Source organism: Theropithecus gelada, chromosome 8 (assembly GCF_003255815.1).
Source record: "Theropithecus gelada isolate Dixy chromosome 8, Tgel_1.0, whole genome shotgun sequence".
NCBI classification, from domain to species: domain Eukaryota; kingdom Metazoa; phylum Chordata; class Mammalia; order Primates; family Cercopithecidae; genus Theropithecus; species Theropithecus gelada.
The window spans coordinates 58562191-58634279 of record NC_037676.1 but is presented as its reverse complement, the minus strand read 5'-3'; the positions used below and the strand labels follow the sequence as shown (position 1 = coordinate 58634279).

At 38.4% G+C, this 72089-nt stretch overlaps 1 protein-coding gene across 1 annotated transcript; it reads left to right on the top strand.

Annotated features, from left to right (window-relative positions):
- Positions 1-15250: 15250 nt before the first annotated feature.
- On the top strand, positions 15251-41178 carry LOC112629743 (short-chain dehydrogenase/reductase family 16C member 6-like). Its single transcript, XM_025393295.1, has 6 exons — positions 15251-15571; positions 20141-20272; positions 27642-27762; positions 28532-28676; positions 39409-39534; positions 41052-41178. The coding sequence occupies exons 1-6, from the start codon at positions 15251-15253 to the stop codon at positions 41176-41178; spliced, it is 972 nt and encodes a 323-aa protein (XP_025249080.1).
- Positions 41179-72089: the final 30911 nt, after the last annotated feature.

Sequence of the window (72089 nt, the reverse complement as noted above, 5' to 3'; positions counted from 1 at the left end):
GGATCTTGTTTATCTCCTAACCTTCCACCTGAACCCCTGTTGCTACACAGTATGCCAAGCTCACGCAGAGGTTCAAGACATGCTTTGATCTCTCCCGCCTTCTACAGGCTTGGAATCCCTCCACACCTCAGTCTGAGGATGTGAGCCCTCTCACCTGCATTCCTATGCTCTGATGCTGGCCAGACACCTTTCTCTGCACCTGGCACAGATCCTCAGTCCTCTGTAGATTATGGCCCAGTGGGTATCAAACGTGGTGTGCATCAGTATCACCTGGAGGCCTTGTTCAAATTCAAATTGCTGGGCTGTACCCCAGACTTTCTGATTCCATAGGTCTGGGGTGAGGCCCAATAGTTTGTATTTCCAGCAAGTTCCGAGGGGATGCTGCTGCTGCTGAGACCTCACTGCTGAGACCACAATTTGAGAGCCACTATCTTTTCCCTCCCTTCACCTGAGTAGAAACTACGCAGCCCACTGAACTTACTGCCAGAGAAGTCAGTTGACTTTTAACTTGGAGCACCTCAACACCACTGACCATCAAGGACCCACACTAGTCTTTGTAGAGAGCTTCTTGGTGTCCACATCTGATGGGATATGTTGAGCAGAACCCAAATACATTAGAAGCTAAGTTTTCAGGTCACTAGACTTCTCTTCATGGTGACTGTTATTTCACATATTCAGAAAATATTTATTAAGTACATTATATGTGCCAGAAATGCAATTGTAAACAAGGCAGATACTTCATTTCCTGGCACCTGGAAAACTTGCAATAGACCACTGAGTAGTCTCTGCCCTGTCTTGTGCCGAATGCAGCTGAATCAACAAGGATTTGAATAGCTCATGTAACTGGGAAAGTCAACATCAAGCAGAGCTTTGTTTGGGTATGAGATGGCAATAGGTTTCACCCCAGTTTCCAAGTGTGATTAATCCCTAGGAGGGGTTGACAAGGATTCCAGGCCATGTCAGAGTTCAGTAGGGTTAAAAGATAAACTTAGGCACATCAAAATCATGTGTGTGTGTGTGTGTGTGTATATATATGTATATACATCTGTGTGTATATGTGTATATATACGTAGAGAAAGAGAAAGCACAGAAAATGGGATGGGGTAGTTATGGCTGGAATAGAAGAAGATCCACCATGCGTACCTGGCTGTATAATTTTGTCCTTTGAATAATTAATATGAATTACCTATTCCAAACAATAACTAAAAACTAAATCTTAAAAGAACGTTTTTAATTTTAAACAACCTGAAACAAATGTACCTGTGTGTATATCAAGTTAATAACACAGGAACCTGTATCTCAATTTCCTTTAGAACATAGTACTTTAACTGTATGCTTATAGTGGAATACATTCTAGAAATAAAAAGAAACTCAGGGGAATTTTGAACTTCCTCAGCAGTTTTGTTGTTTGTAGTAATATTTATGTGTTTTGTAATTATTCTCCTTATATTGAAAGAAAATGAAGAGCTATGGGAAGGAAGATTTTCAATGTGAGAGGAAAAAGATGTATATAGAATAAAAAACAAGTTAAAATGATTCAATGTTGAAGTTGATTTGAAAATGTCAATGTCAAGATATTTTAAAATATATACGATCTGGCTCTGCCACTTAAAAAGAAAGAAAGAAAGAAAGAAAGAAAGAAAGAAAGAAAGAAAGAAAGAAAGAAAGAAAGAAAGAAAGAAAGAAAGAAAGAAAGAAAGAAAGAAAGAAAGCTAGCTTAGAATTTATTACTGCCCCAGTAGTAATGAGCAACCCAAGATCCTAGATTTTGGTGTCTGATATTCCACTGGAAGGAATAATTCTTTTTTCTTTTTTCTTTTTTTGAGACAGAGTTTCACTCTCCTTGTCCAGGCTGGAGTGCAATGGCGTGATCTCGGCTCACCTCCACCAGGAGGTGGAGACCTCCTGGGTTCAAGCGATTCTGCTGCCTCAGCCTCCTGTGTAGCTGGTATTACAGGTGCCTGCCACTACTCCCGGTTAATTTCTTTGTTTCTTTTTTTTTTTTTTTTTTTTTTTTGTATTTTTAGTAAAGACGGGATTTTGTCGTGTTGACCAGGCTGGTCTTGAACTCCTGGCCTCAGGTGATCTGCCCGCCTTGGCCTCCCAAAGTGCTGGGATTACAGGCGTGAGCCACCACGCCCAACCCAGGAATGAAAATTCTTACAGAAATGGCTAATTCGAGTTCTGATGTAGAAGTTTAAGGTGGGCCTAAGGTACCTTATTGTGCCAGAAAGCAAAGTCATTTCCAAAGCTCACAAGGCTTTTCTCCTCCTCCTCCCCTTCCTTCTCCTCCTCCTCCCCCTCCTTCTCCTCCTCCTCCTACTTCTCTCTCCTCCTTCTCCTTTTTCTTTTTCTTCTTGTTCTTCCTCTCCCTCCCCTCAAAGGCGCCAGGAGTGAGGTGAGATGAGAAGTTGATGGTAATGTCAGGATTAAGGAGGAGGAAAGATTGTCAGTTCTGTGTATTCCTTTAAAAAATGCACGAATGACCTATATCTGGACATGAGGACACATTGGATGGACATGAGGACATATTGGATGCTGAGGGTCTTCCTACAGAGTAAAAGGACTGCACTTTGTAAAATTGCCAAGGTCTTGGAATTTTGGAAAACCAGAATTTTCCCAGGTTTCCGTGGAAACCCAGAAAAGACTGAGGAATAGTTTCAGATTAAGGGAGATTAAAAAGAATGTCAACTACAAGCAACGATAATCCAATTTGTTACTACTGGGGCAGTAATGAATTCTAGGCTTTTAGGTGGCAGAGCCAGGTAGTATATATTTTTTAAATATCTTGACATTGATATTTTCAAATAATATCAATATAAATATTATTGATATTTTCTTTTTCTTTCTTTCTTTCTTTTTTTTTTTTTTGAGACAGAGTTTCACTCTTGTTGGCCAGGCTGGAGTGCAATGGTGTGGTCTCAGCTCACCACAATCTCTACCTCCCGGGTTCAAGAGATTCTCCTGCCTTAGCCTCCCAAGTAGCTGGGATTACAGGCATCCACCACCATGCCAGGCTAATTTTTGTATTTTTAGTGGAGACAGGGTTTCACCACGTTGGCCAGGCTGGTCACAAACTCCTGACCTCAGGTGATCTGCCCATCTCAGCCTCGCAAAGTGCTGGGATTACAGAAATAAGCCAATGTGCTCAGTCGATATTTTCAAACAATAGTAATCTCTTTTTCCCTTTTGGTCCAGAACCTAATCCAATAATCCTGGATTAGGTTCTGGACCAAAAGGGAAAAAGAGACAACACTGGAGTGTTTGGAGAAATTTGAATGAAGACTGTGAGTTACATATTCAACTTCTGATTTAAATGGTCGTATTGTAGTTTTGCAGGAGTGTCCTTGTTTTGTGGAAACACACAGTGGAAGATTAAGGGGTAATAATGCAATGAGACATCATGCAGAAAAAAAAAGTAATGGATGAAAAATATATATGTGTGTTATTATGTATGTACATATATAGAGGAAGAATTTAGGGTAAAGAGATAGGGGAGTTCTCTGTAAAATTTTCACAAATTTTCTATAAGTTTTAAATTATTTCAAAATTTAAAAAACACATTGGGCACAGTGGTATGCACTTGTAGTCCCAACTACTTGGGAGGCTGAGGTGGGAGGATTGTTTGAATCCAGGAGTTCATGTCCAGCCTGGACACTACAGTGAGACGCCATCTCTTAAAAAAAAATGGAAACATACAATGAGATATTATTACATAATGAAATTCACAATAGCAGAGACTTGGAATCAACCCAAATGTCCATCAGTGACAGACTGGATTAAGAAAATGTGGCACACATATAACATGGAATACTATGCAGCCATAAAAAAGGATGAGTTTGTGTCCTTTGTAGGGACATGGATGCAGCTGGAAACCATCATTCTCAGCAAACTATCACAAGAACAGAAAACCAAACACCACATGTTCTCACTCGTAGGTGGGAATTGAACAATGAGATCACTTGGACACAGGAAGGGGAACATCAAACACCAGGGCCTGTTGTGGGGTGGGGGGAAGGGGGAAGAATAGCCTTAGGAGATATACCTAATGTAAATGACGAGTTAATGGGTGCAGCACACCAACATGGCACATGTATACATATGTAACAAACCTGCATGTTGTGCACATGTACCCTAGAACATAAAGTATAAAAAAAAAAAAATCACAGTAAAAAGAAATAAAAAAATTAAAAAAAAAGAAATTCCTCATTTTGCCCATTTGCCTTAGTTCATTTTGTGCTGCTGTAACAGAATACCACAGAGTGGGTAATTTACAATAAACAGAAATGTACTGGCTCACAGTTCTGGAGGCTGGGAAGTCCAGGGTTGAGCCGTCATCATCTGGCAAAGGCCCTCTTACTGCTTCCTGACATGGCAGAAGGGCAAAGAGAGAGTGAAAGAGAGAGGCAAGCAGGGGGCAGATTCATCTTTTTATAAGGATTCCACTCCCGTGATAATGGCATCGATGCACTCATGAGGGCAGAGCCCCTCGCGGCCTAATTGTCTCTTAAAGATCTCACCTCTCAATACTATTACAATGGCAATTACATTTTAACATGATTTTGGGAGGCAACAAACACTGAAAGCATAGCAAAAGTAGTGCAAGACCATAAAAATGACCCAAAAAATTTCAGTGCAAGTTGTAAGCATATAAAACAATCACAACAGTAAATGGGAAATATTACAATTATGCCATAACCATTAAAAATTTTTGCCAAAGCATTAAAAGCTCTATTATCATTGGTTATACATGTATGAGGAAACTTAAAACTAGTAAAACTAGCATTTACTTTGTACAGTGCAATTTAAAACTCTTGAAACACTGAGAATTAAAGTGTTTTATTTCTTTGTAAAGCATGTATTAAAGTTCAACCCATGCTTGTCTTCTTCTCATCATGTAATTTACCATATGGGAAAAGCATCTTTCCTGTGCTTTCTTGAATTTTCCCACACCTTTTTAAGTTCAGATCAGCTTTTAATATTTTATGCATTGTGCTTTCAACATAATAAAATTACCTCTGAGAATTCTGTATGTGAGGTTTTCTGATGGCATCATTTCCTCTGGGACATATTTATCCTTTTTGTCACAACCCCTTTCCTCACTTATGTTGGTAAGTAACCCTTTGCTGAGTTCCCCTAAACACATAGCTGGAGTCTCTCCAATAATAGCAGTGTTCCCATTCCCAGCAAGCTATTTCTTCTATTGCTCTATTTACATTCACTTCAAATCCTGTGGCTATTTGCACAGCACAGTAAGAGTTTTCATCATCTTGAACTCATATCATGCACTGTTGCTTCCTGTCTTGATGCTTGAATGTTTCCAATTGTGTGTCACATTTTTTCTAAAATTCAGCTAAAGAAATTCCATGATCTTTGTGTCTTAGTCTATTAGTGCTGCTATAACAAATTATCTGAGACTGGGTAATTTACAAGCAACAGAGATTTATTTCAAGGTGGAGGTAGCCATGCCTCCACAGCTCATATACTCTGTCCACCTAAAGATTTGGCACTGCAGAGATGCTGCCAAGGCTTACTGCTTGAGCCATCTGTAGTGGCAACCCCAGCCACATTTGAGCCTGCTTGAGGCACAGCTGGGGCAGCCGGGGAGTGCTGCACCAGAACATATCAAGCAGAGACTAGAGACAGGCCTGGACAGAGAGCAGTAAGGTCCCACTGGTGCCCTGGGCCCCTCCCTTGAAACCACTGTGGCCTCAAAATCTTGGTATTCTGGGCCTGTGATGGGAGCAGCAGCCTCAAATATCTCTGAAATGCCTTTGGGGTCATTCTCCCACTGTCTTGATGAATAGTATTGTAGTTTGCCAGCCACCATTAGTATTCTCCCCCAAAAAGCCTTTTTTTTTTTTTCCACTACATAGCTAGGCTGAGATATTTCCAACTCTTTAATGTCTGTGTATTTTAGGATTATAAATTCCATATTTAATTTGTCTTCTCTTCTTGCATTTTATCATAAGCCATCAAGAGAAACCATGTAGCACCCTAAACACTTAACTTGGAGATTTCCTCTGCCAAATAGCCCAGTTCGTTGCTAGCAAGTTCTGCTTTCCACAAACCACAGACACAATTCAGCCAAATCCCTTGCCATTTTGTAACAAAAATGACCTTTTGTCTAGTTTCCAATAATATATTCTTAATTTTCATCTAACACCTTATCAGAATGGCCTTTCCTGTCCATATTTCTACCAACATTCTGATCACAACCACTTAGACAATCTCTAAGAAGACTTCTTCCTCTTCTTCTGAGCTCTCACCAAAATCACACTTAACACTCTACTCACAGCAATCTAGACTTGTTCTAGCATGCATTTTTCCTTTTTTTTTTTTTTTGAGACAGAGTCTCACCCTGTCACCCAGGCTGGAGTGCAGTGACGCTATCTCAGCTCACTGCAACCTTTGCCTCCTGGGTTCAAGCAATTATCTACCTCAGCCTCCCAAGTAGCTGGGATAACAGGCACCCACCACCATGCCGGGCTAATTTTTGTATTTTGTAGAGATGGGGCTTCACCATCTTGACCAGGCTTGTCTTCAACTCCTGACCTTGTGATCCACCTGCCTCAGCCTCCCAAAGTGCTGGGATTACAAGTGTGAGCCACCGTGCCTGGCCTAGCACGCACTTTCAAACAGTTCCAGCCTCTATCCATTACCAAGTTCCAAAACCACTTTCACATTTTCAAGTATTTGTTATTAACAATATCCCAGTTTGTGGTACCAATTTCTCTTAGTCCACTTGTGCTTCTATAACAAATCCTAGACAGAGTAATTGATAAATAATAGAAATGTTTTTCTCGCAGGTATGGATGCTGGGAAGCCCAAGAACAAGGCACCAGCAGATTCAGTGTCTAGTGAGGGCTGCCACCCTCAGCTTTCAAGATAGTGCCTTGTTCTGTATCTTCTGGAGGAAATCAATGCTGTGTCCTCGCATGGCCGAAAAGACAGAAAGGGCAAAAAAAACAAAACAAACAAAAAAAAAAACACAAAAGCAAGCTAGCTAGTTTTCTAGAGCCCTTTTATAAGGGCTCTAATCCATTCATGAGGGTAGAGCCCTCATGATCTGATTATCTCTTAAAGCCTCCACCTCAATACTATCACATTGGCAATTAAGTTCCAGTATAAAAATATTGGGGAATATTCAGACCATAGCAGATGGCTACTGGCTGTTTTATTAAGCAGCACAGCTCTAGCTGCTTATAGCAAACCCCAAACCCTCACCAAGGTTGCTAGACCCCTAACTCAGCCACTGAAATGCATCTGTGTCTAGGTCAAAAGCTCTATATTCTCTGGAACTAAAAGATTTGCTGAGGATGCTGGCTCCTCTTTGGACAGGAGACAATCTCATCTGGGTTTGGATTCTTCCTTTCATTGAACGTTTCTCCCTCTGATGTTTAATCTTTCGCATTCCTATTCCAGGGCTAGGCCAGAGATCAGCATAATGAGGCTTTCATAGTGTTGCTCCTGAGTTTTTCTTCATGTAAAATGTTACCTCACAGTTAACAATTGAAAGATTATAGTAAAATCTGAGAGGCATAGTCAAGCCAGCCATCAGTCTCTGCATGCCCGCTCAGGTGACCAGAAATGACCCACCTACTCTCAAGGGATTACACAGAAACGTCCTGTGAAACATTACCCAATGTAGTGCTCCTAGTGGGATGTCCTGTGTCTGAGATGTATTGACTAAGCACAAATATGATTTAAAAAATTACTCAACCAGAGCAAAGGGTCAAAAACAGGGATTTAAGTTGCAAAACAAACCTTTGGAAGACACAGACTTGAAAGATAAATATTTTATGAGCTTCTTAATGTACAGCCTAGAAGACTCAGCCAAGGAAAGGAAGGAAGGCAGAATCTGCAAGTGCAATGGGCCACTACACGGACAGGGCATCATTAGCCAACCACCACATTTTTAGGGAAACGGCTGTCAGGAACTCAGAAAGGATAGCAAAGAAATTGCTGATGGGCAGAGCAGGCAGAGTGATAAGCGTGATCTGGCCCCTGGAAAGCAGAACAGGGTGGAAATCCCAGCAGGAGACGCTGTGAGGTAGAAGTCCACAAAGAGTGAAAAGGAGTGTGACATCAACATCAAAAGCCACAGAGAAACTCAACCAAGAAGACCTATGCCTTCCTGCAATGCCTTAATGCCACCCAATGGAATGAGGCAGAGAGTAGGATTTTGACTTATCTATCCAAAAAAGACTAGGCTTTAACCTAGAAGACATAGGGAATAACTTGGAAATGGTAAGATTAATCATCTGCCGTAAGTAAAAATGGAGCCTTGAGAGCTAAGACAATTCAGCTCTAGAGAAATAAAGTGCTGTTTCTTCACCTGGGTCTTGTGTTCCTCATGGCTGTGTGGGATGTGGGTGTGCTATGATGAATTGATGATTACACTGTCAGTAGCAAATACAAAGGGTTTTGGCAGGAACAGGGTTTTGAGGACAAACCTCCCATTGCCAAAGGTACGAAGATAGACAAAGGCGCATAGATAACCCATCCACCTGTGCTCTCACTCTTCTGATCAGCAGTGTCCAGATGCCTAGCTAAGCTCAGGTCTCCTCTGCAGCTGGACAGTTGGCTCCCCACATGTCAGCCAACTATTGCAGGGCAGACACTTGGCACCTGACATCAATGATTACAAGAGAAAACAAAATTATTATTTGGAATACATGCTTATAGTGTAAATTCAGTGATTACTGAATAAACAAGAAAACACCTGAGTAAGAATGCCTAGTACTGTACTAATCAAAACGGCCCCTGGACATTGTAGAAGAGAGTCCTGTCTAATTCTATACTCCTGCACTTGTTGGTTCTGATCTTTCACACCTTCTCCTCAACATCAATCCCAGTCAACCCCAGAGAACTCCCAGAGAGCTATGACAAAAAGGGGTGTGTGTGTGTGCGTGTGTGTGCATGTGTGTGTATATGTGTGTATGTATATGTGACTGCATACAGGGATGGTGGATATAAATGCAAACATATATGCTTTAGTTCATATGTATAGAAACATATATTTCTATGTGCATATATAATATAAATGTATACATATATGCATTCGTGTACATGTCTATGTATGCGTATATATGTACATATATGTATATATAGATGTGTGTATCAAAGCATTATTTCCTCAGAAGACAAAGTGGGAGGATGAATTCAACTAGAGGGAAGACAAATCTACTAAGGATTTCAAAATAGAAAAATAGGAAATTTTGCCCCAAACTGATTGTGCCAGAATACTACCCCTGCTTACCTAGTAACAGAATGCTAATGTTATTGGAGGAGCAATAGCCCAGCTAAGAGATGACATTTCTCAATTTCCTCTGAAGATGGCAGTGGTCTTGAAGCTAAAAGCAGAAGTAGCAGAAGCAGGCTTTGGAGAAAATGATCTTTTTGCTTTTTGCCTTCCCCTTCTTCCTGGTTGGAACTTAAATGTGATTGTTGAACACTAGCAGCCACATGGTGAACCTGAGAAAGAAAGCCACAGGCTTAAAAAGACATGCTAGAATGACAGAAGAAAAAAATAGTCCAACAATGAACCAATCTTACAACTTTATTTCATGGATTCAGCAAATATTTATGACGAACCGATTGTGAGTTATGCCCCTCACTGGGTACTAGGAATACAAAGTTAATTTGTCCAGTCCTTCCCCTTGAGAAATTCATTGTCTAGTGGAAGAGAGCGACATGGAAAGCAGTAATTATGGGATGTTAATCTTAAAAGTATTTCAAAACACTTCTCTTCTGCCATAATATATTTGATTCATATCATTTTTGTTTTCCAGGAACTTGTAAGTACACTGAGAGTTCATTGACCACATCCATAATAGCATTTGAGACTCATTCTTAAATTAAATTAAATTAAATTCAACAAATAATTACTGAGTGCTTGTCATATGCAAGACATTGGCTAGGTTTTATGAGGCATACAAAATGATGGAGTAACAGTCAGCTACATGTAGCTTTCTGTGAGTCCCTGAGAGTCACAAAGCATGACAAATCCACATGGTGAGAGTCATTCTTTTCTTTAGAATCCTCCATTGCAAGAAAGAATTTTTAAAAAAATACAGCAAAATGATACCTGTTTTAGAGAAAGGCCAGTTAGTAAATGTAGAAAGAATGCTAAACCAGAAAATCAGCATTTTCATGCCCAAGTGTAATCACTGATTTAGGCAAGGGTCATTAACAGATGTTAAAATCTTGAGGTGCATTGCACATTTATTAGAATGGCTAAAATTCAAAGCACTGACAATACCAAATGCTGATGGAGATGCAGAGCAACAGGAACTCCTATTCATCGCTGGAGGAAAGCAAAATGGTTATAGCCACTTTGGAAGACAGTTTGGAAGCTTCTTACTAAACTAAACATACTCTTACCACATGATCCAGTAGTTGTGCTCCTTGGTATTTATCCAAAGGAAATGAAAAGTTATGCTGACACAAAAACCTGCACATAGATGTTTATAGAAGCTTTATTTGTAATTGTTAATATTCAGAAGCAACAAAGATGTCTTTAAGTAGGTGAATGGATAAATAAACGGTGGTACATCCAGATCATGTAATATTATTTTGTGCTATAAAGAAATAAGCTATCAAGCCATGAAAAGACACAGAGGAATCTTAAATGCATATTACTAAGTGAAAGAAACTAATCTGAAAAGGCTATGTACTACGTGATTCTAACTATATGACATTCTAGGAAATGCAAAACTATGGAGACAGTAAAAAGGTCTGTGGTTCCCCAGGGTTAGGAGGAAGGGGATAAACAGGCAGAGCACAGAGTATTTTTAGGGCAATAAAACTACTCTATATGATACTGTAATCATGGATATTTGTCATTACATGCTTGTCAAAATCCCAAAATCCATAGAACATAAAACACCAAGAGTGAGCCCTAATGTAAACTATGGACTTTGAGTGATAATAATGTGTCAATGTAGGTTCATCAGTTGTAACAAATGGACCACTCTGGTGGGGGATGTTGATGTTGGGAGGACTGGGGCAGGTGGGGATTATATGGGAACTCTGTGCTTTCAATTTCCTGTGAACCTAAAACTGCTCTGAAAAATAAAGACTATAGTTTAAAGAACCATTAGGCGAAAGATTATGGGGAGCAAGAGTCAACATGGTGACCAAGTACCATTCCGCAGACTTCTAGCAATTATAAAGTGGGAAACATGCCCGAACAATGGATAAAGCTTGTGGTTGCTGCCTTCCCCTAGTGACTGAATTTACCATCATAATAACAGAACAGCCTGACAGTACATTGTCATGTGTTGCAATAAAGTGTTCCACATCATGGATGACATTTTCTTGATAAAAATATTTAATCTGAGTATAATCAACTCTCCAATTCTAACTTAAAGTTTGAAGAAGATATAGGGAACAGAAGTCCAGTTAAATGACACCATGAGAAAAGGAAGACAAACAGAGAATATGGGGCACTCTACATGACATTTGGCTTGGACTCCTCAAAAAGTCAGTGAATAGATAAATCAATAAATTTTTTAGAAAGATGAAGCAGAGCTGTTCCAGACAAAAGATATCACAACCAAATGCAATGCATGACTCTTAATTGGATCTTTGAGACAAATGGGGAAATTTGAATATGGATTAGATGATAGTATGAAATTATTGTTAATTATATCAGGGCTCATCATTTTATTGGAGTTATATAGAATAAGTCCTTCTTAGGAGATGAGGGCTGAGTATTTGCAGTATAATATGATAGCTGCAACTTATTTTCAATAAGTTGCCAGAGATAGAGAGGAGGAGATAGAAAGCAAATATGGTGTCCGGGCATGGTGGCTCATGCCTGTAATCCCAGAACTTTGGGAGGCCGAGGCAGGCAGATCTCCTGAGGTCAGGAGTTCAAGACCAGCCTGACCAACATGGTGAAACCTCATCTCTACTAAAAATGCAAAAATTAGCTAGGTGTGGTGGTATGCACCTGTAGTCCCAGCTACTTGGGAAGCTGAGGCAGGAGAATCACTTGAACCCAGGAGGTGGAGGTTGCAGTGAGCAGAGATTGGACCCCTGCACTCCAGCCTTGGTGACAGAGTGAAGCTCTGTCTGAAAAAAACAAACAAACAAACAAACAAAAAAAAAAACAAGAAAGCAGTCAGGCACAGTGGCTAACACCTGTAATCCCAGCACTCTGGGAGGCCAAGGTGGACAGATCATGAAGTCAGGAGATTGAGACCATCCTGGCCAACATGGTAAAACTCTGTCTCTACTAAAAATACAAAAAATTAGCTGGGTGTGGTGGCGTGTGCCTACAGTCCCAACTACTCAGGAGGCTGAGGCAGGAGAATCGCTTGAACCCGGGTGGTGGAGGTTGCAGTGAGCCAAGATCATGCCACTGCACTCCAGCCTGGTGACAGAGCGAGACTCCATCTCAAAAAAAAAAGAAGGTAAAATGTTTGGCTTGACTGCTTGGTTCCAGTCTGGGTTCTTAGAACATTTATGTGCCATTTCCCAAAGTTTTCTGTATTGGTAAGTTTTCATAATACAAATTGGGAGAAAATATGTATCCTGACAATCAAATTGTTTAGATGACACTGCAACTGTGTTTCACATTTTCCTAACAGAACTAAGGAAGTGTTTATGTCCTCAATGTAGAAATAAAGATTTCAGGATACCCACGGGAAGCCTGACATAATGGCAGTGTTATGCCTATAAATTATGTCACAGGACATACCTCTACTACAGGCCACTGTGGCAGTTGAAAGTGCAGGCCATATACCATATATTGCACTAATAAAAACACAGGTGAAGCCCAGGGAAATTCTCATGGTTGACACGCCTTTATCTTGCACATAGAGAGATCTCAGAAGTTGTGAAATAGTAATTTCAGTTGAAAAATAGTAAACCCAAAGTTATTTAAGAGCGAGCTTCTAGCTACTGACACGAGTGCTGTTTGCTTCAGCCCCTGTGAGGACGCCCGTGCTACCCGAGTGCAGTATTTCTGCAGGTAAGATTAGTTTATTTAGCCACTCGGGAGACCATTCTAAGTGTCTACAGCTGAGAATGAGTTTCTCTGAGCATGATTTAGTGCAATTTCTAAATAGGGGTATGAAGTCATTCTGTGATCAGCTCCAATGTCTCTTTATTCCTCTTTGCTAATTGTTGTTTGCTTGCATGGCTTTTGGCAAATTGAGGAGAAGAGGTGGTTAAGGACACGAGAGAAAGCCAAGAGAGAGTGGAGGGAACGTGCTTGTGTGTGCCACACAGATGTGCCTGAATTCCTGTCCTGGCCCCTCACTGGGGTCCTACACCTATCAACAAACTTGTCTCCCATGCCCTCCTCAGCAATTTCATAGTTGAGGCACAACGCTAAACAGTAGAGAAAAGCTTCCCATGCCTGCATGTTTGGCATCTTTATGGCCAGCTGGCTGCAAACTCAGTGCCATACTCAAAGAGGCTCCTGTGCAAGTGACAGAAGCTAATATTTGCATGGCATTTTACAATTTATAAAATGCTTTGTTACATTTGATATTTGAAAATGTATAGCATTTCTGGGAGTTAAATATCATGCCCACTTCACAGACAAATACACAGAGGCTCACAAAGGCAAACCTTGCCCAAAGCCCTCAACTAGTCGATGGCAGGGCCAGCAGTTGAATCCACGTCTCCAGAGTGAATCCTACTCATTCCACCCTGCACAATGTGGGTGAACATGGTACTAATACTTCCTCCATTCTCATGGCCTATTCTTCAACCTGAAGCACTCAGTACATGCCTGAAAAATGAAAGAAGATCCTTGTGGTTCAAGATCCAGTTAACTGAAGTCATTTGGGGAGTTACATGTGTAGTAGTCAAAAGAATAAGAGTTCTGGAATCATAGAATCTGGGCTCAAATCCCACTGCTACCTACAAATGGTGCAACCCTCAGCGAGTTATGTCACCATCTAAGCCTCACATTTACCCCACAAGGCTATTCTGAGAATGAAATAAGCACATGGTTCCATTTTAGCACTTAAGTGTTTGCTAATGGGAACGCTTCACAAATTTTTTTTTCTAACTGCCTGGTTGCCACAACTGCCCCAGGACCTACATAGGAACAATTGTCTTTTCTGGTTGGCACTCTCTCTATCAAGGCTCATTTGTACTTTTTTCTTTTATTCCAAAATTGAAAGCTTTCAGTGGTCTAAGGGTGTGGTCTATTAGTTCAGGATTGAAAACAATGTCAAAACTCTTGTCCTCAAAGTGGTCCCAAAGCATAACAATATGTTGCTGAAATTTAGTGATTTTCATAGCAAGCTACTTGAATTTCTTTCAAGATAAATCACCTACCTGGATAACAAACTTTCTCGTACAGAAAAGTTACGAGGGAAGTCTCAATTCTCTCTTCTTCTCCACTCAAAAATCCTGTGGCCCAGAGTGCCTTCTCCATAATACCTGTGTTTTTTAATAGGTGATAAAACACAGCTTCGTTTCATCATTGTAATATACTATATGTTTCTAGGGTTGTGCTTGAAATAGAAAAGTCTATATAAGCTTAGAGAAGACAGTGAATTTTTCATAGCTTAATCTTTTTGATGACTGCAAGCTGGAAATCTCTGAATGAACACTTTAAGTCCCCCAAATTTTTCAAGGATAATACCTTTCAGAATATAGTTAATATTCTCAATAAGTTAACAAGGGGCAACTGTAATACCCTTTCTCCTTGTTCTGTCTTGGAGGCAGCCTTCTAGCTAAAACTCAAATGCAATCCTCCCTGCCCATTTTTCGCAATGTCTTCACTATCCCACTGAAAATCAGACTCCCTGTCACACAACCCTGGGTCCAAGTCCTTTGTGGGATTGTAGTGGCACCACTTAACTGTTCTGCAACCCTGAGAGCACTTAATGTACTTCCAACATCTTAGTTTACTAGTCAAATAATACCGGGCAAGGCAAGGCTCAAAGATTTTATGTCTTTAGCTGTAAAACTGCCCTAGTAATCTGTGACCTACCGAACTACCTATGGGTTAAATGAGATTAGTGTAAGAAAGTGCCCTGTAGGGAAAGGTACTTGTTAACAAAAAAATATTTCCATAATCATTATTTATATAAATTTTAAATTTGACAATTGTGTCAATTGTTGTTAATTTGTATGTTTTGAAGAATGAAAGGTAAATCTCAAAGGTAAATTTCCTTGTGCAAAATGCTCTCTGTGTACTGTAATTGTTGCCGGAGTATCATGGATTTATCAGTTGCCTTTTTCCTTATTCGGACATTCCTTTCTGCAGTCAATCAACATGGATGTGATTGTAGATACCTCCGCAGTTTTGGGAAAATTTCTATATTACTTTTTGGAATCTTTGGTTTACAAGATAATTCCCAAGACGAAAAAGAATGTTGCTGGAGAGATTGTACTTATAACGGGAGCTGGAAGTGGACTTGGGAGGCAATTGGCCATACGTTTTGCCAGACTTGGAGCCATTTTAGTTCTATGGGACATTAATCAAGAAGGCAATACGGAAACGTGTAGACTGGCCAAAGAAAACGGTGGTGAGAAAGTGTTTCCCTATACGTGTGACTGTAGCAACAGACAAGAGGTCTACAGAGTTGCTGATCAGGTAAGCTGACTGGTGTTCTCTGCTTCTATTCCCAAGGAAAATACTGCATCTCATATGCACTTTTACAGATAGAAGTTTGCCATAAATTTCCCTCGAGCTCTCTGTGTGTTTCCTGCTTGACTCTGCATGTCAGAAATCAGACTGTGTAACCTCCAAAAGGGAGAACAGTGTAAACAAGGCAAGTGGGAAACTGAGAAGACTGAGCCCAGAGCTGCCCAGCTGCGTTTTCGGGGGTCTCATTCACCCGCCGGAGGTGGTGGAAAAGAGACCTCCTCCTGGCTTTGCAGCTCATTGGTTGTACAATGTTTAACAAGTTACTGGCCCTTTCTAGGTCCCTGTTTCTTCAACTGTAAAACGAAAGGATTGAACCAAATGATCTTTAAGATGATATCCAGCTTTAACTTAACTTTCTATGTTTTGTGATTTGTGATTCCTCTTTTTTTGTTGTTTGTTTTTGAGACATAGTCTTGCTCTGTTGCCCAGGTTGGAGTGCAGTGGTGCCCATCTCAGCTCGCTGAAGCCTCCATCTCCCCAGTTCACACAATTCTCCTGCCTCAGTAGCTGGGATTACAGGCCCACACCACCATGCCCAGCTAATTTTTATATACTGTTTTTAGTAGAGACTGGTTTTCACCATGTTGGCCAGGCTGGTCTTGAACTCCTGAGCTCAAGTGATCCGCCCACCTTGACTTCCCAAAGTGCTGGGATTACAGGCGTGCACCAGCACACCAGGCCGATGGTTTGTGATTCTAATGCATCATATCCATTATCATCATGTACTGAGGCTATATATGAAGTATACAGTAAAAACAAAACAAAAAAATATAAATATGCATTTAGCATATTTTAGACCAAATTTCCTCTTAGACTTAGCCTGTTGATATTTGTTCTAACTCCACATTAAATATTGACAAATACTCTAAATTGCAGCTACCATCTGCTATGTAGCTAGCAGGTACCCTAACAACAATGGGTCAGCTTTTGAGTAGCATTTCGGCCATGTTACCTCAAGTACGGTGTGGTGAGGCCAGATGCAGATGGAAAGAAAGAAACAGAATCGAGCATTTCCATTTTGTTTTGCTCACTATGCCTGGGGGCGAACACAGCACAGCCTGCAGGACCATGAAGGGGAGCACTGGGGTCACTCATGAAGCAGGGAGTTTGGGCCAGTGGTGGGGGCCTTTATGTGTTTTCCTCAGAAAGGAATGGGCAAGGCAGGGTAAGCATGTTCAGCCCTGGTTAATTGTAATAACTTCAGGGGGCTCTAGGGCATAGAGGCTGCCCCTGGTTGTCTGGTACCTGGCCCTGGTGTGACTGGGGTGGGCATAGAGCAGCCCAGAGTGTGAGGACTCAATAAGGGAAGTGTTTGGATATGTGGACTTAACTGGTTGCTCAGGAAGGGGAACTGATCAGCCTCTAGCCATTGCCTCAAATTGGTCAAGACACACTAGAAAAAAAACAAAAGCCCACTATATCACAAATAGTTACTATTCTAAGCACATTACACACATCACCACTCATTTAATCAACACAATACCACCTTCTTAGGTATACATCATTATCGTCATCCCCACTAACAAATGAGAAAACTGAGGAACAAAATGAATATGTAATTTGCCCAAGATCATAAAACGAATGATTAGCCAAAACCCAGTCAGGTTGAAGCCAAAGTGTGTTCTCTTATCCACTATGCTATGGCCCAAAGCGGTGCAAACACTTTGATAACAGAATATCCAAGGGATTTTCCATCCCTTCGGCAATCAATCTAAGCTCTACATATGAAATTCACTTATTGATCCATTCAAAAAACATTGATTGAATCCTACTCTGTGACACTTAACCTTCTGAAGCACCCTCTTCACCCTTATCCATCATTTTCTATTGCCTTCTTCTTTATTTGGTGGTCCCACAGGATTTTTTCTTTATAATTCATCATGAGCTAATGCAAGTATTGTATTGTAGATCCTTAGGCATATTTTAGTACAAAGCAAGTGGAATCAAAGTTAGTCCTCATTTGTAAAGGGAAAGACACGTGGCTGGAAAAGTTCGTAGACGAATATATCCGGGATGAGCTTGGGAAGCAGTCTAACAGAGCTCCAGTCCCAGTACCACTAACTAGCCAGATCAGGACCCTGGAGAAAGTTTTTTCTTCCAAAGTATCATCCCATATAATCTTCACAAGGAAGCAGGTACTATCATTTTCTCCATTTTACTAGTGATGGAGCAGAGGCAGAGAGAGCTTAAGGAATCATTTTCTCCATTTTACTAGTGATGGAGCAGAGGCAGAGAGAGCTTAAGGAACTTACCCAGGCCTTAGAGCAGACAAGTGAGGGACCCCATCACCTAGGACAGACCCCATGCTGCATCCCCAAAGGGACATCAACAATATGTGCATAATGGAAAGACCCCCTCATAATCCTCTTTCTTTGATCAAAAGTATTGTAATCTCCTGCCCTTTTGCCCCATTGCCAACCCCTAACAAATCTTTCCTTCTTGGTCAACATTTTCTTGCTACTTAGTAGAAACCAGACTAAAAACTTTAACCTAAAATTATCTTTTCACATTAAAATGTTCTTTTCTGCACTCCTATAAATAGAATTTTTCTCAGCCAACTACTTTATATGCTTTTTCTGTATAATTTCAATTATGTAGCAACTTCCAAGAAACCTAAATACTAGGGTTGTACTTCAAGACTTTCAACAAACCACAGGCTTTACCGGATTCCTTGAAATTTGTGGAAAGGTGAATAGCAATAACAGCATTCTGAAAGTGCATAGTCATTAACTTCCCAAAATTAGATTGAGGTAACATTCTCATCTCCAACATAGAACACCAATATATTAATAAATTGCTTTTGTTAAAATAAGCAGGTTCACAATTTATTTTCAAATGTCCAGATCCAATCAATCATTAATATTTATTTGTACGTGTGCATATGTGTGCATGTGCACACACATGAAACTTGCCTGTTACAGCAATAATCATTTTGACTAGAAAGAGCAGTAAATTTGGGGGAAAACAGCTTTTTGTGTGAATTTAAATTGGGTATGAATCACTGTTGCTCTTCTCAAAAGCTATGGGTCTTTTGGCAAGATCTTAATTTCTCAGAGCCTGTTTCCCCATCTGTATACTAGGATAATGATGGCTCCCTAGACTGCCTCTTGGAGTTACAGTGAAAATTAAATCCCATGATCTAGATAAAATTTATCTTGGCCCTGTTGTCCCTAAGGCTCAGGGCTTCTTAAACTGCAGACAGAAGCCACTGGGCTTTTCTTAAGTGTTCAGGAACATATTAAGCTGAAGATTCCACCTCTTTCTTGGGTCTCTGTTTCCACCTCATTGGTCTTGATGAGCACTTGCTCACACTGATTGCTTCACCAAACCAATGGGATGCCTTTCTTTAAAAGTTAGTCTCCTGTGGATGTTTGCCTCTGCCCTGCCTCTCTCCCTAACAGAGGAATCTAATTCCTCAGCCCAGCATCAGCTCAGCAGTATTAACTATTCCTTTCCTAGCTCATTCCAATCTACTACATCAGCAGCAATATTTACCTTATTCTCCAAATCGTGTTATCTGGCAGGCTCAGCTAGCAGTGCATGAACCAGGAATTAGAAAACAAAGTCAGGGCAGGCGGTGCTCCTTGTTTAGAAACAAAGAAACAGATGGTTGTATAAGCTGAGAGATCCAGTTCAGGGGAGGAAAGTCTTAATTGCTGTTTAAACATACTTCATGGTTTGCCATTGGGTCAGCTTTCTCAATGTCACCTACAAAGTCATAATAATGTGAGTCAAAAAGGTGAAGAGAGGAAACCAGTCTCTCAGGTGTTTCCTGAAGCATACTCTTCTCTGAGCAGCGCTTGTGGTATACTGGGGTTTATGCAGGCAGATGAGGTGGGCAACTTAGGAGGGAAGAGTGAAGGAAAATGAATGAGGACTTAAGAGACGTAAGAGCGGCACAGCTGAGGGACTCAAGGCAACATCAGTCACAGAGAGTAATTCGATTCGACAGGGTCTGTTGGATAGAAGAGCACAGAAACATGGAAGTCCATCCGCAGCCGATGAAAGGCATCCATGTTTAGGATGTGTTCATGCCGAAAACTGATCTGGCTTGAGGGAATGAGATATGTCTTGCCTTCCTCCTCAGAGAGGAGTAGGGGAGATGATGCCCACAGAAGCAGGCATCAGACACCCGCTGACGTACTACGGAAAAACCTGTAGGCCATCTGAAGGGAACCGTCCTGAGACATGCAGGGAGGCAGTGTCACTCAGACTCCACTGCCATTAGTGACCCAGGAACGGGCAGTCGTGTAACAGAAATGGGAGGTGAGGAAAATATGCTGCAGGCCGTCTTCACACAAAAAAAATCCAGAATCTGGCTAAATCTGGTTTTTTTTTTTAAGATAATTTGTCATAAAGTTACTTTAAAGCTGAGGAATTTCTACATGCAAGATAAAAATATCTAGCTTCAGAGGAACTATATGAAAAAAATGAGAAAAAAAAATTGCAACTTGGGAAAATAAATGTGAAAATGCAACGCCTCAGTTGAACTAATGCTTGCCTCCCTCTGGCCAGGTCAGGAAAGAAGTTGGTGACGTGACCATCCTCATTAACAATGCTGGTATAGTCACAGGAAAGTTCTTACTCGATACTCCAGATCACATGGTGGAAAAATCCTTTCTTGTAAACGCCATCTCTCATTTCTGGGTAAATCTCTTTCTTTACCATTTTCTTTCGTTGGTGAGTACGAAAATTCCATGCAGTCCTATAAACACTTGTTCGTGCATTTCTCTATAAACATACCATTTGGGGATTTTCCATTGAAAGATGTGGGGTCTCAATCCTTGCAGGGTTTATCTGCTGTGCTTTTCCTGATCTTGTTTTATTCCAAATTATCAGAGTAATTTCCTTCCCTCTACCCTCTGCAGTTCGTTCTCAAGACTTATTAGGCTGTTCAGAAATCTTCCCACCCAAATACAAACTAAGAGTGACAGCAATTATACAAGAGAGATTTAATTTGGCCATGAGTGCAAAAGGAGCTTGTGCAGAGACAGGGGCTATTTTTAGTGTGGTGGTTTATGGGCATGCAGGACTGGGCATTCTAATACAGGAATTAAGATTGGGATGGATCACAATCACCACCATTTATTGAGTACTTGCAGCCATGATGCCTTTTTCATTCTCATTTTACAAATATGGAAACTGAGGCCCAAAGTATTTAAATGAATTCCCCAACCGGTAAATGGTGGCCCATGCTTACAGAAGGAAGAAGTGTGGAGGAGGGAAAAATTACAGAAAGAGAATGAGTGAATTCATGACTCATTCATGAGTGTCTTTCCTGAGGCCTGGAGTGGTTTACACAATGTTGCCCAGTAGGGCTGTCTTTGATGGGGGAAATGCCCTTCATCTGTGCTTCCTACTATGACAGCCTCTAGTCATCTGTGGCTACTGAGCACTGGAAATGTGGTTAATGGGATTGAGGCACTAAACTTTTAACTTTGTATCATATAATCTATTTAAATACATGTTTATTTATTTATTGAGACAGAGTCTCGCTCTTTTGCCCAGGCTGGAGTGCAGTGGCACAATCTCAGCTCACTGCAACTTCTATCTCCTGGGTTCAAGTGATTCTCCTGCCTCAGCCTCCTGAGTAGCTAGGACTACAGGTGCCCACCATCGTCCAGCTAATTTTTGTATTTTTAGAAGAGATGGGGTTTCACCATGTTGACCAGGCTGGTCTCGAACTCCTGACCTCAGGTGATCCGCCTGCCTTGGCCTCCCTAAGTGCTGGGATTACAGCTGTGAGCCACCACACCCAGCCTTAAATGCATATTTAAATAGCCACACATGCTTAGAGGCTACTTCCTTGGTCAGTGCAACTCTAGAAAGTGGGTAGAGGCTAAAGGAGAGAGGAGTTACCAGAGATGTTTCCACTAAGAGGGTTCATACTTGATGCTGCCAGGGGATGAACAGGGATCAGTGGCAAATGGGGCCTGTGGGAGGAAAAGGTGCTGAAACCAGGGTCTTGGGAGACATGGGGAAGTGGGGACAGGTATGGCCCCAGTCCTCTGTGTCTCTGAAAATAGGACCTTGGAATGGGCTTCCTTTACGTGTCACCTGATTCCTCCCTCTTTCCATGCTACTCTTTTATACCACTCTCCATGGAACTCAGAACTATATCCTTGGTCTTCTTCCTTGGTCACCGAAAAGCTAATGGGAACCCCCACTAACCTATTTTAACCAATATTCCTTGAGCACTTACCACAGTGCTTGCCATATAATATACTTCCCAGAAACATTTGTGAAAACCATTGATTTCCTTCCCTGTACTACCCTACCCCAAACATTTCCTTCAGAAAGGGGAAATGTCATCTTACTAAATGGAGCTAGGGTGCATTCATTCCAATCACATCACAAATCTAGAAATCATCCTGATTCCTCCCCTTCCCTCACCCCACATCCTTGGTTGTCCCTGCACGACATGCCCAAGTGCATGTCTCTCCCTTCTGCCGCCAGCCCCTAGATCAAACCATCCTCATCTCTCACCAACAGCTCTCCTCAGGGCCTTCCACCCTCAACACTTTTGCCTTCTAACCCATTTTTATCTGGGAGCAAGGTGATCTTTTCAACAGGTTAATCAAATAATCATCTCACTCCACAGCTGAAAAATATTGAGACTTCCAAATGCACTTAGAATAACATACAGTTGCCTGTCATGGCCTCCCTTATCTGTCCTTCACCTCTCATTCTCTCTACTTTCTGCTAACTTTCTACATGCCAAGTTTCCTGATTAAACTCCAGAGAACATCAAGCTCTTTCTCATCTGAGGGTTTTTGTACAAGCTGTTCTCTCTCCAGCAGGAATATTCTTTCTCCTGACTCACGTAGTAGCCCTTTCTCATTCTTCAGGCTTCATGTAGCCTCTGAACTTGTATCTTTATGTTGTGTGTGTGCTCTGTTGTTTGCCTTGAATCAGCTCTACAGGTGCTCAGAGCTATTCATAAACACACATAAGCCTTCCGGTTGTGTGTCAGCAAGCCTAGAGACAGATGATACTGAGCAACCACTGAAACCAGGAAGTCAACTTCCATCTGAAGATGATGGAAAGACTCTTGATTCATCTCAAGAATTAGAGAACTTTTTAAAATTTTGTTCTACGGCTCTTACTAGCTTATCTATTTCAAGGCTGTGAAACCAAACCCAAGAAATACGTCTCCACCGGGTGCTGCCTGCAGTACTTCTGGGGAGAGATTGTACTGCAGTTCTTCTAGTAAGAGATTTGCTTTTTTATCTTGAGGTCTCTCAAACCTGCCAAGGCTACTGGTTTGCCAGGAAGTGACCTCCCTTACTACCTGTAAGGCTGGCAGGGGACCTATGACCCATAAAGCAGGTATCAGTTCAATTTCCTGAGGAGACAGCTGGTTCAATATATGAACAGCAACCATCATCCCTGAAGAATAGGCTTGTCATACATGATTAAATTAAACTTATTCTTAAATGGGGTACACCTGTGCTCTGGTTGCATTATCAAGCTATTCATTATATCCTGGAAAAAGAAGGCCTGGCTCTTACTGAACAGGTACAAATAGGCACATCACCATGAAAGATGAAGGATCTCAGTAAGTCATTGCAATAGAATCTACCCAACTGCCTTCAGTAGGTTTGTGCAAAAGGGCAATTAATAGCTTTCATATTATCTGTAAAATTAGCTTGATTGCATATGAATGTACAATGATTAGAATAAGTTAAATTTCATTCCACACATTTTTCTAAGCTTAACCTATTGTGAAAACATTTGTCTGAATTTCAAGTACTAAAATTATTATCATCCTTACATTCCTTTGAATCTTCACTTAGTTTATAATCTAAACCAAGATCCCCATAAGATATTTTTCCCTGAATTAAAATAGCATTCAAAAAGTTGAGTTCCGCTTTCCATTAGCTTCCTGAAGAGAGAACTGGAAACACATCAAGAAAGAAAAGGGGCTTGCTCACATGCCCATCAGAAAATAGAACTTTGACCACATGAAATTTCCCTCACTGATGCTGTGACCCAGACTTATACTATTAATTCTGTTCTGCCTGATGCTGGTCAGGGCCTGCTTTCACATAGTCATCTGCTCCTGGACTAAACAGGTTCTGTGGACCTGGCTCAGCCCCAGACGTGACCTTGCAGGGGCCTCCTCACTGTGGCAATGTCAGCCTACACTGGGAAGCCCATTCCAATGAGTCAATCCTTGGCACGGTCCAGGCCACACTGCAACTCTGAGTGTGTCCTTCTGGGCTGTCTTAACAGGCACAGTTTCCAGTTTATAGTACTAGAAGCCTCCAGGAAAGAAGAGGAAGACTAGAAATTACCTACTGATGACAAAACTGAATGGCTCTAGTTAATTCATTTCAATAACCAAAAATACCAAATTAAGAAAATAGAATCTGCTATTGGGATGTAAGACATAATTATTTTATAAGAATTTGGTTACTTATTATAGCAAGAGCACTGACAAATCCTCAGGGTCTTTCTGACTGTCCTGGCAAGTGTGCAGTCTCTGGGTAAATATATTTGTATTAATAAATTCATCCAAGAAAAGGTTGAGTTTCCTTTTGGAGTTGACAATTTTTCCCCACATTTTCTCAGGGCAGGTCCTAAATAGGGTTCAGCTAATTAGGAAATGTGGAGCATACCCAATATACCTCATTTTCTCTAGCGACCCTGCTGTTAATTGCTGTGTTATGAAATCAGGCCAAGGGAACAGACAATGGGTGATTTGGTCACCTAAGAAGTACCAAAGATGACTCTGAATGCAAAAACACCTCTATAGATTTATTTTTCTAAACAAAAACTATGGAATAGCTATAATTGGCTGCCTTAAGAACCAGAGTGACAATAGTTTTGTTTTGATTTTTAAATATACCTAATAGCACATCACAGTACAATTATTAAGGGATTTTAGATCTTTCAGATGCGGCAAATTTTTGGCTATTTGATTTAACAAAAAGTTAATTAGGGCTTAAGTGCTCAGAGTAAGAATATTTTGACAAGATAAGAATCCGTGCTCTCTGGGCAGACTACACAAAGGTCAAAAATAAGCTTCCAATACCTCTTGTTTATAACAGACTGGAATATTCCAAGAGATTTTAAGCTACCAGGTCCATCATCTTTATCATATTTGTTTCTTTTGTTCATTAACTTTAATATGCTCTTATATGTGTGTATGAGCTTAAACACACACAAAAACTGTATCACTATGTACCTATATCATTTTTAGCTTTCAATGATCACTTTAAAACATAAACAACTTTATCATATTAAAAGTTAAGTTGTATATTACATTGAATTTACTATCTCAATTGAAACTTTACAAAAAAACAAGTCAAAGTGGTGCTGAGTGACTCAATACCCTTTCTCTGTGAATTTTAATTTTTTAATTGCATTGGTAACCAAAAATTTCTCATAAATTTACACAACTTAATATTATCCTAAAATATTCAAGCCATTTAAGTTACACTACAGAGCAATACAATCACTGTTGATATTAAAAGCTTGTCAAAGGGACAACATTGAAAACTTATAAAAGGCAATGCAAGTGCAGTAACTAAGAAAAAGCAACTTGCAACACTAAAGTTCAAAAACATCAATCTTTATTTGACAGTAAAGTCATCATTCATTGTAGCTCAATTTAACTGTATGCATATCTGTATTCTTTATAACCAGAAATGTTTTGTGGAAACAAAGATAATCTGTCTGACCCATAAACCAGCGTTGAAAAATTTAGAAAGGGTATTAATTTGGCTTTTCCATGAAAAAAAAAAAAAAAAAAAGTCTTACATAAATGCATTAAAATGAAATCCAGCAAATCTGATGTTTGTTTTCATTACATCCCACATGTGATAAAATCAGAAAATTCTAATTAACAGGATATAGCTGTTTATCAAACAAAATCCTGATAAACAGCATATAGCTGTTTGTCAAACAAATCTGATTTGTTCACAGATTTACTTTGATTAGGAGTAATGTACAAATCTAGATCCATATGTAATTTTCTACTAATCTCTCAGGCACTAAAAACATTTTACAAAAGGTAAAATACATTTTTGGCAACTAATTGCTGACTCAACACTTACTTTACTCCTTTTTCTTTCCTTTAATAATAGATATACATCTAGTGAGCACTAGTTATGGGTCCCTATGAGCAATTCATCTTCTAGAATGTTCTAAAAAAGTGCCCCACTGGTAGATAGGGCTGCAAATTCAAACAGACCTTTGTCATTACCTACTACTTTCCCCTCTAGGAGGGAGAACTTTTCTCAACTGAACACACAAGAAGCTAGCCGCAAATTCAGCCACAGCCAAAAGTAAATACACATACAGAAACATTTGCAAAAAAAAAAAAGTTGATAGAGAAACGCAAACAAAACTGAATTCCTAGGCCAGGTACCGTGGCTCATGCCTGTAATCCCCGCACTTTGGGATGCTGAGGCGAGTGGATCACTTGAGCCCAAGAGTTCAAGACCAGCCTGACCAACATGGCGAAACCCCATTTCTGCAAAAAATACAAAAACAAGCCAGGCATGGTGGTGCGTGCCTGTAATCCCAGCTACTGGGAAGGCTGGGTCATGAGAATGGTTTGAACCTGGGAGGCAGAGGTTGCAGTGAGCTGAGATCACACCACTGCACTTCAGCCTGGGTGACAGAGAGAGACTCTATCTCAAAAACCAAAACTCCTAAAAGTGGCTACATCCCTGTGAACAGGTGACTTCCCACCCTCATCATTTTTTTTTTTTAATTTCACCAGTGTTCAGTTGTATCACAAACTATTGTAGGCCACTGCTTTCTCTCCCTTACTCTGGGGAGTTTCACTGTCCCCAGCCATGGGATTTCTTATAAAGGTAGCACTGACACTCACCTTCAACTCCATTTCTCAGTTTCATTTTCTTGAAAGTTTCATAAACTTTTAGATATCAATAGTGCTGCCACTGCTGGGCCTCTATACCTAGGCTTCCTGTCCTTAAACCTAACTGGGTCTACCAGACAGTCACTGAGATGTTGTCTGGGCCTCTGGCCAGATCTTTCACACCTTTGTGTTGAAAGACAATAACCAGCTCTTGTCATTTCTAACTAGTCTTCAGTCATGACTGATGCGACAAGAATTTAATTTTTGAAAGACAAAAATGTTACAACTATAAGACACGGATGTATAAATTGTCACCTCACTTGGATAGGAAATGTCATAAGAGGCCAATTGTTCACATCTAAGCAGAAACTTGTCAATTAGTTCAGCAGCTCTAGGACAAAGTTACTGAGATAAAGAATATCTCAAGAACAAATGTGTTACTCTTTGATCCAGTGTCTGCTCTCTGTTCTACTGGTCCCTTGTAGGTGAGCACATCTTGGCACTCTTCAAAACTATAAATACCAAATTCTAACAATGTTAACATTGCAATCTCACAGAAACAGATCATGAGCATTGTAAAGGTTAGGTTGAAATCACTGATGAGAGAACCAGTAGAATAACACAACCAATGAGATAATGATATTAGAAACGTGGATTTACACAGTGAATGAGAAAAGGAGTGCTGAAATAAGAATAGATCTAAGATGTGGTAGTGCTTTACTCACCTGGGTGTGTTTAGCTTGCACTGAAATTCACTTTCCTTAAACAATTCCTCCCATTCTGCCAAACCATCAGGGCAAGGGCAAATCTTGTTTAGGGTAAAGCCAGGAAGGTAAATGCAATTAAATTTTAATATGAATTGCTAAAAACTACATGGAAAAGTTCAGCTTACCAGAAAACTAGGTTTTAAGACTTTTAGCCAACCACAAATATAAAATGTTCATTTGATTCAATTAGTATAGTTTACCTCAAAAGAAAAAGAAATCAAATAATATAGATTAGTACATAATAGCCTCTAATCTCATTGAAAACAATGACTATATGGTACCTACTTTTCTACTGCCACAGAATTTAACACATTATGGTGTTAAATAAATATGTGTTAAATTAGTCAATTCATCAAATACTTATGAAGCAAATATAGTAATGAATGAAATATTAACAAAATGCATTTATATCTTCCAGACTTGTAAGGCCTTCCTTCCTGCCATGATTAAAGCTAACCATGGTCACCTGGTTTGTATTTCAAGTATAGCAGGAGTATTTGGTATTAATGGACTATCGGGTGAGTACTTTGTTTCACCATGTGTCACAGAACTCAGAAATTAGGACTCTTCCAAGAGAGATAGAAGCTCTTCCTGCACCAAGGGGAAATCTCTGAAATAGCTGACTCTATTCATAATACCAGCATTCTCTTCTATTTCCAGAAGGAGATATATTCTCTTAAAAAAAAAAAAAAAAAAAAAAAAAAAAAAAAAAAACCAGAATATGCCTATTGGCTTTGGTCTTCTTGGGTTAGGAAACACTGATATGATTTCCATTTTCTGTTGGATATAGCATGTGGAGACATAAGAGTGGAGTGTGGAGATGTAGGAGTGGAGTGTTTGCCCACATAAATTGACTCTGACAGGAATGCTTTGTCCCCAAGGACAAGCCGGAGAAAGGGGAAGGAGATTCCTTTTTTTTTTTTTTTTTTTTTTTTTGAGAGGGAGTTTGGCTCTGTCACCCAGGCTGGAGTACAGAGGCGTGATCTCGGCTCACTGCAAGCTCCACCTCCCAGGTTCATGCCATTCTCCTGCCTCAGCCTCCCGAGTAGCTGGGACTACAGGCGCCCACCACCATGCTCGGCTAATTTTTTGCATTTTTAGTAGAGATGGGGTTTCACCGTGTTAGCCAGGATGGTCTCGATCTCCTGACCTTGCGATCCACCCGCCTCGGCCTCCCATAGTGCTGGGATTACAGGTGTGAGCCACTGGCCCAGGGAGATTCAATTTTTAAATGTAAGAGTTAATTCAAATTTTAAGATAATTTCAATTGTCAAGCTCTATTACTAATAGTTCCTCGCTTTGTTTCAGATTATTCTGCAAGTAAATTTGCAGCCTTTGGCTTTGCTGAATCTCTCTTTTTGGAATTAACTATGGTAAAGAAAACTGAAGTTAAAACCACCATCGTGTGCCCACACTTCATCAACACTGGAATGTTTGAAGGCTGTATAAGCAAGTAAGTGAACTCTTAATCTTTGCTCTTATAATAATCTTCCACTGTATGTCATCGTCTGATGATTTTGAAGTTTTGAAATAAACAAAAGAAACAATGAGAATGACTAATTTAGTAATAGAAAATTTCAATATGTATGATATTTATAAATTTATTCAATTTAAAGACAATAATATAGTTGTGAGGTTTATGATTTAGTAAAACTTTAAACCTAAAGTACTAATCAGTATATTAAAATGTAACAGAGAAATTAATACTGAGAACTTTGAAAATATTTAGCATTGTAGTATTGAGAAGATAATTTTTTCCTAAAGAGAATACAAAGGTATAAATAACCTCAGAAATAAAATATTTGGCAAAATTGATTAATATATGGGGGGAAGTATTGCAGAGTGACATTTTGGTATGAAGGTTAAATTTATCTAGAACAGTCCAAACTAGGATGCAAATATAATATGAGAACTTTTACATAGGGAGCCAGTCAGTGGGTATACTGGAAAGTATAAACTGAATATGAGGACAAGTGTAGTTATTACAATAATTAAAAAAGAGACTGACACAATCCAAATGACATGAATCAGCTGTATTTGTGGGACATGGAGACGGCCAACAGAATGCCTGGCTTAGAGGCAATCAAACTATTTAGAGTCTAGTGAAGCTTTAAAATTAAATAGAAAGTTCCAAAACAAGTGGTCAAGTGTTAACAGAATGTATAGGGGAAAGCTTTCCCCAAAGAGACATCTATTAAGCTGGTCAAAATTAGCAAAGACAATCATTCAAAATTTCTGGAGATTGGCCGGGCGCAGTGGTTCATGCCTGTAATCCCAGCACATTGGGAGGCCAAGGTGGGCAGATAACCTGAGGTCAGGAGTTAGAGGCCAGCCTAGCCAACATGGTGAAACCCTGTCTCTACTAAAAATACAAAATTAGCTGGGTGTGGGAGTGGCGCACGTCTGTAATCCCAGCTATTCGGGGGGCTGAGGCATGAGTATCGCTTTAATCCAGGAGCTGGAGGTTGCAGTGATCCAAGATCACACTACTGCACTCCAGCCTGAGTAACAGAGCAAGACTCTCAAAAAAATAAACAAATAAATAAGTAAATAAATATATAAATAAAATCTCTGGAGATTGATCAAAGGGGATGCAAAAAATCGAGAAGCATTTGTTGAATAAAATCTATGGAAATTCAGTAAGAACACTAAAAGACCACAGCTCTGGGGCTTGGGACAATCCCTCTTGCCTTTTGGGATAATGGTTTCAGCAGACTTGACAACAAAGTAACAGTTCTTTCACTCTTCCTGGGGGTGCAAATGCTATTCTGGGTGGTTTGACAGTCATTGGAACATTGGCAAATCCCATTTTTAACAGCTCCATGCAGGAGAAGGCCTATATTGTGTGAATAACCTCAGCCAGACAGTGCTTGATCATCTTATGAAGGGAAGATCCAGAAAGGGACTCTTGGTGAAGGAGGCAGTTCTTCTTCCCAGAACAGCTCCTTGTTGTGACAGAACTGCTCCACTAAGCTCAGCAGTCAAGTAGCAGGCTCCATCTTCCCCAGATTCCTAAGGCAGGATACTTGTTTTAGGTAGATTTCCCAGGCAATGAGTATTAGCAGATCCCATTATCCCAGGCTCCAGACTGTGGAAGATCCATACAGGGTAGTGGCAATAGCTGGTTGCCAGAATGGTTCCGGTCATCTCCACCTCCAACTCTTACATCCTGATTGATAAGGACAATTTGGGTAAAGTAGTCATGGAAGAGTAAGTTTTATATTACCCTTATCTCCTGCTCCATAGCACAGAGTAACCAGGTGCCAGGTGAATGTGGAAGGCCCTCCTCAAAGACTGGTATCTCTCTGCTTCTGCCATAGGGCCCGACTTCAATTGGGTAAGACCATGAACCAGAATACAAAAAGAACAGGACAACCAGCTAGCAAATTGTGGAGTTTAAGAGGCGAGTGTGATAGTAGAAGCAGACCAGCCAAAGCTTGACTAAGAGACAAACAAAATAGGCAGTAAAAGATTGTCTGGCTAAAACCACAGTCATCTCTGACAGTCAGGAAGATAGTGTGCATGCCCAAGATTATATCCTCTGAGGAATGACACCAAAACTACACACTGACTGTAGAAGAGGGAGATAGACTTCACTGAACTAGTACAGCCAAGTCACTAAATAAATAAACAAGCCAACAACCATAACTAAAAGCCCTGTGGGAGAGTATTATCCAGAGTTTCTAAAATATATTATCTGTAATGTCTACTTTTTAACAAAAAATTATGAGCTATTCAAAGAAACAGGAAGGTATGACTTAGAAGCATAAACATAGAAGCAAAAACATAGGTAACATAGAAGCAAAAACATAGATAACAGAAATTGCTTTTAAGGGAGCTCAGATGTTGGACTCAGGAAAGATACCTTAGAAAGCTATTATAAATACATTCAAAGATCTAAAAGGATCTTTGTTTGAAAAATGAAAAAAGGTATTATGACAATGTCTCATCAAATTTCAACAGATTGAAAGTATAAAGAAAAACAAATGTAAACTTAGAAGTGAAAAAGATATGATGACAATGTCTCAACAAATTTCAATAAATAGTAAACAGAAAAAAACAAATGTAAATTTAGAAGCAGAAAAGAAAAATAACTGAAAAGAAAGATTCACAAGAGCAGTTCAAGAGTAGATTTGAGTTGGCTGAAAAAAGAATGAGTAAACTTGAAGATATATGGATACAGCTTATGTAATCAGAAGAAAAGAGAGAAAATAAAATGAAGAAAAAAATAGCTTCAGAGAAATCTGGGACACTGTTAAACAAATAAATACATACGTGAAGAGAGTAACATTAAAAGAATATACAGAGATGCTGGGCGTGATGGCTCACTCCTGTAATCCCAGCACTTTCAGAAGCTAAGGCTCACTTGAGCTCAGGGGTTTGAGACCAGCCTTGCAAACATGGTGAAATCCCATCTCTACTAAAAGTACAAAAAAAAAATTAGCTTGGCATGATGGCATGCACCTGTAGTCCCAGCTACTTAGGAAGCTGAAGCAGGAGAATCACTTGAACCTGGGAGGTGGACGTTGCAGTGAGCCAAGATCAAGCCGGTACACTCCAGCCCGGGCAACAGAGCAAGACTCTATCAAAGAAAAAAAAAAAAGAATATACAGAGAAAGGAGCAGAAAAAATATTCAAAGAAGCAAGGGCTAAAAACTTCCTAAAGTTGATGAAAAACATTAATTTACATATTTAAGAAACTCAGTGAACTCCAAGTAGGGTAGACACAAAGGGTTCCACACCCAGACATATCATAGTCAAAATGTTAACAGATGCAAGCAAACCTATATCTTGAAACTAGCAAAAGGAAAAAAAAAATGTCTCATCATATACAAAGGAACCCAAATGTGATTAATGACTGACACCTCAACAGAAATAATGAAAGCGAAGAGGCAGTGTGATAACATATTCAAAGTACTGGGGGGAAAATTACGCACCAAGAATCCTATATCCAGCAAAAGTCTCTTTCAAAAGTGAAAGCAAAAGGAAGGCAAACTGAAGCAGAGAATTTATTGCTTAGCATACCGCCTCACAAGCAGTATTAATGGAAATTCTTTAGAATAAAAACAAGTGACTCCTGAGAGTAATCTGAATCCACATGAAATAAAGTGACAGTAAAGATGACAAAGTAGGTAATTTTTAAAAGACAGTTCAAATGCCTATTTCTTTTCCTTTCTTCTCTTCATTGATTATAAATACAATTGTATAAATAAAATGCACATAATAGTTTTATTTGGTCTACCACATATAGAAATGTAGTATTTTTGACAATAACAGTACAAAGGACATGAGTGGGGACAAAATTATATTGAAGTACATAAATGACACCAGATGGTAACTCAAATCCACAGGAAGAGATGACGAGAACCAGAAATGAAGGAGGTTGATATGACAAAATCCATAAATATATACTTGTTCTCCTTCATTCTCTCAGCTTCTTTAAAATGTAAAACTTACAAAGTAATAACTACAATAATGTGTTTATAACACATATAGACATAATATGTATAACAACAATAGCACAAAAGTGGGAGAGGCATTACAGCTATATAGGAGTAAAGTTCCTATATCTCACTGGAATTAAGAGAGTATAAATCTGAAATTGGTTCTGACAGGTAAAGATGCATATTATATGCCCTAGGGAAAAAAACGTAATTTTAAAAATTCTCGGCTGGACACAATGGCTCACGCCTGCAATCCTAACACATTGGGAGACTGAGGCAAGCGGATTGCTTGAGCCCAGGAGTTGAGACCAGCCTGGGCAACATGGTAAGACTTTGTCTCTAATACATATTTATTAGGCGTGGTGCTGCATGCCTGTAGTCCCAGCTACTCAGGAGGCTGAAGTGAGAAAATGGCTTCAGTCCTGGAGGTCCAGGGTGCAATGAACAGTGATTGTGCCACTATACACCAGCCTGAGCAACAGAACGAAACTCCATCTCAGAAAAGAATTATTAAAGGATGATCCTGTGATCAAAGGGCATAGAGAATTATAAACTAAGTATGCTTAATAGACATCTATAGAATGCTCCACCAAACAACAGCAGAATGCACATTCTTCTCAAGCACACATAACACATTCTCTGGGATAGACTATATGCTGAGCCATAAAACAGCCATCAATAAATTTCAAAGGAATGAAATCATACAAAGTATGTTCTCCAGACGAAATGAAATTAGAAATGAAAAACAGAAGAAAATTTGAGAAATTTACAAATACGTGGAAATGTGACATAGAACTTACATAATATGACTAAAGCAGTGCTTAGGGAAAATTTTATTTTAAAATATAAAACATCTTAAATAAACAAACTAATCTTCCACCTAAAGAAGCTATAAAAAAGAGCACACTAAATTCAAATCAAGCATAAGTAATAATTGTAGCAGAAATAAATGAAATAGAGAGTGGAAAACTAGAGAAAAATCAATGAAACCAACAACCTTAATGATCAACAAAATTAACAAAACTTTAATTAGACTGACCAAGAAAGAAAAAACAGAGAAGTCTCAAACCTCTAAAATCAGGAATAAAAACAAAGACCTCACTACTGGTAACATTGCAGAAAGGAAAAGGACCATAAGGAAATACTACAAAAAATTAGGTGCCAAGAAACTAGATAACTTAGATGAAATGGAATAATTTCTAGAGAGACACAAGCTAACAAAACTGACTCATGAAGGAAAAAACATTTGAATAGACTTAAAGATATTAAATTAGTAATCTAAAAAAAAAATTCCCACAAGAAAAATCCCAGATCCAGAGGGCTTCATGGGAAATTCTATAAAACTTTTTAAGAAAAATAGCCACCAATATTTCAAAAACCTCCAAAAAAATACAAAAGGACTGACCACTTCCCAACTCACTCTATGAGGGCAGGATGACCTTGATACTAAAACTACACAGAGACATCACAAGAAAATAAAACCAAAGATCAATACCTGTTATGAACATAAACACGAAAATCCTCAATAAAATACCAGTAAATTGAATCCAGCAACCTATCGCATTAATACATCATGATTAAATAGGATTTATCCTGGGAATGTAAGATTGGGTTAATATTTAAAGAGAATTTAATACAGTATATCATATCAGTAGAACAAAGAACAAAAGCTGCATGATCATGTCAAAACACACAGAAAAAGCATTAGATAAAATCTAGCATGCTTTCAAGATAAAAACACTAAGAAAGTAGAAATAAAAGGGAACTTCCATGACTTGATAAGCGGCATCTATGAAAAAGCCACAGCTAACATCATGTTTAATGCTGAAAGATTGGATGCTTTCCCCCCAAGATCAAGAACAAGACAAGGCTATCCAAATTCACCACTCTGATTTAACTACTGTTCAATAGAACATTTAGACAAAATATAAAATAAAAGATATTTGGATTGGAAAAAAGGAGCAAAACTATCTTTATTCTCAGATGACATGATCTTGTATATAGAAAATCCTGAAGAATACATATGCAAACACACACACACACACACACACACACAAAATTACATCTACAAAATGAATTCAGCAAAGGATCAATATTCAAAATCAACGTACTAAACTCATTTGTATTTCCATACATCTGAAATGAATAATCCAAAAATGAAATTAGTAAAACAAGTCAATTTAACAACAGCATCAAAAATAATAAAATACTTAGGAATAATTTAATGAAAAAAGCACAAAATTTATCCTATGAAAATTACAAAACATCTTCAACGGAGATTAAAGAAGACTTAAATAAAAATAAATCCTATGTTCACAGATTGGAAGACTTAATATTATTAAAACACAATATTCCCCAAACTGATCTACAGATTGAATGCAATTCCTATCAAAATTCTAGCTGCCTTTCTTGCATGCATTGACAAGTGGATTCTAAAATTTATGTGGAAATGCAAGGTACTCAGAAAGCCAAAGCCATCTTGAAAAAGAATAAGAAAATTGGATGGAATCACACTTCCCTATTTCAAAACTTACTATAAAACTATACTAATCAAGACAGTGTCAAACTTTCTTAAGAATAGACATGTATAGATCAATAGAATAGAACCAATAGTCCAGAAATAAGCTCTTACATTTTTGCTCAACTGCTTTTCAACAAGGGTGTCAAGACAATTCAATGGAGAAATAATACCCTTTTTAACAAATACTGCTGGGACAACTTGATAGCCATATGCAAAATAATGAAGTTGAACGTCAACCCCTACATCATATACAAAAATTAACTCAAAATAAATCAAAAAGCTAGGAGTAATAGATAAAATCATAAAACTCTTAAAGAAAAATGATGTAAATTTCCATGACCTTGAATTAAGCAATGGTTTGTTAGCTATGACATCAAAATACAAGCAACAACAGAAGATAAATAAACTGGATTCATCAAAATTAAGTACTCTTATGCTTCAAGGAACATCGATAAAGTAAAAATACAGCTCAAAGAATGAGAAAAGATTTTTGCAAATCTTAGAGCTAACAAGGGACTTGTGTCCAGAATATATAAATAATTCTTAATGACTCAACAATTTTTAAAAGCCCAACTTTTAAGAATGGCAAAAGATCTGAACAGATATTTCTTCAAAAAAAGATGGCCAGGCACAGTGGCTAATGCCTCTAATCCCACTTTGGGAAGCTTACATAGGTGGATCACCTGAGGTCAGGAGTTCGAGACTAGCCTGGCCTACATAGTGAAACCCCATCTGTACTAAAAATAAAAAAATCAGCCAGGTGTGGTGATGCATGCCTGTAATCCCAGCTACTCAGGAGGCTGGGGCATAAGAATCACTTGAACCTGGGAGGAGGAGGTTGCAATGAGCCAAGATTGTGCCACTGCACTCCAGTCTGGGCTACAGAGTGAGAATCCATTAAAAAAAATATATATATATATATATAAGTGGTTGATGGTCAATGTGTACATAAAATGATATTCACCATCATCAATCATCAGGGAAATGCAAATCAAAAGCACAATGAGAAAGTACTTCAAACACCCTAAGATGGCTAAACTCAAATAGACAGACAATAACAAGTGTTGATGAGAATGTGGAGAAACTGGAATCCTCATACATTGCTGACGGAATTATAAAATGGTTCAGCCACATTGGAAAACAGTTTGACAGTTCTTCAAAAAGGCAAACAATAAGTTACCATATTTGAACTCCTAGCCATATACCTAAGATAAATGAAAATGAAATATTTTATACAAATGTTCATAGCAGCAATATCCAAATTGTGAAAACAACCCAAATGTTCATCAAGTGATGAATGAATGAACAAAATGTGGTATATTGATACAACTAAATATTATTCAACCATAAAAAGCAATGAAATTGATACATGCTACCAGGTAAATGTACCTTGATAATGTTATTTTAAGTAGAAGAAGCCAGACACAAAAAACCACATACTGTATGATTCCATTTATATGAAATAGCCAGAATAGGCAAATCTACAAAGACAGAAAATAGACTATTGATTGCCAGGGACTGAAGGAAAGGACAAGGAGAAAATGACTGCTAATGTGTATGAAGTTTTTTGGGGGAGTGATGAAAATATTCTAGAATTAGATAGTGATGAACGATTTTCTGAATATACTAAAAATCACCACATTTTATGCTTTAAGACAGTGAATTTTATGGTATATGAATTATTTCTCAATAAAGCTGTTATTTAAAAACAATGAATAACTTCACATTAACTTGGAAGGCACAATAAAAAAGACAGACAATAACAGTGTTGTGAGGATATGGACAAATTGGAACCCTTGCACATTGCTTGGTGGTATTGTAAATTGGTGCAACTGTTTTGGAAAATACTTTAACAGTTCCTCAAAATGTTAAACACAGAATTAACACATGGCCTAGCAATTCCACTCCTAGGTATATGTCCAAGAGAAATGAAAACACATGTCCCCACAAAAAACTTGTACACAAATGTTTATGCAGCATTATTCATAACAGCTAAAAGGTAAAAACAATCCAAATATCCATCAACTGATGAATGGTTAACCAAAGTGTGTCATATTTGTGTGACAGAATATATGTGATGCAATAATTCAACAAAAATTAACAAAAGCATTCTGTGAAAAGTGTTTAATTATATGGAGTTTATAACAAAAAGTAATGTATATTTTATTAGTAGTAGTAAATCATGTACTATACATGTTTTATATCAGCAGCATTGATAATAAACCTATGTATATACACATATGTAGTCATAGCTAATGTAAGTATACTCTACATGTGTTTTTAAGCTATTTAGTTTGTTTCTAACGTTACTATTAAAACAATATTAGTAAGAATTGTTAATATGTGACTAAGTCTTATTAAAAACTAGAGTGTTAAGATCACAGAAAGATGACCAGCCAGGATAAGGGGGCATGGTAGCCAGAGAAGTCAGTGACGTTAAGTGATAACTTTTATAAAATTGTTGTCCTTAGATAAACAAACTAAAAAAGAACTCTCCAAAAAGAAAGACTCACAATCCTAAAATGGTAGAGAATTAAACAATGATCTGTAGATTCTATTTTTAAATAAGCATTAGAGCCCTTTAGGCTATAGTTCTGGAAAACTTTTAGGAGAATAAAATATAAAGACTAACTGTCAACATTCAATTGTGGAAAATTGATCAGATTCCCAAAATCAGCTGAAATAAACAGAATTTTTGAGGGGAGTGTGGTTCAACTAATTAAGCAGAAATAGATGTTTGTAAAATCAATAGTTGAAATGGATCAGAATGTAAATAAATATCACGTAAGTTATTACTTTGACATTTTATACTTTTAAATTATTCTGCTTAATGTTGTAACTGACCTATCTAAACTGATACATCACACATGTTCAAGAGATTTTTTTTTTTTTTTTTTGTTAAAATAATTTTTTTTATTTTTTTTTTTTTTTTTTTTTTTTTTTTTTTGAGATTGAGTCTTGCTCTGTCACCCAGCCTGGAGTGCAGTGAGGCAATCTCTGCTCACTGCAACCTCCACCTCCTGGGTTCAAGTGATTCTCCTGCCTCAGCCTTCCAAGTAGCTGGGATTACAGGTATGGGCCACCACACCCAGTTAATTTTTGTATTTTTCATAGAGATGAGGTTTCACCATGTTGGCCAGGCTGGTCTTGAACTCCTGACCTCAGGTGATCCATCCGCCTTAGCCTCACGCTCCCAAGTGCTGGGATTAGCAATTGGGCCACGACTTGCTGTAATTTTGCTTCTTAATAGTATACACCTATGGGATGTTTGGGAGGAACAGAGAGGGAAGAAAGAAGCGAAAAATCTAAAAGCTAATCCCAGTGCTTTGGGAGACTAAGGCAAGCAGATCATGAGGTCAGGAGATCGAGACCACCCTGTATAATACGGTGAAACCCTGTCTCTACTAAAAATACAAAAAAAAAAAATTAGCCGGGCATGGTGGCAGGCGCCTGTCTCAGTTACTCAAGAGGCTGAGGCAGGAGAATGGCGTGAACCCGGGAGGCGGAGATTGCAGTGAGCTGAGATTGTGTCACTGCACTCCAGCCTGGGTGACAGAGTGAGACTCCTTTCAAAAAAAAAAAAAAAAAATCTAAAAGCAATCACTTCCATGTTTAGACCATCACACACCAGAAAATCAACAAAAGCAGAAAGTTTACTGCAGGAAATTAAATATATTGGCATTAGTCCTATTACTGATCATAAGAGAAAACACAAGGCAATTCCTAAGATTTGCATTTTGTTTGACTAGTTTTTCTGTTTGTTTGTTTTTGTTTTATTATTATTATTATTGTTGTTATTATTATTATTATTATTTTTAGATGGAGTCTCACCCTATTGCCCAGGCTGGAGTGCAGGAGCACAATTTCGGCTCACTGCAAACTCTGCCTCCCAGGTTCAAGAGATTCTCCTGCCTCAGGCTCCAGAGTAGCTAGGATTACAGGCGCCCACCACCACACCCGGCTAATCTTTGTACTTTTAGTGGAGATGCCGTTTCTCCATGTTGGCCAGACTGGTCTAGAACTCCTGACCTCAGGTGATCCAGCCACCTCAGCCTCCCAAAGTGCTGGGATTACAGGTGTGAGCCACTACACCTGGCCTTTGTTTGACTGTTTACAGCTGTATGTTATAGTTCCATATCTGAAATTTCATAATCAATGCCCTATGATAACAGCAAAAAATACCAGTCTGATAATATCACTATTTGTTATTGTTATTCCAGGTATCCGTTTCTGTTACCAATGCTGGAGCAGGAGTATGTGGCCAAAAAAATTGTAAATGCTATTTTAGAGGAACAAGTTTATTTAATGATACCCAAATTTGTATATATCACATTGATTCTTAAACAGTAAGTTAATAATGATCTCACTATCATTCTGGTTATTGTGAAAAAATTGTCCAATCACTGCTACCTCTTTTGCATATGAAGCTACTTTATATATTTATTTAATGGTAAGAGGAAGAACCTTAATAGTGCAAAAACAACTTATCGGATTATTGCTGTGTCTTGGTTGCTTCAGACACTGACTAAATTTAACAATTATTTAGGTCTTGCAAAACACACATTTTTTGTTTCAACACAAACAAGTAACAAATTATTTAGGGTTTTTTGTTTGTTTTTTATGTTTTTGGTTTTGGTCAACTATTCAGTTTGATTAGTGTAGAGCTCTACTTTGAAAACAAGGGACAACAAACCACAAGTATGTTGCCAGAAAAATATTAAGGGCATTTTACAATTTCTTCATTTTATTTTGCGAAATAGCTCCGGCAACTTCATGCAAGGCCCATGCTATGAGTTCCAGGTATTTGTTAATGGATTCCACCCAGGTCCACATTTAGCATTTATGTGGTGACATGCTAGCTACTGTGCTGATAGCTTTGCATGAGTTTTATCAATTTAGGAAATCTGAGGTTTAAAGACAGTAATTTTTGCAGGGTTAAACAACTAATAATATGTGCGCAACTAAGTTTCAAACTGAAGTTTCCAATTTGATTACAGAGCTTAAGGTCTTACCCTCAAGAAATACTTCTCCTTTGCTGTAAGTAGTAGCAGAGTAGAAAGCACAAGCAGAGATTCACTATTACAAAATTATGTTACTGATAAATACAGTACTTTCTTTACTATTTATATCTATTCAACATATTTCCTATTTATCCTTAGCTGACCTGATTGCTTAGCTAAGTCAAAGTCCCACATTGTACATTCCATCACATCTGTCCCTAGTTTTTGGCACACTCATCACACCCGTAGTTACTTGCTACCTTGCATGATCCCTAAGAACAGAAAATATTGTCTGAATTGTTTCCTGCTCCTGGCTTCAGCCTAGGACAATACCTAATGTGTAATTAGCATGCCATAAATATTTGCCACATCAAGCTGAATTGAGCATAACTGAGCTGAAGATACAGCCTCTATCCTCAAGGAACTAAAATAATGGTTCTTCATCTTGGGTGCACATTGTAATCACCCAGGGAACATTTAAAACTACAGATTCCTGGGCCCTACCCTCCAGAGATTCTGCTTAAATGGTCCAGTATTTTTCTAGTTTTTGCTACCTTTTTTTAGTCTAGTAAATAAGGATATATGTACTCTTTCCACAGAACTCAGGGGTGTGATACAGGGATAAATTGCGGCCTGAGCAATGGGGCTTTTCAAGGCTCTAGTGATTCCAAGGTGTAGCCAGGGTCAAGAGCCATTGGCCTTGAGGATGGTGATGGTACTTGGGGGTGACACAGCACTTTTCTCTTCCATCCTTCCATTAAGTGACACTTTGAACTTTGTATAATTTGCAGTTACTCTTTGCAAAGTAGTTTATTTGACTCCTCTCAAAGGATCATAATTTTTTTTCTCTGCTTTTCTTCTAGAATAATATCTCCAAAAATGTTGATAGCCCTTGGTGAGTACCTTGGAGTGGACACTTGCATGGTTTCTTTCAAAGGGAGAAAGAAAGCAAATGAACTTCAGACTGAAACTGAAGGGAAACGCCAATAGCTCAAGCTTCAAACATGGGAATCAAAGTGTTACAAGGATGAATTATTCGTAATTCCTCCTAATGCTTAAAGGATTGCAGTCTACCAAGGATTACTAAAGCTTTCAAAAGTGTCAGTTGTGTTTCCTGGACATAGTTTACACACCAATTATTTTTCTAAGCATTCAAGTTCTCTATCCAGTTTTTCTGATCATTTTTTAGCTTTATAAATGAGGACATTACAGTCTTTTCAATGGACTTTGAACATAATATGTTTATAAAACCATATTAATGTAAGTTGACCCTAGTTTAATTTTAAAATAGATAATATATAATACCTTTGGAAGAGAGATAATTATAAATAATGACCTGATAAGTCAGTTTTTTAATTTTGACAATTTTTCAACATCAGCTTTAAAGATACATATTAGTTTCATAATTAAGGAAAACAATGTTTGCCTCACAAAGTAAAGGCATATTTGTGTTGCCTTTTCATTCCTAGTAGAATTAGATGTTCATCTCAAGGCTCTTAGTGGGATTGAACCTGAATATTTGATAAAATACATTTGTAACTTGTCATTTTTGTTTGCATCTGAATATATCAAACTCTTAGCTCTTTTATTCCACTAAAAAAGTACACATTAGAATTATATACACTATTGGTTTGAAAATTAAACATTTTCATACTTAATTCAACAAAATGCTATATTAGCTGATGTAGTTGAATACATGACATAATATCCTCGTGAGAAATGGGCACAGCATGTGCCAGCTATGTGGTAAACATTCCTAACAATCTCACCTCTGGGCTGGGAATAGTTCTTGAGCTGTAATCACTATACAATAGTGTAGCTTTATCTCCATTGGGCTCCAGACCTACTGAGCAATGGTAACACCAAAAACTGAAAATTTCAAGTAAATTAAAGTATATATTCAGTTGACCAAAAAGTGAGCACTCATTTTATCAGATCTATCCTAGTATTTGGGACATAATATGTCTATGTTCATGCAAATAAAAAGCATAATTTAACTTGAGATGAAAAAAAGTGAGAAAAAAGTTTAATTTAATACAGAAATAAAATAAAACATTCCAAACAAGCAATTTGTAAGAAAATGAAACTTATCTTTTAACAGGTTTGTGAGTAAAACCCTTCTAAAATTTTGATATCTCTCTGCCTTCTTAAATGGAGTATTCAAAGCACAGTTTAACTTTTCTTTAATGCTGCAGGAGCATTAACATATTTTTACCTAGCTCAATTGACAACCAGCAGTGGTTTTTGAAGGGCCATTTACTTCTAAATAAACTGATCCACAACCCCTCATTCAGGTGTCAGAAGACTTGACATATCAGCTTTTGCTTCACTCAGCCAAGAATGTATCCTGCTATTTGCAAAGCTGAATCTATAAGATGTACTTCTATTGGCATGCCTAATATGTCTATGTATTTATGTGTTGTGTACACAATGTTTCAGTACCACTTTAAAAAGCTCTAATTAATTGGCTTAAGAAAATAAAAGCACCTTAATCAAATACTTTATGTTGGAAAAAGAAAAGACTGGTCAAATGCTTTTTCAAGTTTATGCAACTTAACTGAAATCTTTAATAAATAAACTAGCTTTAAGATTACTGGTAAAGTATAATAATATTTAAAAATGTCTTAAGAATTGCCAGCATACATTTTTGTTTGCATTTATTAATTAAGCTATTTCATACTATCCCTGCTAAATACTATAAGATGTCAAAATTTGGCATAGGGATACAAAACTATAAACACAGCTCAAGACAGAATGATCTTTGCTGTGTAATATTTAATAAATAAGACATTGATATTAATTTAATAAAAATAGCTACATTATGAATTTAGTAGGATTACCGTAACTGCTAATCTTGTGGCTTTAGACAGTCTAGTCTGCAGGCAGTAAGGTTTATTTTGGGAAGGAACTGTTATCACCTTTGTTTCAAAGCTAAACTATAAACTAAGTTCCTCCCAAATTTGCCCAGAAATCAACAAGGACAGCTTGGAGGTTAGAAGCAAGATGGAGTCAGTTATGTCAAATCTTTTTCACTGTCTCAGTTATAATTTTGCAATGGCAGCTTCATAACTTTAAATAATGACTATGGCAGTTTTCATAAATAATCTAGGTAAATGATTAAAATAAAATAAGTAAGTAAATGTAATGAGATAAATACTTATAGAAAAACTCGTCATAATTTAGAAACTAAATTTATATTAAATTAAACAATACTATTTCATTATTTGGGTATTTTCCAATAAAATATATTTGTAGAAAAACTTTCTAAAAACAAGTTGTGTCCTTTTTTAAAAAGGTGAGCAATTTTTGTCTAATTCAAAGCTCTTTTTTTATTCTGAAAAGATTCTCACTCTCTCCCCTAGGCTGAGTGCAGTGGCACAATATCAGCTCACTGCAACCTCTGCCTGCCAGGTTCAAGTGATTCTCCTGCCTCAGCCTCCTGTGTAGCTGGAATTATAGGTGTGTGCCACCACACTTGGCTAATTTTTGTATTTTAATAAAGACAGGGTTTCACTATGTTGGCCAGGCTGGTCTCAAACTCCTGACCTCATGTGATCTGCCTGCCTCAACCTCCCAAAGTGCTGGGATTACAGGTGTGTACCACCACACCCAGCCTCAAAGCTTATTTAAGGGTTATGTATTAAACAAGGAACCAGAAAATAAGAAAGATGTTTAAAAAGTTATAAAAATAAAGAGTTTTTACTAAGAAAGCTGAAAGAGAAATAATTTTATATGAGAAAGAATCTTGTACAGATTTAGTCCTGGAATAAAATGACTGGCTTTTTAAGAAAGAGGGATGTTCAGGAGGAACCAGAAGGTCCAAGCATGTAATGAATGGTCTGTGTAAGTCACAATAAGTGGATATATTTTTTAAAAAACCAAGAAACAAGTTGTCTATAACTAAAAGGAAATTATAGAACTTTCTAGAGATTGGGTTTGATGTAAAAAAAACTTGTATGCTAAATAATTGGATAGAACAATGAAATTTTCTTAAGGGATTGATTTGCTCTTAATAAATTATAAGAGTTGTTTTTGTTTTGTTTTGTTTTGTTTTTTGTTTTCCGTGTGTGTGTTTTTTGTTTGTTTGGTTGGGTTTTTTTTGGTTTTTTTTTGAGATGCAGTTTTTTTCTTGTTGCCCATGCTGGAGTGCAATGGTGTGATCTTGGCTCACTGCAACCTCTGCCTCCTGGGTTCAAGCAATTCTCCTGCCTCAGCCTCCTGAGTAGCTGGGATTACAGGCATGCACCACCATTCCCGGCTAATTTTGTGTTTTTGTAGAGACGAGATTTCTCCATGTTGGTCAGGCTGGTCTTAAACTCCCGACCTCGAGTGATCTGCCCACCTCAGCCTCCCAAAGTGCTGAGATTACAGGTGTGAGTCACCAAGAGATTTGTTTTTTAAACACAAAGTTCAACCGTTATTGTGTCTTAGTGTTTTCAGTTTTCTCTCTCCCTTTCAAAGGTGCAAAATAGTAACACTCTCCTTAACTCATTTTCAGCTCATATAAGTTTTTTTCCTCAAGTTCTGTTTGTTGTGGCCTGATGCTAACAATGTTTTCTTAAAGGTCTACAGGAAATGTTTTCTTCCAACATAATATTCTATGTAGTGCAGAAGGTTTTTTCTTTTGCATTTGGTAAGTGGCCTAACAGATTTTACAGGGTATCGAAACAATTCCTATGTCACTATTATTGAGTTTTGGTTTGCTTAGGAAAAAACTGAGATTAATTTTATTTTTGAGAGGGAGTCTCACTTTGTCACCCAGGCTGCAGTGCAGTGGTGCAATATTGGCTCGCTGCAACCTCTACCTCCCAGGTTCAAGCAATTCTCCTGCCTCAGTCTCCTGAGTAGCTGGGATTTAATCAAGATTATTATGACCATGTATCTTTCTGCGTATGCCTTTAAAGTACTTGTGACATTAAGTTACAGGGCTTTGACTGCTTGAGTCTAAAAAGAACACCAAGTCTTGCTAAATCTTAAACACTGACAGCAATTAAAGCCTCATCTTCAAGCAGGCCCAGTAGAAGGTGCAAATCAAAATAAACTGGATTCCTGAGACACGGGGCCAGAAATTAAAGCTATTAACTCTTCAAGGCCCAGGGACTATTGCCAAAGAGGTGGGCATGTGAGATTGTAAGGGCTAATTTTTGATAAATAAAATAAATTCAGTTTCTCTATAAATTAATCATTAATGTCAAAGGCACACTGATACAAGACCAGCGTACAGGCCCCTATGTCAGATTAACAAGGTTTTTATGAAGCATTAACTGACCCCTTAATAAAGATCATAAAGGTTATAAAAGGTTTATGGAAGTGATATCTTATGGTCAAGATTAAAATTTTATAGATTGTTTATAAAATTTTGCAGAATAAATTTAATTAGTTTCATGCTGTTCTTACTAGGGCTTCTCATTTGGAACTTTAAGTCTCCTCTCTCAAAAAATGAAAGTTTTCACCTTTTTGAAATCCTTGAGTTATCACTTTGGTTAAATGAATGACTTATTTTACAGTGATCTGTGATCCTATTTTGTGATATCAAGTAAACCTTTGATATTTGACAGACTTTTCAAAATCAAATTATAAATTATATCTTTTACTGACCTAATTAATCCTTTAAGATGTTAGGTTCCCTAAAGTCCAAAAATAACATAATTTGGCTTATTTGGTACAAAAATTATATAGGAAGCATTGTCAAATATGAAATGGTATTTGGTTTTGGGGGCTGTATTTGTGCAAATATGTTATTTGTGTGTGTTCCAAAACTATGAGAAACTTCTGTAATTCTGATATGACTTTGTTTACATTATTAGTAATAATTGTAATTGTTGGCCAAGCACGGTGGCTCATGCCTGTAATCCCAGCACTTTGGGAGGCCTAGGCAGGTGGATCATGAGGTCAGGAGATTGAGACCATCCTGGATAACACAGTAAAGCCCCATCTCTACTAAAAATACAAAAAATAGCTGGGCTTGGTGGCAGGCACCTGTAGTCCCAGCTACTCAGGAGGCTGAGGCAGGAGAATGGCATGAACCCAGGAGGCGGAACTTGCAGTGAGCCAAGATAGCACCACTGTACTCCAGCCTGGGTGACAGAGTGAGACTCTGTCTCAAAAAAAAAAAAATTATTATTATTATTATTGCTATGTTAAATTATTGTGTGCCACAGGAGTAATAAATTTCCTTGTCAATTGTGTCTTTAATTATGGCTGCCCTAAAACTTTTGTCATCCACTGACAATTGTCTTGTTTTTGTCCTCTTTAGAAGGTGATTTTATAATAAGCTATAAAAACTCTAACAGATGCTCTTGAATTGGGGTTTCTGATAACTTTGGAGATTGTGACATCAGAACAAAGAAAAAAATTTTCAGGACTCATGGAGAGCTGAAATGTTCATGAATATCAGGCAGAACGGGAATTAACTGAATGAACTGAACTAATAAATGATTGAACTAATCTTTTTAACTTTTTGCTTAAAATGTTGCTAATCTTTTGTTTTTCAAAGTCAAGAAAACCTTTCTTTTGAGCTATTGACAGCTTTTAACAATTTAGTATACTCCTATGAACAAAATTTGGAGCATATTTTTTTCTTTCTACCTGATTTCTACAGATTTTGGAAACTATTTGTGAGTATTCTTAACTTACAGCAATACAGTTATTTGCATAAGTGCAATAAGAATCTGTTTTAATTTGTAACAGGACACAACTAGAGAAGCTAGTTATTTTATCATGGCTTTGACTGGAATGGTTTGTCTTCCTTTAAGGAATCAAACTTGACTTATGGAGCCAATAAAAACCCCTTGGAAAAACTGGCCTCATAGCTTTTCTACACAGTCCATGTACAGGGTTCCTGACCTGTTGTAAGTAAAGAATGTCACTTTCTGACAGGTCCAGGACCCCCAAGTTTATCTTGGAACCTAAAGAGAAGAGGGATTAACCCTTCATAAGTATCTGAGGGTACAAATCCGTGGCTGAGTTCAGCTTTTACAAAGTCTTATGTGAGATTCCTTCTACGGAAAAAAGTTGGATCATAGTCAATTTTAAAGCCTATGTTAAAAAAAATTAATCTTGCTGCACTATATACAAATAATCAGGCCAAGTATAATAAGGCAAATCAGTCCTACCATGACTTGTCTTTAGTAAAAATGGGAAGCTGGAGAGAGAAAAATTATGTTTCAAAAACTATAGTACACCTGATGTTAGATCTAGACTTGCCTAATGTTTTTCAATTTTTATTATTTTCTACACTTTGGACCAAATTCTAATTTTTCTTGGCTACAAGTCTGCAAAATAATGTTTTCCATTTTTTCCCTTCTCTTTTCCTTCATTTTTCCTAATTTGGAGTCACCAAAAACTAAGCTGTGCTTTTGTAAAATCCTGTGAACTAAAGCTACCCAACTTAAACTTCAGAAAAAAATAACAGCAACCTATTTACATACATAAGCCACTTTCATACCTACCTACTGATATATGGACTTCAGAGTAATGTGACCTACATTGATTTTCCAGAATTGTTCTTTTCTTCATTATTGTTTTTCTCCCTTCATCCTCCTATTTTCTCTGTATAGAACGTAAGACTTCACAACCTGCTAAAAATGAGCTTTCCTAATAACTCAGGACCTGCTCATCTAGAAATAAACCATCCTAGCTATGAGAGATCAGATGAAACCAGAGACTCATTTTCTTCTAAAATGCTTTCTCCAAAAGACAGTTTAAAAGAAAAGGGGGAAATGTGAAAGGAAAATAAATATCAGCACCCCAAATCACTAAGCTAAAAGGAAAAGTCAAGCTGGGAACTGCTTAGGGCCAACCTGCCTCCTATTCTATTCAAATTCACCCCTCTGCACACTGAGATAAATGCATATCTGATTGCCTCCTTTGGAGAGGCTAATCAGAAATACAAAAGAATGTAACCATTTGTCTTTTATCTACCTATAACCTGGAAGCCCCCTCCCTGCTTGGAGTCTTCTGGCCTTGGCTTTGAGTTGTCCCACCGTTCCAAACCAAACCAATGTTTATCTTGCATATGTTGATTGATACCTCATCTCCCTAAAATGTATAAAACCAAACTGCCCTAACCACCTTGGGCACATTTTGTCAGAATCTCCTGAGGCTGTGTCACAGGTGCACAGCCTCAACTTTGGCAAAATAAACTTTCTAAATTAACTGAGACCTGTCTCAGATTTTCAGGGTTCACAGTTCGAATGACCACGATCCTATTCTCCAATTCAATGAGCTCAATGTTTTTAGGTTCCACATATGAATGGGAACATGTAGTATTTAATTTATGTGCCTGATTTATTTCACTTAACATAATGTCCTCCCAGCTCATTCACACTGTTGGGGATGATGGGATTCATTGCTCTTTATTGCTGAATAGTATTCCATTGTGTATATATACATTCTTTTTATCCATTCATCCACTGATGGACATTTAGGATGATTCCATATTTCTGCTACTGTGAATAGAGGAGAAATAAACACAAGTGTGCAGATATCTCTTTGACATACCTGTATCTTTTCCTTTGGCTAAATATCTAGTAGTGGGATTGCTGGATCATATGGTGGTTCTGTTTTTAGTTTTTTGAGGAGTGATATGGTTTGGCTGTGTCCCACCCAAATCTCATCTTGAATTATGGCTCCCAAAGTCCTCATGTGTTATGGGAGGGGACCAGTGGGAGGTAACTGAATCATGGGGACAGGCATGAGCTGCTGCACCTGGCCCACTTCAATTTCTTTCATCAGTACTTTTGTAGTTTTCATTGAAGTGACCTTTTGCCTCCTTAGATACATTTTTTCCTTGATATTTTTATTTTTTGTAGCTATTACAAGTAGGATTGTTTTCTTAATTTCTTTTTTAGCTATTTCATTATTGATGTATAGAAACATCACTAATTTTTGTATGTCAATTCTATGTCCTGCAACTTACTGATTTTGTTTACCAGTTTTAAGAGTTTTTTGATGGAGTCTTTAGGTTTTTCTATACATAAGATCATGTAGTCTGCAAAGAGGGGATAATTTGACTTTCTTTTCTCCAATTTAGACGCCCTTTTCTTTCTTTTGCTTAATTACTCTGGCTAGACCTTTCAGTACTATGTTAAATAATGGTGATAAAAGTGAATGTCCTTGTCTTGTTCTAGTTCTTAGAGGAAAAGTTTACAGCTTTTCTCAATTCAGTAGCATGTTAGCTGTGAGTTTGTCATGTATGGCCCTTTTTGTGTTGAGGTATGTTCCTTCTATAACTAATTTATTAAGAGTTTTTATTATGAAGGGATGCTGAATTTTATCAAATGCTTTGCTACATCTACTGAGATAATCATATGGTTTTTGTTCTTTTTTTCTGTTGATGTTATGTATCATGCTTATTGATTTGCATATGTTGAAATATCTTTCCATCCCCAGGATAAATCCCACTTGATTGTGGTGTATATTTCTGAGACAGAGGAGGATGATATGGCTGACTACACACAGGTACATGGGCCTCCTCCATAAAGAGGAACCAGAATAGTAAATACTCACATTTTGGACAGATTATCTAGGAGAGAATACTAAGATTTACCAGAAAAGAGACAGGGAGCACTAGAAGTAAGGAAGGAAAGAGTTCAAGGCAGACTGCCCAACCATGGACCTACTGAGAGCCAAGAGAGTCTCCTGGATGCAAAGGAACAGTAAGAGAGAAACCCCCAAGGGTTGGCTTATATGATCTCAGCTATGGGGGAAACCTTTGGCCCACTGGGCCTTGGGCCTGAAATACAGAGCTTTTAAAAGATTATACAGAGCTTTCTAAAGATAGAACAGAGCATTGATTCAGAAAGGGGATCAACACACAATCTTACAGGCATCTGTGACTAGACCAGCCTCCAAAAGATGCCATTTTTAGAGCCTAGATAATGAAGATCTACAGACATGGCTGCAGCTGATGCACTGCTCCAAGAAAGTAGAGAGGAGACTGGGGGCTCCCATGTATCCCTGAGAGGGTCCCTACTGCCCTGCTGTAGGCTCCTGTTGAAAGAAAGACATTAGTGGACTGTACTCCCCAAAGTTTCTTGCTCACATGCTTGCCTGGCAAAGACCCCACTCTCCCTGATTTGAGGCCCAAGCTGCCATTTTGAGAGTTTAATACTGGGTTGCACCCCACGCTTTGGCTGCATTTGGGCTGATGTGGCTGGAGCTGCTGCCTGGCCAAAGGGGAACATGGAACTAGGCTATCATATGCATATCTAGGACAATATCCACTGCCCTGCCACAGGCTGCTGTGAGAATGAAAAATGGGCAGACCATACTACTCACAGCTTTTTGCCTATGCTGCCTGGCTGAGAAGGACACTGCTCTCCCTGGTCACAGGCCCAAGGTGCCAATTTGAGAATTTAAGGTTGGGCTTCACCCCATCTTCGGGTCGTTTTAATTGATATGGCTATAGCCACACCCAGCCAAGGAAGGAAAAGAAAAATCAAGCTCTTCTTTACATATCTAGGACAATACCCACTGCCCTACCACAAGTTGCTATGAGTCTTGAGCAACCACAATCCCCACAGCCTCTTGCCCATGCTGCTCATATAAGGGGGGCTCTGCCCCTTCTGGTCACAAGCCCACAGTGGGCACCATTTTGAGAGTTTAATGCTGGGCTCTGTCACACCCATGGACCAAGTTCAAGCTGATGCAGCTGCAGCCATCACTTAGCCAGTTCAAGGACAGAGGGCATGAAATACTCCTAAGCACACTTAGGACAATACTCACCACCCTACTATGAGCAGCTTTGGAACAAGGGACTAGCCTGCCCAACCCATTGCAGCTATGAGGAACACCAACATGTACCACTTGGATACCCATGGGTTTCCCCACCACTACTGCTGCCACAACAGTTGTCCAGCAGCCTCAGAACCTACCTACACACTTGGCCCACCAATCCCTGTACTACCTTCTAAGCAAGCCATCTAGAAACTCAAGAATAAGCCCTCTAGGATCCACTAAATGCAGCCAGTGTAAGCTACTCTGTGGCTTAAAAACAGGCATATTCATCCCATTGCTTCCACTATTGGGCCCAAAGGTTGGCACCATTGGCATCCAAGTTCCCAGCAAAACTTCACCACAACCTCAGCTAACCCTAAGCCACCAAGGAAATTACAGATACCAAGATACCACTGACCTGTGTATTAGCAAAGAAGTCATACAAAGATCACACTATTGCAAGCAACCAAATCAAAGTCAAAATATTCTACTCAACCAACTCACATATATTTTCAAGAAAAATTCTCCCCTACAAAAGCAATTTCAAAAAATTGGAACAAGTGACTGCTACAACTGATGCACAGATATCAACAGAAAAACATAGAAAACACAAAAAAGCAGGGAAATATGACACCACCAAAAGACCACAATTGTCCAGAAATAGATCCCAATCAAAAAAATTCCTTGAAATGCCAGATAAATAATTCAAAATATTGATTTTCAATAAGCCCAATGAGATGAAAGAGAAATCTGAAAACAAATACAAGAAAGTCAGAAAATCAATTCAGAAAATAAATGAGAAATTTACCAAGGAAACAGATATTTTTAAAAAACAAGCAGAAATTCTGGAATTAAAAAAAGTTCATTGAAGGAAAACCAAAATACATTCAAAAGCTTCAATAATAGACTAGCCCAAGCAGACAAAAGAATGTCAGAAGTTGAAAACAGATCTTTTAATATAATCTAGCCAGACAAAAATAAGATAAGGGAATTAAAAAGCCTTTCAGATGTCTGGTATCACATAAAGCAACAGAATATATGAATAATCAGTATTGCTGGGGATGAAGAGAGATCACGATGTTAAGAAAACCTATTTAAGAAAATAATTCATGAAAACTTCCCCAAGACTAGCAGGAGAGTCAGACATCCAGATACAGAGACCCAGCAATTCCCAGTAAAATAAATACACTGCAAAAAAGACTCCACCACAGCATATTATATTCAGAATGTCTAAAGTCAAAGTAAAAAAAGAATTTAAAATTAGCAAGAGAAAAGGATCTAGTCACCCATAAAGGAAATCCCATCAGACTAACAGTGGACTTTTTAGCAGAAACCTTACAGGCCAGAAGAGGATGAGATGCAATTTTCAAAATGTCAAAAGAAAAAAAAATGCTGTCAGCCAAGAATTTTATATTCTGCCAGAGTAAGCTTCATCAATGAAGGAGAAATAAAGTCTTTCCCAGACAAGCAAACACTGAGGGATTTTGTCACCTCCAGACTGACTCTATAAGAATGCTCAAAGGAGTCTTCAACATGAAAAGAAAGGCTGATATTTGCCACCATGAAAACACAGAGAAATATAAACTCACAGTTCTTATAAAGAACAGTCACACAAAGGACATAGAGAAAGGAATCAAATGGCAACACAACAAAGTCTCATCAAACCACAAAGACAAAAAGAGAAAAAGAAAGGAACAAAGAATTTATGAAATAACTCGAAAACAATTAACAATATGGCAGGAACAAGACCTCAATATCAATATTAGTCTTGAATGTAGATGGATTACATGCTCCACTTAAAAGATACAGACTGGTAGAATGGATAAAAAAATATAATCCCACTATATACTGCCTACAACAAATTCACCTTACCTGAAAAGACACATATAGACTGAAAGTAAAGGGGTGGAAAAAGATATCTGTAGCTGCCTTATGGAAAAGTGGCCAGACTGTTTTCCATATGGGACCCTGGACATTGCTACTCACTGGACAGGGCCTGTTGACCTGGGCCTCCAGCACAACTACCCTGCCGCCATCAGATTAGTTTAGTCACTGGCAGCTATGCATTTCTCTGGGAAGGAAATCCCGTAGACAACCCACAGCTCCTCTGCCATTGGAGCTGCAGCAATACGGTCCTTACAGTCTTCAGACTGGGGAAGGAAGGGCCTCGTTGCTTCACTGGGACCTCTGGCATGCTGCAGCTGCCAAACAGAAAGGACCCCAGTCACTCTTCTCTGTGAGTCCCTAGGGCCCTGCTCTTCACCAGAGAGAATCCCTGGTTCAGGCCTGCAGTACTCCCCACCCAGATTAACATTCATATTGGCAGCAGCTCTGCACTTCTCTGGTGTGGTGCTCCCACAGGCAACTGAAAGCCCTTCTGTCATTGTCACTGCAGTGGTATTGCACTTATTGACCTCAGACCTGGAAAGCAACAAAGACCCTAAGTGCTATACTCACATCTCCAGCATTCCACAGCCACCTTAGAAAGAAAAGGCTGGTCTTTCTTCCCTGTGAATCCCCCATCCTCTTGGCTTATCACCAGGTGGAGCCTCCAGGCTTGGGCCCACAACAATTGCCCCATCCCAGGCTTATCTTTCCAATTAACAGCAGCTCAGTGTTTCTCTGAAGTGGAGTTCCAAGAGAAAAGTGAAAGGTCCTCTGCTATTTAACTGTCAAGGTTCTTGTCCCTGCTGGCCCCAAGCTGGGGAGGGATCAAAGAGCCTTAGCTCATGCCAGAAAGTCCTAAGCCAAGATCTTCCAGCACTCAAGTGGGAAAGGAGCCCAAACTCTCAGAATACTGAGAGGGGGCATGGCTACAAATGCAAAGAAATACAGAGGAACCACACAGCTAAACAAGAACCTACCTACCAGCCATTATGCTCAAGTGCCGTGTACTAGATCACAGCCCAAGCTTCAACACCAAAAATGGTTTGCTAATATACCTTCTGTGAAACCAAGAACAAGAAGCTAACCACAGATAAAGGTCTTGGACAAAGCCTTGGCCCTGTGAAAATATCTACAATCAAAGTCAATGATTATACTCCAATTATACCACAGTTAATGGAACATCACCCCACACAGATAAGAAAGAACCAGTGCAAGAATTCTGACAATTCTAAAAACCAGAGTGTCTCATTATCTCCAAACTAGTTCCCCACTATGTTTGGACCACACTAGTTCCCCAGCAAGGGGTTCTTAACCAGAAGGAAATGGCTGAAATGACAGAGATAAAATTCAGAATCTGGATAGCAACAAAGATCACTGAGATTCAGGGGAAAATTGAAACCCATTCCAAAATATCCAGTAAAACTATTCAAGAGATAGAAGATGAAATAGCCATTTTAAGAAAGAACTAAACCAAGCTGATAGAACTGAAAACCTCACTACAATAATTTCATAACACAATCGGAAGTACTAACAGCAAAATGAGCAAGCTGAGGAAAGGCTCTCAGTGCTCAAAGACTGGTTATTTGAACTAATTTGGTGAGAATAAAATAAAGAAAACTTTTTTTAGTGAAAAAACCTTTGAGAAATATGGGATTATGTAAATAGACAATTCTGACTCATTGGTGTCCCTGAAAGAGAGGGAGAGCAAGCAACTTGAAAAACATTTTTGAGGATATTATACATGAAAATTCCTCAATTTCATTAGAGAGGTTAACGTACAAATTCAACATATTCAGACAACATCTGTGAGATACATTAAGAGATGACCATCTCCAAGACACACCATCAAGATACTCTCCAATGTCAAAGTGAAAGAAAAAAAAAAAAAACATTTTAGGCATCTAGAGAGAAGGGGCACGTAACTTACAAAGGGTACTCCATCAGGGTAACAGGGGACCTTTCAGTAGAAATCCTACAAGCCAGAAGAGATTAAGGGCCTACATTCAGCATCCTTAAAGAAAAAATTTCCAACCAAAAATTTCATATCCAGCCAAACTAAGCTTCATAATCAAAGAAGAAAAAAAAATCTTTTCAGACAGGCAAATGCTAAGGGAATTCATTACCACCAGGCCTACCTTACAAGAGGTAACTGAGGATGTGCTAAACATGGAACCAGAAGACCATTACCAACCATCACAAAAACACATTATATAACATACCAAAATCTGTGCTAATCAGGGTTCTCCAGAGAGACAGAACCAATAGGATATATGTATATATAAAAGGGAGTTTATTAGGGAGAACTGGCTCACATGATTACAAGGCAAAGTCCCATGATAGACCATCTGCAAGCAGAGGAAGAGAGAAGCCAGTAGTGGGCTCAGTCCCAGTCCAAAAGCCTCACAACCAGGGAAGCCAACAGTGCAGCCTTCAGTTTGTGCCAGAAGGCCTGAGAGCGTCTGGGAAGCCAGAGTCTAAAGCGTGAAGAACCTGAAGTCTGATGTCCAAGGGCAGGAGGAGTGGAAGTAAATGGCCAGCAAGTGAAGATGAAAAAGAGCAAGTGTCCAGTTGTTCTCCAAGGTCTGATAATTCCCTTTCCCCAATGCACAGTTACTCTGGTAAAAGGCCAGAGGTCTCCTTGGAGAAGGATTGCAGAAAGATTAACAGTATATATTTTTGCTGGTATACTGGGGTCCTTCCTCAAGGGAATCTGGCTTTCCCTTCATTAAAGGAATTCTGGGTCTGTAAACTGGCTCATCTGGAAATTGATTGAGGGGCCATGATTCTCTGTTTTCATAATTCAGATTAGACTTTTATCCACTTGATCTGGAAGTTTTCTGCTTATGCAAATCAAGTAAATATGTACATTCCATTTGAGTTTTCCAATTGCATGACTGTGGTTCCCACTGTAAGATCTGGTGTACAGGGAAGAGCAGTCACAGATCTCTTCAAGGATGCTGGTGCTCCCCTCACAAATCTATTTCACAAGGTTTTGGTGAAGGATATGTCTTCTGGATCCTCCCAGTTAGAATGAGTAGGTCTAAGGTGACAGATTCACTCCAGCATTCCAATCTCCCTAAGCCTTTGAGTCCCTTCCTCTACATTAAACCAAGGGAGATCAGGCATTTTCAGCTTGCTCATAGTGAACTATTTTTTAATCCACATATCAGCTAACCAAGCAAATAAACTATTAGAACCTTTCTTTATAACTCCCTAAACTGCAACATTAATGCAGAATCTCTGCTTAGTGGGCACATATCAATAAATTCAGCCTGATTCAACTTTATATTTCTACCACCATTATCCCCACCATTAATATTCATTGCCATAACTTTCTACAGATTTCTGCTTACATAAATTAGAAAACTCAAGTAGTTATTTTGGAGTGTAGTGCACCTCTTCATGGGTCACATTCTTTATCTCTCTTCTAGAGACCTGCTAGGACTCAAGTCTAGTTACAAGCCTAGAAGCAAAGAGAGTGGTGGGGGTGGGTCCTGAGGAGAATCAGCATTGTCTCGCCTGGCAACTTTCTCAGGGGTGGTCACTGCTGTTTCCTCATGTAATGCAGGATTAATTTCCCCAGACAGTTGTGGAAAGGCTGAAGCAGCCTGGGTGGGGGAGTAGATGTTGCCACTACTACTAGTGGGGGTGGAGAGGCCATTTCCTCTGGTAAAAAAAAAAGTCTCATCAGAATTTAGGAGCTCGGTGTCCCCAGCTTACCATCACTTCTCCATCCCAAGTTACAGGCTCCCATTATTTCCCAATCAATGCCCTCACTTTAACAGCAGACACCTGGCAAGGCTGAGTGTGCACTTTTTGTTGCAGGTTAGCCACTCATATGATAAGAGCTTGTGTCTGATTTTCAGCAATTTCAGCCCTTTATCTACAGAAAAGAAGACTCTCACCCAGGGTACCCTTAGAAACTGAGGCAAGTTATGTGCTTCTGGAACCAGGAGACATAATTCCTGAGCTCATCCTTTTGTTTCATCGCTGAGTCCAGTAAACTTTGGAGCAACTAACCAACTTCATTATAAAATGAATGAAAACAAGCATGCAACATACCAGAAGCGCTGGGACACAGCTAAAGCCGTGTTAAGAGGAATATTTATAGTGCTCAACATCCACATCAAAAAGTCAAAAGATCTCATATTAACAACATAACATCACACATAGAGGAATTTGAAAAATAAGAGCAAACCAACTCCAAAGGCAGCAAAAGAAAAGAAATAACAAAAATCAGAGCTGAATTGAACAAAATGGAGATGAGAAAAGCCATACAAAAGATAAACAAAACCAACACTTGGATCATTGAAAGAATAAATAAGATTGATAGAGCTCTAGCTAGACTAATAAAGAAGGAGAAGATCCAAATAAACACAATCAGAAATGACAAAGGGGACATTACCATTGATCCCACAGAAATAAATTTTTAAAAACCCTCAGAGACTATTATAAACACCTCTATGTGCACAAACTAGAAAACCTAGAAGAAATGGATAGATTCCTGGAAACATACAACCTCTCAAGATTGAACTAGGAAGAAATTGAAACCCAAAAAGACCAGTAACAGGTTCTGAAATTGAATAAGCAATAAAAAATCTAACACCCAGAAAAATCCTGGACCAGTAGGATTTACAGTCAAATTTTTACCAGACATAGAAAGAAGAGCAGGTACCAATCCTACTGAAACTATTCCAAAAAATTGAGAAGGAGAGACTCCTCTCTAACTCATTCTATGAGGCCAGCATTACTCAGATATCAAAGCCAGGCAGAGACACAATAAAAAAAAAAGAAAACTTCAGACCAATATCCCTGATGAACATAGATGCAAAAATAATCAACAAAATACTAGGAAACTAATCCAGCAGCACATTAAAAAGCTAATCCACTACAATCAAGTAGGCTTTATCCCTGGGATGCAAGGTTGGTTCAACACACACAAATCAATAAGTGTGATTCATCACATACACAGAACAAAAACCGCATGATCATCTCAATAAATGCAGAAAAAGCTTTTGATAAAATTCAACATCTTTTCATGTCAAAAACCCTCAACAGACTAGGCATCAAAGGTACATACCTCAAAAATAATAAGAAAGTTCTTATTATTTTGATGCCCAACATCATACTGAATGGGCAAAAGATGGAAGCATTCCTCTTGAGAATCAGAATAAGACAAGAATGCCCAATCTCAGCGCTCCAATTGAGCATAGTACTGGAAGTCATAGCCAGAGCAATCAGGCAAGAGAAGGAAATAAAGGGCATCCAAATAGAAAGAGAGAAAGTCAAACTATCTTTATTCACAGATGATATAATACTATACATAGAAAACCCCATAGTATCTTCTCAAAGTCACCTAGATCTGATAAACAACTTCAGCAAAGTTTCAGGATAAAAAAAATCAATGTAGAAAATCAGTAGCATTTCTATACACAAATAATGTCCAAGCTGAGAGCCAAATCAAAACACAATCCCATTCAAAATGGACACAAAAAGAATAAAATACCTTGGAATACAGCTGATGAGGGAGGTGAAAAATCGCTACAATGAGCATTATAAAACACTGCTGAAAGAAATCAGGGATGACACAAACAAATCATTAAGCAAATGCAAATAAAAACCACAATGGGACACCATCTCACACCAGTCAAACTATTATTAAAAAGTCAAAAAATAAGAAATGTTGGAGAGATTGCAGAGAAAGGGGAATACTTATGCACTTTTGGTGGGAAGGTAAATTAGTTCAGCCACTGTGGAAAGCAGTCTGGAGACTTCTGAAAGAACTTATGGTAGAACTACCATTTGATCCAGAAATCCTATTACTGGGTATATACCAGAAGGAATATAAATTGTTCTACCATAAAGACACATGCACATGTATGTTCATCACAGCACTATTCACAATAGCAAAGACATGGAATTAACTTAGATGGCCATCTGTGGTGGACTGGATAAAGAAAATGTGATGCATGTACACCATGAAATACACACAGATATAAAAAAAATGAGATTATGTCTTTTGCAGCAACTTGGATGGAGTTGGAGGTCATTATCCTAAGCACATTAATGCAGGAACAGAAAACATTCTCATTTGTAAGTGGGAACCATACACTGAGTACACATGGACACAAAGAAGGAAAGAATAGGCACTGGAGCCTATTTAAGGATGGAGGGTGGGAGGAGGGTAAGACATAAAAAACTACCTCTCAGGTACTATGCTGATTACCTGGGTGACCAAACCCAAGGGACATGCAATTTACTCATGTAACAAAGTTGCATAGGTACCCCTTGAACCTAAAATAAATGTTGGAAAGAAAATAAAATTGACAACACATAAAGAAGATAATAAAAACCAGCAGCAACCTAGCAAAACAAGTATTACTAGACCTAAAGAAAGAGATAGCCAGCAATACAACAGTAGTGGGGGACTTCACTCACAACACTAGACAGATCATCAAGAGAAAAAATTAACAAAGAAACATTGGACTTAAATTGTACATTAGACCAAATGGACTTAATAGACATTTACAGAACATTCTACCCAACAACTACAGAATATACATTCTATCCACCATCACATGGAAAATTCTCCAAGACAGACCACCTGTTGGGTCACAAAGTAAGTCTTAACAAATTTTTAAAAATCAAACTCAGACCACAGTGGAATAAAGCTAAAAATCAATACAAAGAGGAACTTTGGAAATTAAACACATACATCAAAATTAAACAGAACGCTCTTAAATGATTATTGGGTCAAGAATTAAAATGAAAATTTAACAATTTTTTGAAATTAATGAAAATGAAAACACGACATACCAAAACCTGTGGATACAGCAAAAGCCATGCTAAAAACAAAGTTAAGTGCATTAAATGGCTACATCAAGCAAGTAGAAATATCACAAATTAAAAACCTAACATCACATCTCAAGGAACTAGTAAAAGAAGAACAAACAATGCCCAAAGTTAGCAGAAGGAAAGAAATAATAAACATCAGAGCAGAACTGATTATAATAGAGACCAAAAAGTTACAAAACATCAACAAAATGAAAAGTTGGTGTTCAAAAAGTTAAAGATAGTTGATAAACCACTAGCTAGACTATCTAAGAAAGGAAGAAAGAAAATCCAAATAAACACAATCAGAAAGGATAAAGACATGACAACTGATACCACAGAAATACAAAAGATCATCAGAGACTATTATGAACAAGTATATGCTCACAAACTGGAAAACCCAGAGGAAATTAATGCCTGAAAACATACAACCTTCTAATATTGAACCAAGAAGAAACAGAACTTCTTAAAAGACCATTAGAAGCAAGATTGAATCAGTAATAAAATATCTTCCAACAATAAAAAGCCTAGGACCAGATAGATTCACACCTGAATTCTACCAAACATACAAAGAAGAACTAATACCAATGCTCCTGAAACTATTCCAAAATTATCAAAAAAGGGGGAATTCTCCCTAATTCATTCTATGAGGCCAGGATCACCTTGATACCAAAACCAGAGAAAGACACAACAAAAAAGAAAATTACAGACCAATATCCCTAATGAAATAGACACAAAATTCCTTAACAAAATACTAGCAAATCAAATCCAACAGAACATCAAAAAGATAACACACCATAATCAGGTAGGTTTATCGCAGGGATGCAAGGATGGTTCAACATAGGCAAATAAATAAATGTGATACATCACATAAACAGAACTAATGACAAAAATCATATAATATTATTAATAGAAACAGAAAAGCATTTGATAAAATTTAGCATCCCTTCATGACAAAAATCCTCAACAAATTAGACATAGAAGGAATATACCTCAAAATAGTAAGAGTCATCTATGACAAACCCCCAGCCAACATCATACTTAACAGAGAAAAATTGAAAGCATTCCCTTTAAGAATTGGAACAAGACAAGGGTGCCCAATTTTACCACTATTCAACATAGTACTGGAAGTCCTTGCCAGAGTAATCAGGCAAGAGAAAAAAAATAATAAATGGCATACAAACTGGAAAAGAGGAAGTCAAATTATCCCTGTTCACTGATGATATAATCTTACATTTAGAAAACCCTAAAGACTCCACCAAAAACCTTTGGAACTGATAAACTCATTAAAGTAGCAGAATACAAAATTAACATACAGAATTCAGCAGGGTTTCTGTATACCAATAATGATCTAGTCAAGGACTAAATCAGTAAGGGAATCCTATTTACAATAGCTACCAAAAAAAACAAAACCTAAGAATATATTCAACCAAGGAGGTGAAAGATCACTACAAGGAAAACTACAAAACAATGGTTAAAAAAAATGTAGATGACACAAATAAGTGGAAAAACATCCCATGCTAATAGAGTGGAAGAATCAATATTGTTAAAATGATCAACGCTAACCAAAGCACTCTACAGATTCATCAAAATACCTATCAAATTATCAACATTATTTTTCATAGAATTAGAGAAAACAACCCTAAAATTCATATGGAACCCCCCAAAAATCCTAAATAGCCAAACCCATCCTAAGCAAAAAGAACAAAGCTGAAATCACTGCAGTACCTGACTTCAAATTAAAATACAAGACTTATAGCAACCAAAACAGCACAGCACTTGTATAAAAATAGACACATAGATCAATGGAACAGAATAAAGAATCCCAAAATAAAGCCGCACACCTATCACCAACTGGTCTTTGAGAAAACCACAAAACTATAAACTGGGGAAAGGACACTATTTGCTAAATGGTGCTGAGAAAATTTGATAACTATGTGCAGAAGAATGAAACTTAACCCATACTTCTCACCATATACAAAAATTAACTCAAGACCGATTAAAAACCTAAATGTAAGACCTGAAACTATAAAAACCCTAGAAGAAAACAGGAAAAACTCTTCTGGACACTGGCTTAGGAAAAGAATTTACGACCAAGTCCTCAAAAGCAAACATAACAAAAACAAAAATAGACAAATGGGACTTAAACTAAAAACCGCCTGCAAAACAAAGGAAACAACAATGTAAACAGACAACCTACAAAGTGGAAAAAAGTATTTGCAAACTATGCATCCAATGAAAAGCTAATAGCCAGAATATATAAGGAACTCAAATAGCTCAACAAGAAAAAAATAAACAACCTCATTAAAAACTTAGCAAGGGACATGAACAGACTTTTTTCAAAAGAGGACATACAAATGACCAACAAACATATGAAAAAATGCTCAAGATGATTAATCATCAGAGAAATACAAATTAAAACCACAATGAGATACTATCTTACACCAGTTAGGATGGCTATCATTAAAAAGTCAAAAAAAAAAAAAAAAGACATTGGTGAAGATGTGGAGAAAAGGAAACACACATTGTTGGTGGAAAAGTAAATTGGTACAATATTTGTCAAAAATAATATGGGAATTTCTCATAGAACTGAAAAATAAAACTACAATTTGATCCACCAATCTCATTACTGGGCATATATCCAAAGGAAAGAAATCATTATACCAAAAAGATATTTGTATTTCTATGTTTTTCACAGCACTATACACAATAGCAAACATATGGAATCAACCTAAGTATCCATCAATAAAGGACTGGATAAAGAAAATGTTTATTTATATCTGTGTGTGTGTGTATATATATATATATATTCAGCTTGGAATGCTACTATACTACTATATATAGAATACTACTCTAAAGAAAATATTTATATGTAACATTTTATATATTTATAAAATATATATACTATATATGTCTCTATATTTATATATGTCATATATACATACAGATAGAAAGAGAGAGAGAGAAAACACTGAACCAGACACTGGTTCTGGTGTCAAGGTAATGCTGCCTTATAGAATGAATTAGGAAGAATTCCCTTCCCTTCAATTTTTGGAACAGTTTGAGAATTGATATTAGTCCTTTATAAGTTCGGTAGCATTCAGCAGTAAAACCATGTGGTCCTGAGCTTTTCTTTGTTAGGAGAAATGTTACTACTGATTCATTATCATTATTCATTATTGGTCTCCAAGTTTTCTATTTATTTTTGGTTGACTCTTGATAGGTTGTGTACATCAAGGAATTTATGCCTTTCCTCTAAATTTATCAATTTGTTGCTGTATCATTGTTAACAATATTCTCTCGTGATCCTTTGTATATCTGTGGTATCAGCTGCATGCCTCCTTTTTTTGTTTCTGATTTGTGCCTTCTTTCTTTTTCTTAGTGAGCCTTGCTATTAGACTATTAATGAATTGTTAATTTTATCTTTTCAAAAAACCAATTTTGTTTTGTTGATCTCTTTTATTGTCTTTTTGGTCTCTATCTTGTTTATGTTCTGATCATTCTTGTTTCCTTCTTTCCACTAATTTGGAGTTTGGTTTATTTTCTCTTTTCTAATTGTTTGAGGCGACTCATTGGGTCATTTATTTAAAATTTTCCTACCTTTTTGATGTGGGCATTTATTGCTATAAATTAACCTCTTAGCACTGCCTTTGCTGTATCCCATATGTTTGGTGTTTTTGTTGTTGTTGTTGTTTTTGAGACACAGTTTCACTCTTGTTGCCTAGGCTGGAGTGCAATGGCGCAATCTAGACTTACTTCAACCTCCACCTCCCAGGTTCAAGTGATTCTCCTGCCTCAGCCTCCTGAGTAACTGGGACTACAAGTGCATGCCACCACGCCCAGCTAATTTTTGTATTTTTAGTAGAGATGGGGTTTCACCATGTTGACCAGGCTGGTCTCGAATCCCTGACCTCAGGTGATCTGCCCACCTCAGCCTCCCAAAGTGCTAGGATTAGAGGTGTGAGCCACTGCCCCCAGACTCCCATATGTTTTAGTACGTTGTGTTTCCATTTTTATCTTTCATGAAATGTTTTCATTGACTTCTGAATTTCTATATTGACCCGTTGTTTGGGGAGCATATTATTTAATTTTCACGTGTTTATACAGTTTTCAAAGCTCCTCTTGTTATTGATTTCTTTTTTCTTCTTTTTTTAATTAAACTTTCTAGTGTACATGTGCACAACGTGCAGGTTTGTTACATAGGTATTGTTATTGATTTCTAATCTTATTCCATTATGGTCAGAAAAGATGCTTCATATGATTTTGATTTTTGAAAATGTGTTCACACATGTAACCCTTGAAACTAAAAGTTGGAAGAAAAAAAGAAAATCTGTTAAAACTAGTGTTGTGGCCTAACATATGGTCTATCCTGGAGAATGCTCCATATGCTGATGAGAAGATTGTGTATTCTGTAGCTGTTAGATGCAAGGTTCTGTAAATGTTTGTTAGAGTCATTTGGTCTAGAGTACAGTTTAACTCAAGTCTCTCTTTCTTGAATTCTACTTAGATGACCTGTCTGATGCTGAGAGTATGGTGTTGAAGTCCCCAACTATTATCATATTGGGGTCTATCTTTCCCTTTATCTCTAATAATATTTGCTTTGTGTATCTGGGTGCTCCAGTGGTGGGTGCATAAATATTTACAATTGTTATATCCTCTTGCTTTCTTTATCTCTTTATCATTACATAATGATTTTCTTTGTCTTTTTGTATGTTTTTTCATTTGTTTTTTTTTTTTTTTTTCTTAAAGTCTCTTTTATCTGCTGTAACTCTTGCTTGTTTTTGGTTTCTGTTTGTGTGGAATATCTTTTTCCATCCCTTCACTTTTAGTCTATGTGTGTCTTTACAGTTGATGTGAGTTTCTTGTACGCAGTATTTTCTTGGGTCTTGGTTTTTTAATCCATTCATACAGTATTTATCTTGTAATTGGGGGGAATTTAAGCCATTTACAAAGTTGTTATTGATAGGTAAGGACTTACTCCTGTCATTTTGATAATTCTTTCCTGGTTGTTTTGTGTATCATTTTTCCCTTTCTTCTTCTCTTGTTACCTTTGCAGTTTGGTGGTTTTCTATAGTGATAACATTTTATTCCTTTTTTAAAAAAATTATTTGTGTATGTGATCTACCAGTGAGTTTTATACTTTGTGTGTTTCATTTTCCTGCTGCTTTCAGATGGAGGACTCCCTTAAGCATTTCTTGGAGGGTCAGTATAGTGGTGATGAATTCCCTCAGCTTTTGCTTTCCTGAGAAAGATATTTATCTCTCCTTCATTTCTGAAGGACAGCTCTGCTATGTGCAGTATTCTTGAGTGGCAGGGTTTTTTTTTTTTCTTTCAGTACTTTGAATATCTCATATCATTCGCTCCTGACCTATAAGGTTCTGCTGGGAAATTTGCTTTTAGTGTAATGTGAATTTCCTTCCATATGACTTGATGCTTTTCTCTTGCTGTTTTTAGAATTGCCTTTGACTTTTGACAGTTCGATTATAATGTGCTTCAGAGAGGATCTTTTTGGTTTGACCTTTCAACTTCCAGTATGTAGATGTCCATATCCCTCCCAAGACTGGGGAATTTGTTAGCTATTATTTCATCAAATAGGTTTCCCATGTGTTCTAGAAATTCCATAATGTGATGCTTTTGTTTTTGGTTTTTGTGGGTTTTTTTCCTTAATGGTGTCCTGTATGTCCTGTAGGCTCTTTTCATTCCTATTTTTTTAAAAAAATTTTGTCTGTGTGATTTCAAAAGTCCTTTCTTCAAGTTCAGAAATTTTTTCTTCTGCTTGATCTAATCTATTGTTGCAGTGCTCAATTGCATTTTTCTCTTGTTTCATTTTGTTTTTTTGTTTTTGTTTTTAAGACAGTGTCTTGCTCTGTTGCCCAGGCTGGAGTACAGTGGCACAGTCATAACACACTGCAGCCTCAAAACCCTGGACTCAAGTGATCCTCCCACCTTAGCTTCCCAAGTAGCTGAGATTAGAGGTCTGTGCCATCATACTGGGAGGAGTTATAAAGTAACTATAAACATTTGATGGGGAGGAACACTATACACTATACTTCGGGCTTCTCTGGGACAGGGAAACTGGGAACTTGGAAGCTGTGCTTGTAGGTTATTGGCTCCATGGGAACATGAAAGCAGGTACATACTTGCTTTGTGCAAGTCTCTCTGTACTGAACCTCTCTCCACTTAAAACACTTCATGGGCATGCCAGTTTAAGGAAGTGAAGATTCATTTCTGAGGAAGGAGAAAACGTGCCTGAACCTCTGTGTTGACTGAAGCATGTGAGAGGTGAAGCCAACTGAACTTCCTGGGTTGAGTGGGGACTTGGAGAACCTTTCTGTCTAGCTAGAGGATTGTAAATGCACCAATCAGCACACTGCAAAAACGCACCAGTCAGCGCTCTGTGTCTATCTAAAGGATTGTAAACACACCGATCAGCAGTCTGTAAAAACGCACCAATAAGTGCTCTGTGTCTAGCTAAAGGATTGTAAATGCACCAATCAGCACTCTGTAAAATGGGCCAATCAGCTCTCTGTAAAATGGACCAATCAGCAGGATGCAGGTGGAGCCATATAAGGGAATAAAAGCTGGCCACCCCAGCCAGCAGCTGCAACCCACTCAGCTCACCTTCCACGCTGTGGAAGCTTTGTTCTTTCGCTCTTCACAATAAATCTTGCTGCTGCTCACTCTTTGGGTCCACACTACCTTTATGAGCTGTAACACTCACTGTGGAGGTCTGCAGCTTCACTCCTGAAGTCAGTGAGACCCTGAACCCACTGGGAGGAACAAACAACTCCAGATGTGCCAGCTTTATGAGCTGTAACACTCACTGCTAAAGTCTGAGGCTTCACTCCTGAAGTCAGCAAGACCACAAACCCACCGAGAGGAACAAACAACTCTGGAAGCGCCACCTTTAAGAGCTGTAACATGCACTGTGAAGGTCTGCAGCTTCACTCCTGAAGTCAACGAGACCACGAACCCACCGGAAGGAAGAAACTCTGGACACATCTGAACATCAGAAGGAACAAACTCCGGACACACCATCTTTAAGAACTGTAACACTCACTGCGAGGGTCCACGGCTTCATTCTTGAAGTCAGCGAGACCAAGAACTCACCAGAAGGAATCAGTTCCGGGCACACATGGACTATGCAAGTTCTACTGAGAGCAAGTGGGAGAAATGTTTGCCATCGCCCACTGACACCTGAGGCTCCTTCTGCCACCCTCTTAGTGGGCTCCTGCTCATGCTTGTCTTCTGAGTTTAAAGATTGAGTTGAACCTAAAAAGTCTCCCTATTGGGTTTTGTATTTCTCTTCCTATTTAGATATCTTTGAAATTTCAGAGTATATAGCTTTCCATGTAACTTTTTTTCTAAATCTTCGCATGCAGTCCTGAAATCTAACAAAGCAACAATGCTGAATTGAGTGAGCTTTCAATTTGGTCACTTCAATTATTTCCTTCCACCCAGTTCTTAAAAAGCCTGTGGTTACAACACTTTTCATGTGTAGACCCCATCTTACTAGCAATCTGTACTTAAAATACTTCATGGGCATGTCAGTTTAGGGAAGTGAAGATTCACTTTGCATTACAAGAATATTATAACTAGTAGTTAGTCTCACCATATAAAAGTCTTCCCAACCCAGAGCAATAGAAAATAGTCAAAAATTTTAAGCATTAAAATATGTGAAAACAGTGTTTAATAATGAATTAGCCATTTAAAAATCAAATGCTTGAAAAAAAAAAATTAACTGATGAAAGAGAAATTTGCAATGACTCCAAAAGAGGCTCCTACAATCTCCCAGGGGCTTTGAAAAATGAGAGCACTTTCTTTTGCCTGAGTTTATTTTTAAAAATAAGCCTTTTCTTTACTTTAATACCAGAAAGAGGGCAGATTTTGGCTTAACATAAGAAAGAACTTTCTAATAACAGCTTCCCAAAATAAAAATGACTGTTCTGAGTATTAATGGAGTTTTCCATTTCTGAAAATCAAAGGTTAATGACTAAATTACCTGGATCCCTTCCAATCCTAAAAATCTCTGATAATAATGTAATGATTTAAAGATTGTTCTTGCAATAAACCTTTATTGAGAAACTAAGTGCGAAGCATAAATACCTGCGAAACTACTAAATGTACTTTTGATTCACAAATAAAACTGAGTAGGAGAAAAGGAAAATAAGAGTCTGAAGGTAACTTTGCAGAATTTGGGGGAAAAAACAATGAAAAGTGTGGAGGCCAAACAGAAAATAAAGAATATCTTTTCTTACAAGGATTGTACCTAGGGTGAAACATTCTTTTTCTGCAAGGAATTTGAGAAGCTTCTCAGAAAAGAGAATGAGCCCTCCCTGATCCAAGAAGCAGGGATGAGAACAGCAGGCAATCCTTGACTCGCTTTTGGCCTTTGATTTACTCAAGTGTACAACCTTAAGGATAAATATGAATTGTTTAGGACATTAGAAGGGTTCTTGAGAGGCTGTGTGGATTTAAAAGATACACTAGTTAGATAAAAGATAAATTTTCATGGGAAGGACAAACCCTAACATGGGGATTTCATTGCGTTTCTGCTGTGTGTTATGGAATATGAATTATCTTCCTCATCTATTCACAAAATGTTTCAGTTAGTGTCCTGTGGAGATAAATCTTTTTTGAGTGATGCTATTAATATAAAGTGCTAAGTATGGCCTTCAAGTGCAACCAGGATAAAAGCAGGTTGGCCCATAAAAGCCCCCCATAGTTGTGTATACACACACACACACACATATATATATATTTGCCTCCATGTGATCCAAGTATGGGGGCTTTTATACACACACACACACAGGAGGCAAATCAAAGAAAATGATGAGGAAAGTAAATCATGGACTATACACAAATTCTTCTCAAAATGAAGAAAAGATGCCTCTAGCAAGCACCCCAGGGTCAGAAGCAGGAGATGGGGTTTCTCGGGGGGCTCTGGTCACAGTCAGCTTCAAGGCATCCAGTGACAAAGGACCTAAGAGTTGAGAGAACAGTTGTGCAAACTTGTAAGAGGAAGAGCAGGGCCACTGCAAAATTAAAATGTAGAGCCCTCTGTTCAAAAAGCAGGAAAAAAGTGCCATAAAAGGAGCTAAAATATAAAGCTTTTCGGTTAAAAAATATTATATTACTAATATAACATACTAGTGATAATTCTCATACATGAGTATCAACAGAAACTTAAAAATTACCCCAAAATTTTTTGCTTTAATAATTTTATATAATGCAATAAATAATAATTTATCAATGTGATAACTTGATTAAGCATGAGATTTTTCTCACTCTTTTTTTGCAACTTCATTTGTTAGATCATCAAAATCTGTATCTTTTGTCACTTCATTTTCAATCAATATAATTGAAAGAAATATTTGTCACTCTAGGCAAATAAAAGATTGCAGACAATTTTTAATAATATTTAATTTTGAGAAGGAACTTTCTGCCGACACGACTGTCAAGAATATGTTGTAGACTCTAATAACATTGAGATGTATTTCTGACAAATTATTACAAAACATAAATTTCAGTACATCTACAGCTGATGAATCTCATGGAATAATTTTTCTAAGACATAACTCCTCATACACATCAGTTACATGTAAGTATGATTTTAAACACAAATTCAGACAAGGCACTGTGGCTCATGCCTGTAATCCCAGCACTTTGGGAGGCAGAGGTGGGCGGATCGTTTGAGGCCAGGAAATAGAGACAAGCCTAGCTGACATGGTGAAACCCTATCTCTACTAGAAATACAAAAATTAGTTGGGCATGGTGGCAGACATCTGTAACCCCAGCTACTTGGGAGGCTGAGGCAGGAGAATCGCTTGAACCAAGGAGACAGAGGTTGCAATAAGCCGAGATCGCGCCACTGCACTCCAGTCTGGGCATGAGTGAGACTCATCTCTAAATAAATAAATAAACACACAAATTCATACAATGGCATTTTAATGTTTCCTTTGACTTCTGAATGCCATACAAGGAACCCAAAGTGGCTTTATTATTTGTACATAATTCAAAATACCTGTTTATGAATGCTGTCACTACCTTCAGTGACAAGGAAAAAACTAATTTTAAAATTGTCTTCCTTACTAATTACTGGTTCATGTGAAGCTTCAAATGAAAATAGTGCTTTTTCCATCCAACACAATGATCTTTAGACATAATTTCTATTTCTAAACCTGTGAATGTTTGCTTTGTAATGTGGCAGTTCTCAAAAACATAAATTATAAATATTCTAATAAATCTTTGATATGCTTTATTGAAATGTCTGCACTTACAATCTTATTTTGTAGTGACTTACCACAAAGCTTACTGCCTAAACACTGGCCGTTCCTATTCTGGTGCTCAGATGGGAGAGTTAACGCTTGTGTTAACTCAGGGACAGACTCTGGAGATGACAGGCAAGCCAGCCTTTCACTGCGGGTCTTGGTGCTGCCCCCATGTGGAATTGTTCTCTCTCCTGTGGGCACAATCACTGCCACGGCTGATTCTGCTGCTGCTAACACCATAGCAGCACCAATCTGGGCCCACTTACAGGTTTAACCCTCTCCCTGGGGCTCTGCAGCACTCCAGACTCCCCCAAGGCATGCATCTGCATATGGAGCCAACTACTATGTGTGCACTGTTTGCTCTGCCTGGAGCCTGAGCCTGCTCATGCATGGTCTGCTCCTGGACCAACCCCATGTGCACACTGCCACCAGCTACATCCTCTGTGCTTACGCCCAGGCTCCATTATCCCATCGAAATTCTCTTACAAAACACAAGTTCAAAGATAAATTAGGTGGAATGTTAATACAGTAAAGGCAAAACATTAAACCAAGCACAAGGTCCTTCTGATCACAAGACTGAGTGTGGCCCTGAAGGTCCTTGAAGCTGGCCCTATCCCTATATGTCACATACGGTGCTGGAACTTCCAAGAGAAAGGCCATATGGTGGAGTCAAACTCCCTGATTCAAATTCAGACTCCCAATTTACCAACTAGGTGACTATTACTGAGGTTGCTAAGCCCCAACTTTCTTGTCTGTAAAATGCAAAAAATAAGATGACACATCTCAATCGCTGTAGAAACAACTTTACAACAATCCATGTAAATCTCTTAGCACAGTGCCTTGAGCATAGTAAGTGCTCAATAAACTGTAGGGCTCCATATGTTATTGCCCATGAAAACAGGCAGGAGAGCCTCATGGTTGAAATTGTGGCCTTGTTAAGAATACAATCCTGGTGCTAATTGCTATTGGTAAGTCTGGGCAGGTTAACTTCTCTGGCTTCAGGTGCCTCATCTGCAATAAAACTAATTGATTAACACATGTAAAGAACTTAGAAATTTTCCTGATGCCTTACAAGTACTCAGTAAGTGTTAGCTAAGAATATTTTTTTATCATAATGTATTCCTTACAATGCCAGGTTCCAAGATGGCCGAATAGGAACAGCTCCAGTCTACAGCTCCCAGCATGAGTGATGCAGAAGACAGCTGATTTCTCCATGTCCAACTGAGGTACCAGGTTCATCTCACTGGGGCTTGTCAGACAGTGGGTGCTGCCCACGGAGCATGAGCCGAAGCAGGGTGGGGCATTGCCTCAGCTGGGAAGCACAAGGGGTCAGGGAATTCCCTTTCCTACCCAAGGGAAGCCATAACAGATGGTACCCGGAAAATCAGGAACCTCCCACCCTAATACTGTGCTTTTCCAATAGTCTTAGCAAATGGCACACCTGGAGATTATATCCTGTGCCTGGCTCAGAGGGCCCCACACCCGGCTCGGAGGGCCCCACGCCCATGGAGCCCTGCTCTCTGCTAGCACAGCAGTCTGAGATCAAACTATAAGGCAGCAGCGAGCCTGGGGGAGGGGCGTCTGCCATTGCTGAGGCTTGATTAGGTAAACAAAGTGGCCAGGAAGTTCGAACTGGGTGGATCCCACCACAGCTCAAGGAAGCCTGCCTGCCTCTGTAGACTCCACCTCTGGGAGCAGGGCATAGCTGAACAAAAGGCAGCAGAAACTTCTGCAGACTTCAACATCCCTGTCTGACAGCTTTGAAGAGAGTAGTGGTTCTCCAAGCATGGAGTTTGAGATCTGCGAACACACAGACTGCCCTCGCAAGTGGGCCCCTGACCCCCCAGTAGCCTAACTGGGAGGCACCTCCCAGTAGGTGCCAACTGACACCTCATACAGCCGGGTGTCCCTCTGAGACGAAGGTTCCAGAGGAAAGATCAGGCAGCAACATTTGCCATTCTGCAATATTTGCTGTTCTGCAGCCTCCGCTGGTGATACCCAGGCAAACAGGGTCTGGAATGGACCACCGGCAAACTCCAACAGACCTGCAGCTGAGGGCCCTGACTGTTAGAAGGAAAACTAACAAACAGAAAGGACATCCACACCAAAACCCCTTCTGTACATCACCATCATCAAAGACCAAAGGTTGATAAAACCACAAAGATGGGGAGAAACCAGAGCAGAAAAGCTGAA

Bases quoted from the DNA above. Each gene is read 5' to 3' on its own strand.
- LOC112629743 (XM_025393295.1), top strand. From the start codon at position 15,251: ATGGATGTGATTGTAGATACCTCCGCAGTTTTGGGAAAATTTCTATAT. The intron at 27,763-28,531 runs GTGTCACAGAAC...GCTTTGTTTCAG, and splicing joins TGAGTACTTTGTTTCACCAT to ATTATTCTGCAAGTAAATTT. The intron at 28,677-39,408 runs GTAAGTGAACTC...TTGTTATTCCAG, and splicing joins TTTGAAGGCTGTATAAGCAA to GTATCCGTTTCTGTTACCAA.